The sequence below is a fragment of the Talpa occidentalis genome, unplaced genomic scaffold, assembly GCF_014898055.3.
Source record: "Talpa occidentalis isolate TD23 unplaced genomic scaffold, MPIMG_talOcc4v2.1 talOcc4.9, whole genome shotgun sequence".
In the NCBI taxonomy this organism is placed as follows: Eukaryota; Metazoa; Chordata; class Mammalia; order Eulipotyphla; family Talpidae; genus Talpa; species Talpa occidentalis.
In genome coordinates, this window is record NW_023605305.1 from 6,634,423 (window position 1) to 6,704,099 (window position 69,677).

Below are 69,677 nucleotides of genomic sequence, written 5' to 3' on the forward strand. Positions count from 1 at the left end.
GACTTAGGTGTCCTGAATCCTAATGGCCAGGCCTGGAGTGGCCCCTGCTTGGTCACTCACACCTCTAGCAAAAACAAATCCCTGGGTCCCCCAGAGGCAGCAGGAGCTGGAATGTGTTTCCGTGTGCCCAGGAGGCGTAAGCTGGGCTTGGAGACCACACTGAAGTCAGCCTGGCTCACTGTCACCTACTACTCTTTCTACAGGCCAGGCTCATGCTGGACACTGTGCAGACATTGGCAGCATGATGCGGAGAAGGCTGAGGCTTCGCCAGTCTAAGTAACTTGCTCGGAATCTGAACACTGACATTGGCAGGCCTGGGACTCAAACCCAAGCCTGTTCCAAACCCAAACCTGTGGCCCCATTGATACATGGGACCAGATTACTCCACTTTAGGGGGTCCATCCTGTGCTTTTTGTGTGTTTAGCAATATCCCTGGCAATTCCCCATGAGATGTCAGCCACTCACCCAGCTATGACAAGCAAAAAAGTCTGTAGACACGTCAGATGTCTTTAGGGGCTAACTTCCCCCTTCCTGAGACCACCATTCTCCCACCTGACTGGGGAGGTGGAAGAAGAGTGAGTATCCTCATCACCACAGCGATGGGGTTCCCTTCCTCTGTGGGGTACAGGTCTGACCTGAGCTGGATGGTCCATAAGCCCCATTTTTCTCACTTTTGAATGAAAAGGGCAGAGGCTGCTCGTGAAGTTAGGCTTCTTTCTACAGGCTAAGAACAGTCCTGAACTACCTTCTAGAGATAAAGCAGTAAACAAAGCAAGTCCCTGTCCTCACAGAGGTTATGTTGTGCAGACCATAGAGAGGCAGTGTAGAATGAGTCTCTCAGCTGATAAGGGCCACAAGATAACAAAAGCCTGGGAGACATGACATTTGAACAGAGGAATGCAGTGGGGGAGGGTTGCGCTTACTGACTTCTGTGCAAGAAGATTACATAGAGAACAACAACTGCAAAGGCCTCCTGGGCAGGCAAGTGTGGAAAAGCAGGTGTAATCACAGAACGAGCAATGGCTGAGCGATGAGGTCAGGGTGCAGGTGGAGGAAAGGTGTTTGTGATGTTCATGGGGACTCACCCCAGGATATTTTGAGGACCAAACCCATGGTGTGAGCTGCAGTTTTCATTTCCATCTGGGTCAGGTTGCAGAAACACTTTGCCCTTTACACCAGTCCTGTCCTAGGACCGGGTCTCACCTGAGTCTGTGACTCTCAGCGCTGGGCTGGGCTTGTGCGAGACGGGGAGGTGTGGAGGGCAGGCAGTGATGTATAAGTGGACTGCTCTGCTGGCTCCAACTCATGTCCTGAGTGGACTGCCCAGGACACAGCCTCCTCCCAGCCTCCTCTTGGCCTCTTCCGTACTGGAACAGCATGTTGCTGATCCTTCTGTTCCCGTTCTTCCTGCTGGCGGGCGTGCTCCTGGCCATGGTCTCGGTGTGGGTTTTCTGCACTGAGTTCCTCACCGTGGACATCCCTGCGGGCATCAACGGCAAAACAAGATTACGGCTCCTACATTGCATCTTTAAGCTGCAAATGATGTGGGTGAGTTTTGCGTTCTCTTTGTGCCTCCTTGGGAGGCGTAAGGTGGGAGGTGGGAAAAAACATCCCAGCACCTTCATCGAATGAACACAAATATCATGTGGTCGGTGGAGGAGCAGACAGTATATTCTCAAACCTGAACAATCCCCACAAGGGGATTTAATGCCCATCCTCTTGCTGGTGGTGTCATGTGGGACTGAGCTGTTAGCCTCAAGAGTTGGACCCTGACCCTGCTTGCCATCCGATGTGTGCCATTTCAGAACACACGTATAAACAGTGATGCCTGAGAGTATGTGGCTGGGGCGGGGTAGGACAGAAATTGAATACAGGAAATCTGGTTAATGAAATGGTTGCCAGCACCTGTGCTCTCAGATACCCCGATGGAGGAGAGCCGGGGCTCAGCTTTCACAGGATGCGAGGTTCCACCTAGGGTCTCCCTGGCCTCGATGTTCAGCCTGCACAGTCCAGCTTCCCAAATGCAGTCCCTGAGTTTCTTCTACTGAAAAATAGGGAGTGATAGCAGCCTGGCTTCAGGGCACTGCGCCCCAGGGGTGTTCCCTGGTGCAGAGCCATTGCTCCTGAAATTCCCTCTTGTGGCTGATTGATTTGTATCCCTCACAAAAGTGTCTTTGCAACTACCGTGTGTCCTCGGGCGGACACCACTCTGGGGATGGTGACGGTGAGAAAAGCAGAGTCCAGGCAGACGGTGCTGGGGAGCATGAGGCTCACGTGGTGGGTGGGCACAGCAAGGAGCAAAATGCTGCACAGATTGGCCAGGCTGTTTGGAAAGGGTCTGGGGGTTTGGGGATCCCCCCGCATGCACGCAGGGGGATCCCCATGCCCCCACGAAGACAGGATGCAAGAGAGCTAAGAATTCGCATGGGGTCTAAATGGCCCCATCTCCATAACCTCTACTGGACATTCTTCTCGTGACGAGCGGCAGAGACCACAGGCTGGCGGCGCAGCTTCCAAGGTCACCGAGAGGCACAAAGGCGCGTTAGGAGCGGTTCCGGCCATTTGCACTGTGGTGGAAAAACCGCTCAGGCTCCTGTCCCTTGGAGGGTGACAGTGCAGAGGCGCTGCCTCTTGGAGTCATGGGCCAGTCGGGACCACACGCGTTGTTTCATTACAGCACAATTTACTCTGATATCGAGAGTGAGATACAACTGCCTTCCTTTGTCATCCCACATATTTCATTTTCTGTTCTCCAGCCACGCACGACGAGGTCACCAGGGTCACTAAAGCCCTAAGTGACCTTGGCACAGAAAAGGGGGAGAGGCCGTGGCAAAGAGCCAGCCCTGGGGAGAACCCACACTTTTGCTCACTTTCTTCTGTTATTATGGAAACAAGGGTTCAGGGGGAACTGAGGGAGACAGAACTGAGGCTCCTGCAGCGCCAGCAACACTGAAGGTCCTCGGTGCCCCCGCTGCCCCCTCTGCCCCAATCCTTACCGGGCAAATCCGAGAATCACACTATTTGATCCAAAAATACATCAGTAGGTCTCCCTAAAAGACAAGACCCCTCCCTCTGAAAAGCATGACCACAGCGCAGCAATTCCATCTTGGAGATGGCTTCGTTGTCCCAATCCACTTTGGCCGGGGTGGGGTGGGGGCTCTAGGGGGGTCTCCCTGCAGGAGAGGACCTGTCTGGGCCAAGGAGGAGCAGGGAGATCCTGGGGGTGCTCCAGGTAGGGGCATCTGAAGCTGGGGTTGTAGTCCTGGGGAGAAGGCATCTGGGGGAGGCGTAGGAGAGGGCTGGTGGGGAGAACAGCGTGGCCAGGGTGGGGTGGCCTTGATGCAGTGCCGTGGAGACACCGGGCCCAGCAGGGCTGGGGCCGCCCCTCTCTGGCAGAGACAGGTGAGGCCTCAGACAGCAGCAAGGACCCACTGAAGCCCCCGCCCACCATATTGCCTCTTCTCTCACCCCAGGGCACTGTTTTAGAGAAGCTGAGGATCTGCTCTATGCCCCAGTTTTTCCGTTTCATGCATGATCTGCCCCCGCTCAAGAACGACCCTGAGGTCGTGGTCACGGACCTCCACTTCGGGACCATCCCGGTGAAGTTGTACCAGCCCAAGGCGACCTCCTGCTCCAGCAGGCCGGGCATCGTGTTCTACCACGGAGGCGGGGGCATCATGGGGAGCCTGAGTAAGAGCCAGCCCCAGCCAGCCCCCAGGGCACCTGCCTCAGCGGGTGGAGCCCAGCATGAGGTGCCCCTCTAGCTCCTGGGGCTTTGTCAGCACCTGGGACTTCAAGCAGGTTCCCCATTGAGAGCAAAGACATCAAAGATATGGGATGTGAGCTCTTCTGGAAGTGACGAGCAACACACGTGTGCATGTATATGGAACACGCTGCTCATGCAGGGAATACATCGTGTGCATGGACTATGTGAGTGTCTGTGCGTCTGTCTGGACACACGAAATTCACATAGCACAACACCTACCATTTAAAAGCGTACAGTTGAGGGACACCCCACATTCACCAGGCTGTGACCACCACCTCTACTTAGCTGGAAAGGACTTTTCTATTAAGGAAACATGTATGGCCAAGACAAACTCTGCCACAGAAGACAAAGACAAACTGCCCCAGAAAGACAAAGGAGCCAAAATTTTTAAGAAAATCAATGTGAGCAAAGCTGGAAATGGGGACAACTTTGTTATCGTCACTTCTCCCCTGTGGATTAGGAGGACACCCCTTTAGAAACCACACTGACTTCCACGGGGCCGTGAGCGTGTCCACCGCAGCAGCCTCTCAGACGAAGGGGTTAAGTCAGTGGTGGGGCTGGTTTTGCCAATGAAGGGATGATGTCGTGCCAATGCTGGTTAATATTATTGGGGCCGGTCCCAAGGCCGCCCAGAAAGTGCCTTATGTCAGCAAAAGCCCATCAGGCCTGTTACTCATATCCCCACTGCGCAGATGAGGAAATCACGCCCTGGGCAGCGAAGGGACTGGCCTGGCAGGACGTCAGCTCCAGCTGAGAAGGCAGAGCTGGGATTTGAACTTGATCCTGAGCTTAGAGCTCCCTCCTTGAACCTCTGAGCCCAGCAGCCCAGCGCCCCTCCGCTATTCTGCACGAGTGGTGGGCTCCGGGGTGCATTTTCAAGGAGGTGGACAGCGCCCCAGGGGAACACAGCAGGAGTGGAGGAGGGTGGGGGCGGCTGGGGGACCCGCGCAAAATCTCTGGACTCCTGAGCCCTAGGACCCCACAGTGGAGCTGCTGTGGCTGGGAGGGGCTGCCCTCAGCCTCCCCAGTGAATGTGAAAACTCTTCCACTTTCTAGGGACCCACCACGGCATCTGCCGTCAGCTGTGCAAGGAGAGCGACTCCGTGGTTCTGTCGGTCGGGTGAGTGCGGGGACCCAACTGAGACCTGGATGTGGGTGGGAAGTAGGCGTGGAGGGCAGGTGGGGTGTTGGAGGGTCCCCTTGAGGAGGGGAGGCTGTGAGGAGCAGCTGGGGGACAGCACGGGAGGCAGGGGACAGGGGCAGAGGGGAATGGTCCTCCCTGCCAGGTGAGTGTGAACAAAGGGGTTTTGTGCATGGCGGTGTGGGGGGATTCCTTGGCAAGCTTCTTTGGGAAGCAGAGATGGTGCTGTGCTTCAACCAGAGCTCTTTGGGGGGACAGCCCTGTACATTCTGGACACTAGCACCTCCAACACGGCACGCTGTGGTGTGGTTCACCAGGGCACCCCGAGAACCCAGCCGCGCCCTTTCTCAGTCCTGTACCTGCCGAGGAAGCCAGAAAATTCAAAAGCTGCTTTGTCCTCACTGCCCTGGGGTGTCTCCCAAAAAACTGGAGCCTCAAACACAGGGTGGAGGTGGGGCGGAGAGAGACGGGGCAACGCTGCCCTGGGGCCGGACCCCTCATCACATGGAGGGGGGACAAGGAGGGCCCATCTGCCCATTGGCGTTTCCTGCACTTCTGCTTAAGGGCACCAGCTGAGGGAACTCTTTCCAGCATCTTGCAGGGCCCACTGGCCAGCTTCCTCCTGGCACTGCTGGCTGAGTAGAGGAAGGAACACAGATGCCGACTGAGGGAGAAAGACCTGGAAAAAGGCTTCACTTTATCACTTATGGCTCCAAAACTGCTTCTGCAGGGAACAGTGATCTTGACCCCATGGGTGGCCCCCACACGCCCTACGGCCTGGCTGTGCTGAGCCACTGGCTCCTCAGGAGAACATACCAGCGAGTCTGTGACAGTCATTGTTTGATTCCAAGGCAGACAGGGTGTGGGCTTGAGAGCACTGCTGTCCTGCCTGGACCCAGGGGAGCCCAGAATCTGGACCGTGGGGATGGGTGAGAGCTTGTGTCTGGTGGAAAGATTGTGGGTCCCATGGAGAATTTCCTTGTGCATATTGTGGGTGTGGCCAGCATTGAGAGTGATGAGATGTCTCCCCAAACTGTATTTCTGGATTCTCTTGGATTTGGTAAGGTCTGGCCATGCCAGGCTGGCATATCTGCTGTCGGCAACCTGCTCTCAGGTCATGCTCAGCACAGCTGTGGGTGCCCTGGTCCACCGTGGCTGGCCTGGGGTAGGCAGGCGTGTCATCTGCTGGCCCCAGTGGCACTGACGCCTTTAGGATTCTCCTAAGGAGCTTGTGGGTGTGGCAGGACAGGTTAGAATCACACCAGGCAAGCTCGAGTTTCTCATGGAACATTCAGGAAAATGGGGGAATCAGGAGACAAGGTCAGGGATTTGGGCAGAGAGGCCAGGCTGGGGATGGGCAGGTTGTTGGCCCTCGGTACCGCCAGGCTCCGAGTTCCGTGGCAACAGCAGCTCCCAGGTACTGAGCCCGCGCCCCACGTCTGGGGTGTGCCTGCCGCCTCATTTAGCCTCACACCTTAACCTCAGCTGGTGAGGCTTCAAAAGGGGAAGTTGAGAGTGTGGGGTTGGGGAGGGGGATCTAGGTGAAGGGGTGCTAAACACAGGTGTTGGGGCTCCGCTGCGGCGACGAGTTAAACGGTCTTCCTTGATGTTTCTTAGGTACCGCATGGTGCCACAGTGCAGGTTTCCAGTTCTGGTAAGAGACTCCATCTGCGCCACCATCCACTTCCTGAGGTCCCTGAAGCTGTACGGGGTGGATCCAGCCCGCGTCGTGGTCTATGGTGACAGCATGGGAGGGCAGTTGGCATCTACCGTCTGCCAAAACCTCCTGTGCTATCCAGACCTCCCCAAGATCCGTGCCCAGGTCCTTGTCTACCCCACCCTCCAAGGTCTTGACTTCCAGAGCCCGTCCTATCAGCAGAACAAGAATGGCCCATTGGTCAGTCTGGACTTCTTCTTCTACTGTTGGTGCAGCTGCCTGAGCATCAACCCCGCGTGGAAAAGCGTCGTCCTGCAAAACGCCCACATGCCCCCGGAGGTCTGGGCAAAGTATCAGAAGTGGCTGGGGGCAGAGAACATCCCTGAGAAGTTTAAGACCAGAGGCTACCAGTCCCAGACCCCCGGGCCCCTGAACGAGGACGCCTTCCAGGAGTGCCTCCTGGCCCTGGACGTCACGACCTCGCCCCTGCTCGCGGAGGACGACGTGGTGTCGCGGCTCCCAGAAGCCTGCATCGTCAGCTGCGAGCACGACCTTTTCCGGGACCACGCGCTGCTCTACAAGAAGAGGCTGGAGGACCAGGGTGTCCGGGTGACCTGGCACCACGTGGAGGACGGCTTCCATGGGGTGCTCTCCTGCCTCGACATGACATTCTTCTCCTTCCCCTGCTCCAGGAAGATCCTGGACGCCACTGTCCGCTTCATAAATGACTTGTGACCTGCTCCCCGGCCCGCTCACATGACCAGACCAGAGCCAGAACAGGTTCTCCACGGGTGAGGACGTCCTCTCTGGTGCGGACATTCATGTCGTTGAGCGGGCTCAGGAGGGAGTCAAGGTCACCATCTCCTCTTGCTCCAGAGTTAGAACCACAGCTGCATGTTTCTGACATCTGAAGGAAGAACAACAGGATAGACAGTCATGGGGTGGGGGTGTTAAGGGTGTGGTGGGACTTTCTGCCTTATTCATGTTGGACAAATCTCAGTGATAATCTTCAGTGGCCACAAGAGTGGATGAGCTGGAAGAGCTCCAGGGACCCCGGAATGCATTCTGGCTGCTCAGGCTGCTCCAGGCCGTGGACAGCAATCCTGGGCCTGGACCTGTGAATAGCCAACCTCAGGGGCCTTCTCCAATCTGGCTCAGAGGCTGGGCACTGCTGTCCAGACTGCAGGTGGGTGTGGGGAAACTGGTGTTGCTCTCCTCCTGCTGGCACCTCCCCTGATTTTCCCCAGCCTTGGAGCTGAGTCATGACTGGATGGGCTGGAGCCTTAGGACAGGAGGGACAGGACCTCCATGGTGACACTTGGTGACAGATGATGACAGCATGGAGCCACCCGGGGGCTGATTCCAGAGCTCTGGCCTCAGCTGCCTTCTACAAGCAACATACGGAGAGTCAGCGGACAGGATGAGGAGGGAAACTGACTCAAGACAGTGACCCACAAGGCTGAGTCTGACCTAACCCAACCATATCCAGGTTCATGGTGGGAAATGAAGGGATGGATATGGAGAATGGTTTCTGTGTCGACACCGAACCAACTCAAAATAGCCCCAATCAGAGAGAGAATGTGTGTTTGGGGACCACCAATGAGGCTGCTCCAGTCGCAGGGGTGCCCCCAGCACCCATGAGGCATCATCTTCTGCCACTGAGGGAACCTCTGGTAGGTGCTCCCTTCCCCGGCTTTGTAAAGGAAGAGACTCTTTCGCTGGACAATAGTCAGTTAACAAAAATATCGATCAGATGGCTGAGCCAAAGAATGAACGAGCAGCATCTTCCCCTACAATGCGCTCTCGTCTGTCCACTGAGATAATTTCTTTAGTGTCTTAGTGGAATTAGGCCTAGAATTCCTTATCCAAAGTTCGAGGACCCAGGCAGCTGGGAGATCTGAGAGTTTTACACAACTTGTTGGAGAATGACTTGAGCTCCTTGGGTGTAAACTGGGATAAGGATACTTATTGCCCTTATTTACTGTACGTCTGCCAGATCTGGGAGAATAAATGGGTACTGTTTCCAGCCTGGAGTTTCTAGTGACTGGTTTCAGCAGTAAGCCTGAGAGTGCACCATTGAGAAGCAGAGTAGGAGGCGAGGTGGTGGAGCTGAAAAGGGTCCTGTGACATTGTCTCCTCACCTTTACCTCCCTACTCTGGCCCTGGGGTGCTGACCTATATGGATCCCTTTGCCCTCTGCTTTCCTGAGGGTGTGGGTGGTGGCGGACATCTGGGGTGAAAGTTTAGGGAGGAAACAGAGTGACCATCAGTGGGATGGCCGTGGGCAAGCTTGTGCCTCCGCTGCTGGCTTGGCTCCTCTTGGGAGCCCTGTTCATGCAGCCTGGGGTCCACTGTTCCCCATGGCCCTGGAGTGGGACAGAGGCTCCTGTCACCAGCTACACTAGCCCCCAGCATCTTGACACTGCGCCTGGCTGAGCTCTCTGCAAATTTATCCAAATTTGAGTTGTCTTAGTGCATTTGAGTTGCTGTTACAAAAATACCATGGAAAAGGTGGCTTATAGTGGAAATGAATTTCTTCCCTTCTTGGAGGCTGGGAAGTCCAAGATCAAAGTGCTGGCAGATTCTGTGTCTGGTGAGGGCCAGTGTCCTGGTCCCTGGTGGCCATCTTTTTGCTATGTCCACACATGGTGCCCTGGGGAGTCACTGGGCACTAACCACATGGACTTGGACCCACCCCCATGCCCTAATCACCTGCCAAAGAAACTATCTCCAAGTGCCATCCTGTTGGGGATCAGGTTTTAATAGGAATATTGTGGTTCACAATCACTCAGCCCAGAGCATTATCATGGTATCTACTTCCTGTCGGGAAACTGAGGGACACACTTCGTTCTGATGAAGCTGATGATCAGAGAACATAAGCACCTCATCCCAGACAACACTAACACTCACACGCCTCTCTCTGGGGTACCTGTCCACCCTCCGCAAGAAAGCCCCTTCCCCGCAGGCAGGCAGAGTCCACAGAGGTTCTGAGCATGCCCATTTCCTTCTCCCAAGATCTCCATTTGGAAAAGCTGCTTCTCTTCCCATGGGAGGAATGGGTGTGGAAGTAGAGAGAGAGAGAAGAGTGTTACACACCTACGGGAGAGGGGCACCCCAATTCCAAGGGGTACAAGCACCCTAGTTACTGCCTGGCTTTTAGCATTGTGCAGTAGAATTCAAAGCAAAAAGCATCATGACATAAGGTAATGTGGTAAAGAGAAGTTGCTGCTACAGATTGAATAAGATCCCCTTCCCGGTTCACGAGTTGATCCCATCCCCAATATCTCAGAGTGTGACCTTATTTGGAAATAGTGTTGTGCAGATGTCATTAGTTAAAATGCAGTCATTAGCGTGAACCCTAATCCCACGTGACTAGCGTCCCCGTGAATAGGGAAATCTGGACACGGACACACATGGAGGACCATGTGAGGACACATGTCTGCTTCAGTCATCTGCCCCAATACCAGAGAGGGGGAGGGAATGGATTCTCCCTCACAGCCCTGGAGGAACCAGCCCTGTCCTCACCACAATACTGGACATCCAGCTTCCAGAACCCGGAGACAATACATAGTTGCTTAGGAGGTCACCCAACTGTTGCCATTGTGTTAAGGCTGCCCCAGCAAACTGGTAAAGACAACTTTCACAACAAGTGTGAAACTGTGCCACTGAGCATTGCAACAAAATCTGCAAGAGGAAGATGCTAGAAATTTCTTAATTAACACAAAGGAACCTTGGGCAGCCAAGAGGAACATAGAGCAGGGATACCTGGCATGGAGTGGTGGACCTGGCCTGGGCAGGGATGCCTGGGTGGCCAGGCTCCAGGACCTGAATTCGAGCTCACACTAGCATGATTTCCTGTGTCAGATGCTGGCACTCAGCACCATCCTCGCCCTCCTGAGCTCTTGCCTGTGTCTAGGGCCCAGGCGCTGGAAACTGGCATTTCCCAGACTCTTGCTGGCAATGTTCCTGTTACGACTCTCCTGAGGAAAACCTTCCTGTAAGATCTGGAAGGCAGGTCTTCAAGGTGGGAAGGTTGACAGCAGCTCCTGTTGATGGAAATCAAGCCCCTCCCCTGACCTTTGCTTCCTTGACCCAGCCAAGTAGCTCAAGTCTCCATTTCCCTATAGTCAATCTCCTCCTACTTAGTGGAAATAGATTGTATAGCTGGAAAGTTCTCAGGAATCAGCCAACAGTCACATTTTTACCTTCGGCGACTGAAAGGGCTGCATTTCCGAGGTTCTCTGGCATGTCAGGGAAGCCGCGGGGATGTGTTCTGGCTCTGAAATTCTCTGGCAGGCACGACGTTCTCTTACTCAGCTTCCCTATCCTGGTGAATACAGAGAGTGCAGAGGGGGTCAGTGAAGCCTGGGGGAAGGTGAGGTGAGGTGGAGGAACATGGACCCCACAATCTCTGGTGTTGGGGCCTTCACCATATGCCCCTGTATCCATGAATTGAGGGGGAAATAGCCTCTATGGACACTTGTTACAGCATTGGCACTACTAACCGTAGTTGATGAGTCCAGGAAATTGGAAATGGTCTTGTATTTATCCGTATGAGTCCCTGATTCCCCTTCTGCTTAAGAAAAAAAGATTTCATGGAGAATAAGGCAGAAAATACTGACCTGCACTGCTGTGTTTATTCCACAACCCACATCTGTATGTTTTGGTCATGCAAAAGGTATAATGCTTAGAAACATCAATGGTGATTGATGTTCCAATCCCTCTCATAGTTACTGATGTATTTTTCACTATTTTGGGGTGAATTAGGATATTTACATTTTGACAGAGACATCTTCCTCTTTCAAAATCATTGTGTTAAGTCGCAGGCACTGTGTCATAAAAGGATCTCTCAAGCCTGACAGTAGATTTTACTGCATCATGATAAACATGTGTGCAGAAAACAATATAAACCAAAAGGCCAACAACTAGAAAAAGTATCTTTACAAATATTTTTAAGTCAATGCAAAAAGATAAGCAGAAATAGAAAAGTAGGTAAAAGATATGAACCCACAAAATAAAATCACGAGTCCACAGAAAACTCAAATTACCAAAAAATATAAAATAGCACTCCAGGTCACTGGATTCAAATAAATGCAAAGTGAAATAACACTGAGATGCAATTTTAAATGGACAAAAAATCTGGCTCATGTGAAATATAATGATAAGATTCACTGATGGTGATAACACTGACCCATCATTTTGGGGTCTATTTTGGGGAAGAGTGTACATTGAAGCAATTTTGCTGGAGTAACTTGTTAGGATGTATCAAAAGTCTGAAAATATTTTTATCTTTGATGCATCAGTTCTCCATTTAGACGTTTATTCCTGGGAAGAATTGAAGTTATGAAAGATTTAGGAAAAATCAGAGATGCATTGTCTAACCATAGTTCACAGTCCAGAAAAATAACAGAATTGTGAAAATCCTAAAATCAATGAAAATTCTGTGACTGAAATATATTTATTGACACGGCAGGTTACAAAGGACTTCTTTCATATGTCCCTTTTAAACAGGCATACACACAGAAACACACATGCACCTACACACCCTGGATTGCTGCAAGTAAGTCCTCCCATAAAAACAAGTTAATAGGAAGGAAAAGCGGAAGGTTCCTGTGAAAACCAGGACATAGAAGATAAACAGGCGACTCTGGCAAACTGCTCAAAGAGGAAAGTTGCCATAAAAGAGGACGAAAAGAGAGGAAAGCTCAGAACCCTGCTACCCTCCCCCACTCACAAAGCTGGTACACTCTGACCAACAGAAAGAAAACAACAACAATGAGAAAAAACTACAGATCAAGTGAGACTGTGAGTGGAAAGGAATTATTGCAGGTGCTGCACCCCGTGAACAGCAACTGTGGAGAACCGTGCAGGAATCTCCATGGGGTTAAGCAAGTGGCTCTGGGTGCCATTAGAGGAAGATAAGGACTCCGTGGAGACCAACAAATAGCCCAAGGCCAGTTGGCAAGCTTGTGCGGAATAGCACGTGTGTGCTCAAACAGCATATGCAGATCGTGGCTGCCCAGATTCCCGTGCCCGCGACCTATATTCGTGGGGAGACACGTGGGAACCTTCATTGAGGTGAATGACCCCCACTGAGTAATCAATAACCAGGCAGTTGGGCATGGGAGCAGGGTGCAAAAGGCTCCATTTCTGTGGACACTGAACAGGGATACCACCCGCGTCCCAGATGTGAGGGCTTTGGAATTGAGACCTGGGGCACGAAATTCAGGGCATGGGATCCCCACGACGTGCGGCACTGGGAAGAGACAGCACCCGACACCGTTGAGCCATTTCACACCACCCCCACTCAGTTCCCCAGAGACCCACTGGGAAAAAGCACAGCTCTGGAAGGATACTAGGAAAGATCTCTGGTGCTACCTAGCAATCAGAACAAAATCACCAACTTCCTAATAGTTGGAAGCCAGGGTTTCCAAAACTACCCTCAGGCTCTGAGAGAGGGTGGGCCACACAAACTGGGGTAAGAAGGGAAAGAAGGAGTGGAGCAAGACCCCATTCTGGAACTGAGAGCTAGGCACAGGATTTGGGGTATGGGATGAGCCATAACAGTGGGCTCTGCACAGGGTGACAGCCATCATTTTGGATCTGAGACCCTGAGATTGAGAACTAGAGCACAGAATTCAGGGCATGGGATCCACACAGCCACAGGCATAGCACTGGGTGAACACGGGGCAGACACAGCACCCAGCGTGAGCAATAGGCCCTGTGTCGAGGTGCTACCCCCTCCTCCCCACCCCAATTTCTCAGAGAAACAGGGGAAAAGCACAGGTTGGCAAGTACAGGTCTCCAGCACCACCTCGTGACCAGAGCAAAATCTCCAATGAACTGATTCTCTGCTGGAACTGAGTAAATATGGAGGGAGGGAACTGTAAGAGACAGTGCCCAGCAACACAGCCACAGCATCAACACCCTGGTGGAGTTTTGGCCTACAAATTCTGCTCTCAGTCTGGAAAACAGTTTTTGACACCCCTGAAGGCTCAATCCAAAGAGATGCCTGGCAACACCAGTGGCACAATATCCCAACTCATAGAACAAATTGGAAAGCAAACAGCAGGGAGATGGAAAAATACAAATAACCAAGCAAGCCTGCAGGATGAAGGACATCCCCCAAAAAGAAATTCAGTCACCAGATCTCAACAATGACATGGAAGAACTTCTCTGCCTGTCAGATAGAGAATTAATAATCTTCATGATTAAAAAATATAATGAGATGAGATAAATAATCAATGGACTGAAGGAGGAAAATGAGACCTTAAGAAAGGAAATCAAAGAAAAGGAGGAGACTAAAAGATTACTGGACGAGACAAAGAGCTCTTGGAAAAGCATTGAAAACAGAACTGAGGAAATGGAAGAATGGATCAGTACTCTTGAAGATACACAAATGGAAAGAACCAAAAGAGAAAAATGGACTCCATAAAGAGAGGAAATATAAGAGTTATAGGCATTTCAGAAGGTGAGGAGAGAGACAAAGGATCTGAGAAAATATTCAAGGAGATAATTGAAGAAAACTTCCCAAGTATGAAGAAGGAGATGAATATAGACATACAGGAAGCTAGGAGAACACCAATTACCACAATGAAAAGAAAACTACAGCAAAACACATAATAGTAAAGCTTGCAAGAGTCCAAGACAAAGAAAAAATAATGAAACCAGCAAGGGGGAAGAAACAGATAACATATAAGGGAAAATCATTCAGGTTAACCTCAGACTTCTCCAAAGAAACACTACTGGCAAGAAGAGAATGGAGTAACATATTCAATGCCAGCCAATGCCAGCCAAGAATACTTTAACCTGCAAAGCTCTCCTTCCTCTTTGAAGAAAAAATATGGAGCTTCTCAGACAAACAGAAACTCCAGAAATTCATTACAACTAAACCCCTGCACCAAAAAATTCTACAAGAAATCCTAAAGCCAAAACCAACAGAAGAATGATCAAGAAGAACAGAATAACGTGAGGAATAAAATGACAAAAAAGACAAAATGGCAAATACAGATGCCAACATATCAATATGAACTCTAAATGTAAATTGATTATGCTCATCAATAAAAAGACACAGTGTAGCAGGCTGGATTAAAAAACAAAATCCATCCTTCTGCTGTCTCCAGGAAACACATTTAAACACAAAAGATAAACACAGACTGAAAGTAAAAGGTTGGAAAACAATCCTACAAGGAAATGGACCAAAAAAGAAGGCAGGAACACCTATACTTATATCAGATGAAATAGACTTCAAATTAAAAAAAAAAAGAGACATAGACACTACATTATGATCAAGGGGACAATACATCAGGAAGATATAACACTCATCAACATATACTCACCAAATGAAGGAGCACCGAAATATAATAGACAGTTATTATCAGCTCTGAAAACTGACATTAAAGAAAATACATATATAGTGGGAGACTTCAACAGTCCACTCACCAATGGACAGATCAATGAGACAAAAAATAATAAAGACACTAGAGCCCTAAATAAACACATAGAACCCATAGACTTAACAGACATCTCTAGGACAACGCACCCAGAAAAATCAGAGTACACATTTTTCTCAAGTGCACATGGATCATTCTCCAGAATCAATCACATACTGGGCCACAAGACAAACATCAACAGATACATAAAGATCAAAATCATTCCAACTATCTTCTCTGATCATAAAGGCATCAAACTAGAAATAAATCATGTAAAAAAAAAACCAAGGAACCCTCCTACTTCATGGAGATTGAAATCCACACTACTGGAAGACCACTGGACTAATGAGGAGATCAGAGAAGAAAGTAAAAAATACTTTGAGTGAATGACAAGGAGGACACCACTTTCCAGAATGTATGGGATGTAGCAAAACAGTTATAAGAGGAAAATATATAGCAATCCAGGCTCACATCAAGAAACATGAAAGAACTCAAAGAAACAACCTAATCTAACATCTCAAAGAGCTAGAAAAAGAACTACAAAAAAACCCCCTAAAGCTAGTAGAAGAAAGGAATAAAAATGAAAGCAGAAATAAACGAAACAGAAATTTTAAAAAAATCCAAAATATCAACGAAACCAAAAGTTGGTTCTTTGAAAAAATAAATGAAATAGACAAACCTCTAGCCAGGCTCACAAAGAAAAAACAGGAGAAGACACATATAAATAGGATTATAAATGAAAGAAGAGAAATCACAACAAATTCAGTAGAAATCAAAAGAATAATCAGAGATTACTATGAACACTTACATGCAAACAAATTCAACATAGAAGAGACAGACACATTCCTAGAACAATATAATCATTCAAAGTTGGACAAAGAAGAAATAGAAAACCTAAACAGACCAATTACAAGCAGCAAAATTGAGGCAATAATCAAATTCCCCCAAAATAAAAGCCCAGGTCCAGATGGCTTCACAAATGAATTTTACCAAACGTTCAGCAGTGCCTATCCTACACAAACTCTTTCAAAAAATTGAAAAAGAAGGAATACTACCAAATATGTTCTATGAAGCCAACATTAAACTAATACCAAAACCAAACAAAGACGGCACAAAAAAAGAAAATTTTAGGCCAATCTCCCTAATGAATGCTGATGTAAAAATCCTCAACAAAATCCTTGCCAGCAGAATCCAACAATGCAGCAAAGGGATAATACACCACAATCAAGTGGGATTCATCCCAGGGGCACAAGGATGGTTCAACACATGAAGATATCAGTGTAATCCATCACATCAACAAAAAGAAAAATAAAAACCATGATCACATAAATAGATGCTGAGAAAGCATTCGATAAAGTCCAACATCCATTTATGATGAAGGCCCTTGAAATTCTTGGGATAGAAGGAACATAACTTAACATGATAAAAACCGTATATGGCAAACCCACTGCCAATATTATTCTCAATGGCGAAAAACTGAAGACCTTTCCTTTAAGATCAGGAACAAGACAAGGATGTCCTCTCTCACCACTGCTCTTCAATATAATACTGGATGACCTAGCCAAGGCAATAAGACAAGAGAAAGACATACAAGGAATCTAGATAGGGAAAGAAGAAGTAAAACTATCACTATTTGTAGATGATATGACAGTATACATAGAGAACCCTAAAAACTCCACAGAAAAACTACATAAAATAATCAACCAGTTCAGTAAGTAGCAGGATACAAAATCAACACACAAAAATCAGAAGCCTTCCTATACACAATCAATCTGAAGAAGAAGAAATCAAGAAAAACATCACTTTTATAACTGAAAAAAATCAAACACTTGGGAATAAACCTAGCAAAAGAGGTGAAAGACCTATACAAAGAAAATTATAAAACACTGTTAAAAGAAATGGAAAAAGACACAAAGAAATGGAAAGACATCCCCTGCTCATGGATTGGAAGAATTAACACTATTAAAATGTCCATCCTACTGAAAGCAATACACAGATTCAACACTATTCCAATAAAAATCTCAATGACATTCTTTAAAGAAATAGAACAAATACCGGTGAAATTCATATGAAACCACAAAAAACCATGAATAGTCAAAGCCCTACTTATGAAAACAAAGGAGAAAGGAGGTATCACACTTCCAAACTTCAAGCTATATCACAAACCCATAATAATTAAAACAACTTGGTACTGGAACAAAACCAGACACACAGACCAATGCAACCAAATAGAGAGCCCAGAAATAAAACCACACTTACATGGACAACTGATCTTTGACAAAGAAGCAAAGAATATGCAATGGTACAAGGACAGTTTGTTCAATAAATGGTGCTGGGAAAATTGGACTATCACTTGCAAAAAATGAAACTAGACCACTACCTTTCACCATGCACAAAAATCAACTCAAAATGGATAAAATAACTGGACATAAGACCTGAAACCATAAAATGTGTAGAAGAAAATATAGGTAAAACATTACAAGGCATACATTGCAACAACATCTTTAAAGACTCATCACCCAAAGCAAAGAAAGTCAAGGAGAAGATAAAGCACAGCAAAAGAGACATTAACCAAAACAGAGAGACACCCCACTACTTGGGAAACAATCTTTCCACTGCAGTCAACTGATAAGGGACTGATCACAAAGATATACAAAGAACTCACAAGGCTCAACAAAAACAAAATAAATAAACAAGTCAAGAAATGGGCAGAACTTAAAAGACATTTCTCCAAAGAGGAAATGTCTGGAGGTTCCTCAGTCTACTAAAAATGGAGCTACTATCTGACCCAGCAATTCCACTTCTAGGGATCTACCCAAAGGACACAAAAGCACTGATTCAAAAGAATACCTGGGGCCTCCCCGGTGGTGCAGCAGTTGAGCGCTGGGCTGTGAAGCTGCCCGCAGCCACTGCAGCGCCGGTTCGATCCCCGGCTGCTCCCCAGCCCCAGAGGAGGGTCCCACATGGCGCACAGACCTATTCTGCCGCCCACTGCTCCCCTCAGCAGTGTATTTCATCAGTCTGCCTGTGCTGTTCCCCGCTCTGGCTCTGGTGAATTCTCTCACCCTCCCACCCTTCTGACTGTACCCAGTGCTTGTATAAATAAATAAATAAATAAATCTAAAAAAAAAAAAAAAAGGTAACAGGGCCTCGGCGGTGATGCTGGTTGAGTGCTAGGCTGCGAAGCTGTCTGCAGCTTCTGCAGTGCTGATTTGACCCCGGCTGGCTGGTGAGGCTCCCACATGACCTCTCCAGCTGCTCCCACTGCTCCCCTCAGCAGTGTATTTTGTCAGTCTGCCTGCTCTGCCCCCTGCTCTGGCTCTGGTGGATTCTTTCACCCTCCCACGCTTCTGACTATACCGAGTGCTTGTATAAAATAAATAAATAAATCTTTAAAAAAATAATAACAGCACAAAACACAACAAAGCAAAAACAGGCAATTATAAATCAGAGACATCCTGCAGGGGAGGAGGAGGGAGAGGGATCAGAGGGAGGGAGGGAGGAGCACAGGGGACTGAGGTGATGGTGCACAAGGGCATTGGTGAATGAAACTCTATGGGGACGACACCTGAGGGGGTGGGGAAAGCAAATATTGTTTAAAAATGAACAATGATGTAAAAAATAAAAAAAATGTAAAAAACAAACAAAAAACCCAAAAGTGAATATAGAATGAGAAAAGAAATTCTAGCAAACTATTTTGAGAACAGAATTTTGAAAGCAGAATCCACCATAAACATCACAAAAATCCAGAAAGTAGTACTTAAATGCTCCATCATATAGCAGAGAGATCTGGAAGTTGAGATTTCATTAGCATGCCAAAAAAATCAGGGTACTGATATGCCAAAATGAGCACTTTTTACTTGGGTTATTAAAAATGTTTAATAAATGGACCAGCTACACAGCCAGTAGATTCCTCTTTTCCTTCATCATAAAATGAATCTTAGCCACAACACAGATTTGTCACCCTGCTGCCCGCTACGCCTTCAGCTGGGTTTTTTTGGGAGGATTTGTACCTGCTTAATCCACTTCCATGGCGGGGCTGCATGGTTAAGAGACATGCAAGGGGCTACACTTTGTGGAGTGTTTTCTTGGTTCATAGAAATTTTCTCATTGCTCAAAGTAAAGGGGTCTGGAAGAGCCTTGCACACCCCACCTCTGTCACTTCTGCTTGTGAGTTTCACTACCTTGAGGAAGTGACTTCACCTGGTGGAGAGTGACTTTGCTTATACATACAATGGGGACAAGAACAGGACCCACCTGAAGGGCTGATGGGAGAACTAAAGTGAACAAACGCAGAGGGATGTCAGCTTCATTATAGGAGTGAAGAAGCAGAGAGCAGGGGAGGGTGCAGGGGCCATGATAGGAGGCTAGTGTGGGGGCAGGGCTGGAGAGGCGCCCAGAAGGCTGCCTGCTCCTTCTTTCTCTGCTCCTCCAGGCTGCAGGGGATGCCGGCCCAGGGACTGGCATCAGCTGCTTCCGGGAGGGAGTCCTATGTGGCAGAGTCAGAGTTAAAAAGACAAAGAAATAAACAGAGTTTCGTGAACTAAATTCAGTTTCGACTTTGGTGTTGCTCAAGCCCTTCAAGCCCTGCTTCTGTAGTTGCAGCCCTGACTCAGGAGCCACCAGCTGCGGGACACCTGGCACCAGCTTAGCACAGAGGATGTGCAACACCTGATGGGACCTCCCTCCTGGGCATGGCTCCGGGATCTTGGGCGTGCCCTCAAGAGACTTAGGTGTCCTGAATCCTTCCCTTCTGGAAGGGAGCACAGGGGGCTTGCATGGACACTCAATGGCCAGGCCTGGAGTGGCCACTGCTCGGTCACTCACACCCCCAAGCAAAAACAAATCCCTGGGTCCCCCAGAGGCAGCAGGAGCTGGAATATGTTTCCGTGTGCCCAGGAGGCGTAAGCTGGGCTTGGAGACCACACTGAAGTCAGCCTGGCTCACTGTCACCTACTACTCTTTCCACAGGCCAGGCTCATGCTGGACACTGTGCAGACATTGGCGCCATGATGCGGAGAAGGCTGAGGCTTCGCCAGTCTAAGTAACTTGCTCGGAATCTGAACACTGACATTGGCAGGCCTGGGACTCAAACCCAAGCCTGTTCCAAACCCAAACCTGTGGCCCCATTGACACATGGGACCAGATTACTCCACTTTAGGGGGTCCACCCTGTGCTTTTTGTGTGTTTAGCAATATCCCTGGCAATTCCCCATGAGATGTCAGCCTCTCACCCAGCTATGACAAGCAAAAAAGTCTGTAGACACGTCAGATGTCTTTAGGGGCTAACTTCCCCCTTCCTGAGACCACCACTCTCCCACTTGACTGGGGAGGTGGGAGAAGAGTGAGTATCCTCATCACCACAGGGCAGGATTCCCTTCCTCTGTGGGGTACAGGTCTGACCTGAGCTGGATGGTCTATAAGCCCCATTTTTTTCACTTTTGAATGTAAAGGGCAGAGTCTGCTCATGAAGTCATGCTTCTTTCTACAGGCTAAGAACAGTCCTGAACTACCTTCTAGAGATAAAGCAGAAACAAAGCAAAATCCCTGTCCTCACAGAGGTTATGTTCTGCAGACCATAGAGAGCCAGTGTAGAATGAGTCTCTCAGCTGATAAGGGCCACAAGATAACAAAAGCCTGGGAGACATGACATTTGAACAGAGGTGTGCAGTGGGGGTGGGTTGAGCTTACTGCCTTCTGTGCAAGAAGATTGCATAGAGAAGAACAATTGCAAAGTTCCTGGGGCCTCCTGGGCAGGCAAGTGTGGGACAGCAGGTGTAACCACAGAATGAGCAACGGCTGAGCGATGAGGTCAGGGTGCAGGAGGAGGGAAAGGTGCTTGTGATGTTCATGGGGACTCACCCCAGGATATTTTGAGGACCAGACCCATGGTGTGAGCTGCAGTTTTCATTTCCATCTGGGTCAGGTTGCAGAAACACTTTGCCCTTTACACCAGTCCTGTCCTAGGACCGGGTCTCACCTGAGTCTGTGACTCTCAGCGCTGGGCTGGGCTTGTGTGAGATGGGGAGGTGTGGAGGGCAGGCAGTGATGTATAAGTGGACCTCTCTGCTGGCCTCAACTCATGTCCTGAGTTGACTGCCCAGGACACAACCTCCTCCCAGCCTCCTCTTGGCCTCTTCCGTACTGGAACAGCATGTTGCTGATCCTTCTGTTCCCGTTCTTCCTGCTGGCGGGCGTGCTCCTGGCCATGGTCTCGGTGTGGGTTTTCTGCACCGAATTCCTCACCATGGACGTCCCTGCGGGCATCAACGGCAAAATAAAATTACGGCTTCTACATTGCATCTTTAAGCTAATGATAATGTGGGTGAGTTTTGCGTTCTCTTTGTACCTCCTTGGGAGGCGTAAGGAGGGAGGTGGGAAAAAACATCCCAGCACCTTCATTGAATGAACACAAATATCATGTGGTCGGTGGAGGAGCAGACAGTATATTCTCAAACCTGAACCACCCCCACAAGGGGATATAATGCCCATCCTCTTGCTGGTGGTGTCATGTGGGACTGAGCTGTTAGCCTCAAGAGTTGGACCCTGACCCTGCTTGCCATCCGGTGTGTGCCATTTCAGAACATACATGTAAACAGTGATGCCTGAGAGCAAGTGGCTGGGGCAGGGTAGGACAGATATTGAACACAGGAAATCTGGTTCTTAATGAACTGGTTGCTGGCACCTGTGCTCTCAGATACCCCGATGGAGGAGAGCCGGGGCCAAAGGTATCTCACCTCCAGGCTCAGCTTTCACAGGATGCGAGGTTCCACCCAGGGTCCTCCTGGACTCGATGCTCAGTCCACCTTCCCAAATGCAGGGCTGAGTTTTTTCTACTGAAAAATAGGGAGTGATAACAGCCTGGCTTCAGGGCACTGCACCCCCGGGGCATTCCCTGGTGCAGAGCCATTGCTCCTGAAATTCCTTCTTGTGGCTGATTGATTTGTATCCCTCACAAAAGTGTCTTTGCAACTACCACCTCTCCTCGGGCGGACACCGCTCTGGGGATGGGGACAGTGAGAGAAGCAGAGTCCAGGCAGACGGTGCTGGGGAGCATGAGGCTCATGTGGTGGGTGGGCACGGCAAGGAGCAAAATGCTGCACAGATTGGCCAGGCTGTGCGGAAAGGGACGTGGGGGTTTGGGGATCCCCTGTGTGCACACAGGGGGATCCACGAGCCCCCACAAAGACAGGATGCAAGAGAGCTAAGAATTCACATGGGGTCTAAATGGCTCCATCTCCATAACCCTCTACTGGACATTCTTCTTGTGACGAGCGGCAGAGACCACAGGCTGGCGGCGCAGCTTCCAAGGTCACCGAGAGGCACAAAGGCGCGTTAGGAGCGGTTCCGGCCATTTGCACTGTGGTGGAAAAACCGCTCAGGCTCCTGTCCCTTGGAGGGTGACAGTGCAGAGGCGCTGCCTCTTGGAGTCATGGGCCAGTCGGGACCACACGCGTTGTTTCATTACAGCACAATTTACTCTGATATCGAGAGTCAGATACAACTGCCTTCCTTTGTCATCCCACATATTTCATTTTCTGTTCTCCAGCCACGCACGACGAGGTCACCAGGGTCACTGAAGCCCTAAGTGACCTTGGCACAGAAAAGGGGGAGAGGCCATGGCAAAGAGCCAGCCCTGGGGAGAACCCACACTTTTGCTCACTTTCTTCTGTTATTATGGAAACAAGGTTTCAGTGGGAACTGGGGGAGACAGAACTGAGGCTCCTGCAGCGCCAGCAACACTGAAGGTCCTTGGTGCCCCCGCTGCCCCCTCTGCCCCATTCCTTACCAGGCAAATCTGAGAATCACATTATTTGATCCAAAAATATATCAGTAGGTCTCCCTAAAAGATAAGACCCCTCCCTCTGAAAAGCATGACCACAGCGCAGCAATTCCATCTTGGAGATGGCTTCGTTGTCCCAATCCACTTTGGCCGGGGTGGGGTGGGGGCTCTAGGGGGGTCTCCCTGCAGGAGAGGACCTGTCCGGGCCAAGGTGGAGAGGGAGATCCTGGGGGTGCCTCAGGTAGGGGCACCTGAAACTGGGTTTGTAGGCCTGGGGAGAAGGCATCTGGGGGAGGCGTAGGAGAGGGCTGGTGGGGTGGACAGCGTGGCCAGGGTGGGGTGGCCTTGATGCAGTGCCGTGGAGACACCGGGCCCAGCAGGGCTGGGGCCGCCCCTCTCTGGCAGAGACAGGTGAGGCCTCAGACAGCAGCAAGGACCCACTGAAGCCCCCGCCCACCATATTGCCTCTTCTCTTACCTCAGGGCACTATTTTAGAGAAGCTGAGGATCTGCTCTATGCCCCAGTTTTTCCGTTTCATGCACGATCTGCCTCCGCTCAAGAACGACCCTGAGGTCGTGGTCACGGACCTCCGCTTCGGGACCATCCCGGTGAAGCTGTACCAGCCCAAGGCGACCTCCTGCTCCAGCAGGCCGGGCATCGTGTTCTACCACGGAGGCGGGGGCATCATGGGGAGCCTGAGTAAGCGCCTGCCCCAGCCAGCCCCCAGGGCACCTGCCTCAGTGGGTGGAGCCCAGCATGAGGTGCCCCTCTAGCTCCTGGGGCTTTGTCAGCACCTGGGACTTCAAGCAGGTTCCCCATTGAATGAGCAAAGACATCAAAGATATGGGATGTGAGCTCTTTCTGGAAGTGACGAGCAACACACGTGTGCATGTATATGGAACACGCTGCTCATGCAGGGAATACATCGTGTGCATGGACTATGTGAGTGTCTGTGCGTCTGTCTGGACACACGAAATTCACATAGCACAACACCTACCATTTAAAAGCGTACAGTTGAGGGACACCCCACATTCACCAGGGTGTGACCACCACCTCTACTTAGCTGGAAAGGACTTTTCTATTAAGGAAACATGTATGGCCAAGACAAACTCTGCCACAGAAGACAAAGACAAACTGCCCCAGAAAGACAAAGGAGCCAAAATTTTTAAGAAAATCAATGTGAGCAAAGCTGGAAATGGGGACAACTTTGTTATCGTCACTTCTCCCCTGTGGATTAGGAGGACACCCCTTTAGAAACCACACTGACTTCCACGGGGCCGTGAGCGTGTCCACCGCAGCAGCCTCTCAGACGAAGGGGTTAAGTCAGTGGTGGGGCTGGTTTTGCCAATGAAGGGATGATGTCGTGCCAATGCTGGTTAATATTATTGGGGCCGGTCCCAAGGCCGCCCAGAAAGTGCCTTATGTCAGCAAAAGCCCATCAGGCCTGTTACTCATATCCCCACTGCGCAGATGAGGAAATCACGCCCTGGGCAGCGAAGGGACTGGCCTGGCAGGACGTCAGCTCCAGCTGAGAAGGCAGAGCTGGGATTTGAACTTGATCCTGAGCTTAGAGCTCCCTCCTTGAACCTCTGAGCCCAGCAGCCCAGCGCCCCTCCGCTATTCTGCACGAGTGGTGGGCCCCGGGGTGCATTTTCAAGGAGGTGGACAGCGCCCCAGGGGAACACAGCAGGAGTGGAGGAGGGTGGGGGCGGCTGGGGGACCCGCGCAAAATCTCTGGACTCCTGAGCCCTAGGACCCCACAGTGGAGCTGCTGTGGCTGGGAGGGGCTGCCCTCAGCCTCCCCAGTGAATGTGAAAAACCTTCCACTTTCTAGGGACCCACCACGGCATCTGCCGTCAGCTGTGCAAGGAGAGCGACTCCGTGGTTCTGTTGGTTGGGTGAGTGCGGGGACCCAACTGAGACCTGGATGTGGGTGGGAAGTAGGTGTGGAGGGCAGGTGGGGTGTTGGAGGGTCCCCTTGAGGAGGGGAGGCTGTGAGGAGCAGCTGGGGGACAGCACGGGAGGCAGGGGACAGGGGCAGAGGGGAATGGTCCTCCCTGCCAGGTGAGTGTGAACAAAGGGGTTTTGTGCATGCGGTGGGGGGTGGGTGGGGGATTCCTTGGCAAGCTTCTTTAGGAAGCAGAGATGGTGCTGTGCTTCAACCAGAGCTCTTTGGGGGAACAGCCCTGTACATTCTGGACACTAGCACCTCCAATACAGCACGCTGTGGTGTGGTTCACCAGGGCACCCCGAGAACCCAGCCGCGCCCTTTCTCAGTCCTGTACCTGCCGAGGAAGCCAGAAAATTCAAAAGCTGCTTTGTCCTCACTGCTCTGGGGTGTCTCCCAACAACCTGGAGCCTCAAACACAGGGTGGAGTTGGGGCAGAGAGAGACGGGGCCATCCACTTCCTGAGGTCCCTGGGGCCGGACCCCTCATCACATGGAGGGGGGACAAGGAGGGCCCGTCCGCCCATTGGCGTTTCCTGCACTTCTGCTTAAGGGCACCAGCTGAGGGAACTCTTTCCAGCATCTTGCAGGGCCCACTGGCCAGCTTCCTCCTGGCACTGTTGGCTGAGTAGAGGAAGGAACACAGATGCCGACTGAGGGAGAAAGACCTGGAAAAAGGCTTCACTTTATCATTTGTGGCTCCAAAACTGCTTCTGCAGGGAACAGTGATCTTGACCCCATGGGTGGCCCCCACACGCCCTATGGCCTGGCTGTGCCGAGCCACTGGCTCCTCAGTAGAACATACCAGTGAGTCTGTGACAGTCATTGTTTGATTCCAAGGCAGACAGGGTGTGGGCTTGAGAGCACTGCAGTCCTGCCTGGACCCAGGGGAGCCCAGAATCTGGACCGTGGGGATGGGTGAGAGCTTGTGTCTGGTGGAAAGATTGTGGGTCCCATGGAGAATTTCCTTGTGCATATTGTGTGCGTGGCCAGCATTGAGAGTGGTGAGATGTCTCCCCAAACTGTATTTCTGGATTCTCTTGGATTTGGTAAGGTCTGGCCATGCCAGGCTGGCATATCTGCTGTCGGCAACCTGCTCTCAGGTCATGCTCAGCACAGCTGTGGGTGCCCTGGTCCACCGTGGCTGGCCTGGGGTAGGCAGGCGTGTCATCTGCTGGCCCCAGTGGCACTGACGTCTTCAGGAGTCTCCTAAGGAGCTTGTGAGTGTGGCAGGACGGGTTAGAATCACACCAGGCAAAGCTCGAATTGCTCATGGAAGATTCAGGAAAACAGGGAATCAGGAGACAAGGTCAGGGATGGGGCAGAGAGGCCAGGCTGGGGATGGGCAGGTTGTTGGCCCTCGGTACCGCCAGGCTCCGAGTTCCGTGGCAACAGCAGCTCCCAGGTACTGAGCCCGCGCCCCACGTCTGGGGTGTGCCTGCTGCCTCATTCAGCCTCACACCTTACCTTCAGCTGGTGAGGCTTCAAAAGGGGAAGTTGAGGGTGTGGGGTTGGAGAGGGGGATCTGGGTGAAGGGTGCTAAACACAGGTGTTGGGCTCTGCTGGGGCGACGAGTTCAACTGTCTTCCTTGATGTTTCTTAGGTACCGCATGATCCCCCAGTGCAGGTTTCCAGTTTTGGGAAGAGACTCCATCTGCGCCACCATCCACTTCCTGAGGTCCCTGAAGCTGTACGGGGTGGATCCAGCCCGCGTCGTGGTCTATGGTGACAGCATGGGAGGGCAGTTGGCATCTATAGTCTGTCAAAACCTCCTGTGCTATCCGGACCTCCCCAAGATCCGTGCCCAGGTCCTTGTCTACCCCACCCTCCAAGGTCTTGACTTCCAGAGCCCGTCCTATCAGCAGAACAAGAATGGCCCATTGCTCAGTCTGGACTTCTTCTTCTACTGTTGGTGCAGCTGCCTGAGCATCAACCCCGCGTGGAAAAGCGTCGTCCTGCAAAACGCCCACATGCCCCCGGAGGTCTGGGCAAAGTATCAGAAGTGGCTGGGGGCAGAGAACATCCCCGAGAGGTTTAAGACCAGAGGCTACCAGCCCCAGACCCCAGGGCCCCTGAACGAGGACGCCTACCAGGAGTGCCTCCTGGCCCTGGACCTCATGACCTCGCCCCTGCTCGCGGAGGACGACGTGGTGTCGCGGCTCCCGGAAGCCTGCATCGTCAGCTGCGAGCACGACCTTTCCCGGGACCACGCGCTGCTCTACAAGAAGAGGCTGGAGGACCAGGGTGTCCGGGTGACCTGGCACCACGTGGAGGACGGCTTCCATGGGGTGCTGTCCTACCTGGACAATCCCTTCTTCACCTTCCCCTGCTCCAGGAAGATCCTGGACGCCACGGTCCGCTTCATAAATGGCTTATGACCTGCTCCCCGGCCCGCTCACATGAGCAGACCAGAACCAGACCAGGTTCTCCACCAGTGAGGACGTCCTCTCTGGTGTGGATGTAGGTTTTGTTGAGTGAGCTCAGGAGGGGGTATGGTCATCATCTCCTTTTTGCTCCAGTCTAGAACCATAGCTGCATGTTTCTGATGTCTGAAGGGAGCACACAGGTCAGACAGACTGTGGGGGTTGGTAAGGGGGAGGGGAACTCTATGCCTTGTTCATGTTGGAAAAATCTGACTGATAATCTTTAATGGCCACAAGAATGGACGAGCTGAAATTGCTCCAGGGATCCTGGAGGGAGAGTTCTGGCTCCAGAGAGACTGATAACAATGCCCACTTCCTATCTCTCTCCAGTCAGGCTCACACCAGCTGGCTGAGTGGCTTTTTCCCAGGGATGGTCATGAGGCACGTCTCAGCCCTCACCTCCAGCCACCGCTGCATGGCCCATGGCACACTAGCCCTGAATTGCAGCTCCTTTCTTTCCCATCACTCAGGATTAAAAGGAAAGACAGTGGTGCCACAGGGACCTTACTGGGGTCTTTTCCATCCCATAGGGTGTCAGCAGCTATTGAGCTGAATCGGGTTGGGAGAGTCAAGTCTTTTACCCTCTAATTTCCTTTGCTTTTACAATGTCTGAACGATTCCAGCATTGGTCACTGCGGGCCCCTCTGGGAATGCACAGCCAGGGGGTTCAGGGGAGATGACACACCCACGCACCTTTAACCCAGATACACCAGGAGTGTTTTCTCAGTGAATTCCCAGAGCTTCCCTGCAAATACCTGCCACATGTGTATACAAGGTGAGCACCATTTGATAAAGACAGTGAGTTGCATCCCTAATCACTTTCTCTGGCCAATAAGCAAGTGAGGACAAAGTCATAGCAAGGGCAAAATGGTAAAAAGGGCAAAAATCAGTCTCTGCCACTTTTCACCCCACTTTCCTTTCAGTGTGCTTCTCCGGATACTCCTCACTGGCCCCCCAATATCTCTTTGCCTTTATGACCCCAAATCAGGCCCACGCTGTTCTCTCCCCAAATCAGACCCCTTCTCCTGCCCACGCTGTTCTTTCCTCTCATCCTTGGGTGGGTGGTAGCTAATCCTAGTCAGGCTCTGCTGCAATGACAAACATCCCTAGGATCTCTGCGGCTTGTGACAGCAACGGCCTCTCACACATCACATCACACGGCCTCACGGGTCACTGCTCCATGTTTGCTCCTCCGGGTTCTAAGTCACGAAGGAACTGCTCTTTGAGACACCTCCTGTCTTGTGGTAGAGGGAATGGCACGTAGTGAATTGCATCCTGCCTTACTCCCCACGCTATCTGCTCATCACATCTGCTCAGTTTTCATCCACCAGAGCAAGTGAAATGGCCGGGCCTGACAGTCCGCCCCTGCAGGGGAAGGAGGTATTTCTGGACACAGTGCAGCTTACCACCCTCTCAATCACATTCCCACTGCCATCCGACCTTCAAAAATTAATGTTATGGGCCTCCCCTGGTGGTGCAGGCAGTTGAGTGCCACACTGTGAAGCTGTCCACAGCCTCTGCTGTGCAGGTTCCATCCCGGCCGGCTGGCGAGATGCCCACATGGTGCGACAGACCTCTCCTTTCTCGTCCGCTGCTCCCCTCAGCAGTGTATTTCAGTCAGTCTGCCTGTTCTGCTCCCCACTCTGTCTCTGGTGAATCCTCTCACCCTCCCGCACCTCTGGCCTGTACCCCGATTCTTGTATAAATACATAAATCCTTAAAAAATTAATGTTAAATTATATAAATAATTTGTAAAACATAGTCTTCTTTTTTTATTATTTTTTAAAGATTATTTTTTTTATTTATACAACAGCTGGGGTACAGGCCAGAGGTGCAGGAGGGTGAGAAGATTCACCAGAGACAGAGCGGGGAGTAGAACAGGCAGACGGACTGAAGACACTGCTGAGGGGAGCAACAGGCGAGACAGGAGAGGTCTGCTGCACCATGTGGGAATCTCCCTGGCTGGCCGGGATCGAACCCGTGCTGCTGCAGAAGCTGCAGACAGCTTCACAGCGCTGTGCTCAACCCACTGCGTCTAGGCCCCATGGTCTTCTTTTAAATAAAACTTCAAAATCCCAGAGATAAGGCTAACAACCCCTTCTCTCGATATTATTCCCTTTAATCTAGGTGGATCTTCTGTTACCTTTTTTTTTTTTTTGCACACACAAGCACACGTGTGTGTGAACTTTTGCAAGCACGTGTGTGTGTGAAATTCCCATCCTTTGACACCTGTTTCTGTGCCTTTACACACACAGATATGTACCCTCAGAGTATTGTTTTGTGGATGACTTTGCCATTTATTGTTACACAAAAGATATTCTCCTGTGCATGTTGCACCAAATGACTTTTCCCACTCAACACTATATCTCAGAGATCTAGCCTCAGAAACAATATAGATTTAGCTCACTCTTTTTAGTGACTGCATAGTATTCCACATAATGGTTATCTTACAGTTCTTACCTGTTTCCCGCTAGTGGACACGTTTGCTCTTTCCAGTTTTTCTTGGTGGCAAACAAATCTGAGGAACTCTCTGCATAGCCCCCTCCCTTCTGCAAATGTGATTCTCTGCAATGGATTCAAGAACTGTTGACTGGGCACACTGTAAATGTGGGTGGATACACCATTACCCTTTTAAAAGCAGATCTCAGCAGGGAGGGTTATAACCACCAATCCCCAAAGCAAAAAGAAAATCAATTAATTTGGCAGTTAGCAGATAGCTGTGCATTTCAAAAGGGAAGTCCCTTAATTCAAGTGAATTTTCACCAGCATCAGCCAAGGAGCTGGGGCGGTTTATGGTATTGCAGCCTCCTTATCTCCCTCTAACAGAGCAAAGGATGCCAGACTCAGCAAGCTGATGCCTTATTGGGTTAGGTTCAGGCCAGGACACCCCATCCCAGCATTCAGCTCATTGTTTCGCAAATTGTTGCACAAGGTGAAATCAGGTAAAATGGTGCCTGGGCTCAGTTTCAAAGCAACTCTCAAGCCTCTTCTCCTCTATGATATAGCAACTCCCTGCCTGTGTCATCATCATGACAGGATGATGGGACAGTTTTAATTTTAAGGTGAAGAGACACTTTTGCATTTTTTCCTGCCACCTTGCAGGAAAGGCCCTCGAGGAGGAGGGGCGGGGAGGGACACGGAGTCTGGAGCCGATCCGAAGCCCCATGTTCACTTAGCCTCCCTGTCCCTCAGCTTTCCTGCTGGAAATGGGGGTGACTGTACCGAGTGTAGGCAGTGCTCATCGCGTCTTATGCAGTACGAGAGAGCTGACCCTTGTCACAGCGTGCTGAATCAACATGAGTTGCCTCTGCACCTTCTCTTTATCAGCACAGCTACGGGGGTTCTCTAAAGACATCCGAGTGGCCAGTGAGCCCATGGAGCACTGGCTACATCATCAGGGAGACACACAGCAGAGCGAGCATGGTGCCCCCCACCCTGTTATGGTGACTGCTACCAGAACCAAAAAATACAAGTGTCGGCAAAGATGTGGAGAAGTAGGACCACTGGCATTGCTGGTGGCAATACAAAATAGCACAGCCTCTCTGGAAAACAGCTTGGTGATGCCAAACCCTCCTGGCTGCACATTCAAGAGATGAAAAGGGGTAGGTCAGACATAATGCCCAGCAGCAGGCAGAGCAGCTTTATTTGCAATAATCAAAAGGGAGAAGCCACAGGCAAATGGATGAACCAAGTGTGGTCTGCGTGCCCCGCAGAGGAGCACTACTCAGCCATGAAGAGGAGTGAGCGTCTGCCTCAGGCTACGGTGGGGATGAATCTTGAAAACACTGTGCTGAGGAAATAATCTAGACACAAAAAGACAAAGACTGTGTGATCCCACTTACTTGGGTGTCACTTCGCAGAGCGGCAGCACTGGGAGTGGCGCGGGGCAAGGGAAAGATTACAAAGTCCAAGCGGGTTGGAGCAATGAGCAGCCGAGGGGGTTTACACCAGAAGTAATAATTGCAGGCCCATCCAAAGGTATCTCGTGTTTATCTGACTCACTATCCACAGGTGGGGCAGGCATGGAGGGAGTGCGCATGCCTCTGGGTGGTTGTGGGGGACATAAGTCAGGGTGGAGTGACCAAAGGCTATTGCCTGGGGGCTTCATTCTTCCTGCTGGTCAAAGCATGTTATCTCTAATCTCCATTCTTACCTAACTTTCTGCTAATCCTTACAAATAAGGAGTTTCAGCTGATCCTGCCATAGTATCTGCCAGCTGTTTTCAGCAGATGCTGGTATGTACCTCACACCAGGGCTTTTGTCCTTGGTGAGAGGCCTCCTGGATGATTGCAGGTTTAGCTGACCAGCAAGAACTCTGGTCACCAAGATAATAGCCCCAAGAAAAAGGAGATTCAGGGATCCCACATTTGGGATAGCTAGAAAAGGCAAACTTATAAAGACAGAAAGTAGAATAGAGGTTACGAGGGCATGGGAGAGGATCGTGCGTTATTTTTTAATGGGTACAGAGGTCCTGTTTGGGATGATGAAAAGGTTCTGGAAGGTTGGACAGTATGGGGTAATAGCAGCAAACAGTACGATGGGAGGAATGTCAATTGGAACCTAGTTTGCTTTATCTTGCGTGCATCCCACGACCCAGCCATTGCACTCCTAGGTTTTCAGTATTTCAACTGGAATCCCTGGAGAGCGCCAAGAAACTACCACTCACCAAGTTTATCATCAGCCACAATGACTGCAAAGGCAATTAAAACACTTGTCTCTCTCCTAACTACATATTGTTGGGTTTCCTACTTTAGACAAAATAACATCACAACAGACCGACTGCAGAAGCCACTGTAAGCCCCCAGAAGTCATTTATGGGGTCTTATGTTAAAGAGATTCACAAAAACATGAACTCTGTACACTAAACATCTTGCTTGGAGAACAGTTAATTTTCGTAAACATTTAATTATGTTAATATGCAATGAGTTTGTTCTTATTTGAAATGAAAAACTATTACTATGTTAACATTTATACTATGTTAACATAGTAACATATTTCAAATTTCATATTAATTTTCATATTAATTAGTATTTTCATATACTAATTTAAATGTATATTTATGGTTAAACTGGGTTTCAGAACATAGTGAGCTTTCATACAATTCAATTATGTTAACATGCCATCTGTTTATTTTCAATAAATCAATAAACATTGCTATAGTCATAAACGTTAAATAATTTTAATTTCTCAATTTTGATTTTAATATGCTAAATATTGATATTAACCAATGGCATGCTGGTAACTACCACTCTTTAAAGGAAAATAACCGCCCTGACATGTAGTATCTGCCAGTTCTGTGATATAAATACTCCCACCTCGGGCCTCCCCTGGTGGTGCAGCGGTTGAGTGCTAGGCTGAGAGCTGCCCGCAGCCTCTGCAGCGCTGGTTCAATACCCAGCCGCCGGCGAGGGTCCCACATGGCACAACCAACCTTTCCTGCCGCGCCCACTGCTCTCCTCAGCAGTGTATTTCGTCAGTCTGCCTGCTCTGTTCCCCACTCTGGCTCTGGTGAATTTTCTCACTCTCCCGGGCTTCTGAATGTACCCAGTGCTTATATAAATAAATCTTTAAAAAAAAAATAAATACTCCCACTGTAACAGGGTGGTCCCCAGGAAAGGGGGAGGTTCCCTGCCCCACCCAAGGGAGGGTGGAGCTGAGCAAGAAGAGGAGAAGCAGAAGAGACTGAGGAAGGAAGCAGGATGGAGCCAGGAGACCTGGAGGAGGTGCATGGAGCCTAGAGACACGTAAAGAAACTGCGCTTGTCTTTTGGTCGTGGACTGGGTGACACAGATGTGGGTGAGACCCGTGGGGAGGTGACCATGGCAGCTTTTATCTTGATGTTGATTTTGCTCTTTTCCTTCCGGGCTTGTCCAGTTGTTTGTGACCCTTTTCTGTGGGTCCCCACTGAAAGATGCTTTAGACTTGTGGCAGGCTTTGGGGCCTTGCTCTGGGCCAATCCCATATGGATGGACTTTTACCCACGAGGGGACGGGTAACTTTGGGTGCTTCATTTAGAAACTAGACTCTTTACCTTACCTGTATTGTTTCCTAGTTTTATTAAAGTTCCTTCCCATTAAAGTCTTATATGTTTTGTGCTGATGCGGCGGATGGCAGAACCCATTTAGAATAGGCAGGTTTGCGGGGTTTGGGCTGACCCTCTCCCTGTCCTATAACACCACCTCGACTGATTTCAAGGTACAGATGGACTTTACAGAACTTGTGATGTTGGGGACAGGACCACAGTCAGTTCTCATTGGCTGAGGCAACTGACGTTCAGCACCACTTTCAAAAGCCCTTTGGGTCCTTAATAATTTGAGGACCACTGTCCTAGAGAGCTGGCTCTTTCTGGGCACAGGAGACATGGCCATGGACAAGAAATCCTAGCAACCCTGGCCCCAGGCGGCATGGGCAACCTCAGAAACATTTACTGTATTGAGGAGAAGAGATGTGACTCAAGTGAATGCTTCTGATAGGATGCGCTGATCCAAAGTTCACAGACAGCACAGCTAAGCAGTGTTTTGAATGCTCCCTTTGCTGTGGACATACACAGCAAACAAGGAACAACTGCTGCAGGAGTGGGGCTGGGGTGAGAGGGCCACGTTGGGCACCTCTGAGGTTTCTGATCTTGATCCTGCTGATTTTGTGGGTCTTTGCCCTCCATCATTCGATTATCTGCACATTTATTTTAAATGGACAATAAGCTTTCTCACATTTGCAAAATTTATTGAACCAGTCCTCTGTTCATGGATTTATCATTAGGGATTTATTATCCTGATCTTCCCCCTCCCCCCAAGGAGATAAGCAAGATAATAGCCTTTATCCCATGGGGCTGAGCCCCATGGATGGGGCCCCTGAGACATGGCAGCACCTGCTCAGTACCCAAGATGTAGCACATGCTCAATAAAATGACCATGGCGTGAAGAATGAAGAGGAGCCCAGTAGACCATACTGAATCAGCTCAGGCACAAAGTTAGGAAGCCCCTTGTGGAAGCCCCTTAGGTGCAGACAGGCTTGGAGTGGAGGCCAGGGTTCAGGCCCAGGTTGGAATGCATTTAAATCCCTGTTCTCTTATGTCTGACTTCAGGCAGCTGCTCTCCTTTGCCTCAGTGTCCTCATCTGTGCAATGGGGACACCACCAGGGCTCCCTAGTGCCGCTGTCAGGATAAGACAAGTGAATGCGTGTGAATGTCTCAGCGTGGGGCTGGCACATCACCTCTCATTAAGTGACAGTAGCAAGCAATGACCTCACTTGTAAACATGCAGCAAGGAAGACGGTTCTCAGGGTGATAACAGGGGAACCAGGCCCCTCCAACCCCTGGTTTTGTGGTGGTGGTAGTCGATTGGATTTGTTTTTGTGGAGTGAATTTTTCTCCTGAAGAATCAGCTGCTCCCTTAAGGACAGTGTTTATTGCCACGGAGAGCTCATCACCTTGGAGACAGTCAACAGCAGGGAACCCAAGATCCTATCTCCTCTCCCCACAGGCTGAAAGTGGACTCTTTGGCCTGTGTATCCTGTGAAGTTGGCAGGGTGTCATTTACTGTTCATTTAGTAGGGGATCCAGGAAGAAAAAGAAGGTACCCCAAACGCAGCAACTGCGTAACATCTATTCCCTACCCTTGATCCCTTAAACTGGGCTGAGTCAAAGAAACTTGGGGTACACCCTTACCATGCAGTTTTTGACTGCAGTAAGTCCACAGCCATTCTCTACTCCAAGCTGGAAGATTGAGGCCAAGTATTCCAGCAGAGTGCTCACGGGAAACTGGGAGGAAGAGAGGAGGAAGGTAAGGAAGGCAGGCAGAGGGCTTCGGGGGAGGATTGGCAGGAAGAGGTGGGAGGTCTCCGAATCAAAGGTCACCGATAACAACGCCTTAGGAAAGTGATGTTAGGCCTCTGGGCTCCACATCAGGGAATTACATTCCAGCGATCATCAAGGTCCCCTTAGTATCTTAAAAAAGCCACTGCAGGTGTGCCAGCCCCGTGTGCCTCCCAGTGTTATTTCGTCTGAGGAGGGTTTCTAGGTATCTGATGATCCCTGTCTCCAGTTTCTCTGCACCTTGATTTGAAGAACCTCTGCTCTCTCTGGCCTGATCCTTCTAGAATATGGTAACTGCTGAGCCAGGTTTGATAAACCCTGACTGGTGCCCAGGGTGGTGCTGCCACCCTTGGGTTCCTGCTCCATCCTCATGCCCCTGCCTGGGCATTTCAATTTTCACTTTCAAAACAGAGCAAATAGGCTCTTGGGATCCCCTGTGATTGAAATGCCACTGAGAAGCACTTTGCTTGAATCGACCTATTTAAAGGTGAATGTCTTGAGTCACTTCAATGCCTGCAGACACATCTAGATATCTTCATGCCTTCTTGGGAAATGTGCAAGAGGGTGAGATAGAATGGACATCTCTGTGTAATGTGGGGAAGTTCGAGTGACTTCTGAGAGCCATAAGGGCTGTGGCTCTTGGAAAGCATTTGCAGTCACCACCTCCCTGGCCAGCTGTGGCCTGGACTGTTGTTAGCGCTGATTGCTCTTGCCCTGGTTTGAGGAGCAGGTGTGTGTGTATGTGGGAGAAATTCCAAGGGCAGGAAGGACTGGCCAGGCAATCCCTGGGCCCCGTGGACAAGTCAGCTCACACCCAGAAGGGGTTGCATATGAGTGTGGGGTCATGGTGGTGTCAGAAAGATGGGAGACTGAAAATATACAAGACCCCATTTTCCCATGGAAATGCTGGAAAGCAACTATAGTCTCACTAAAAGAACTTCTTAGGTGGAAAATAGCCAACGATCTACAGCAACCAATCAAATGCCCAAGTTAGAAAAAGCCAATTTGGGGCCTCCCTGGTGGTGCAAGGGGTTAAGCACCGCACTATGAAGCAATCCGTAGCCTCTGCAGCACGAGTTCGATCCCACATGGTGAGGCAGACCTCTCCTGACTCACCTGCTGCTCCCCTCAGCAGTGTATTTCAGTGGCTCTACCTGCTCTGCTCCCCACTCTGTCTCTGTGAATCTTCTCAGCCCCCACACCTCTGGCCTGTACCCCAGCTCTTGTATGCATAAATAAATAAATCTTAAAAAAATATGCAAAAGAACTGTTGGAGGACCCACAGTCTCTGATTTCAAAATGAATTACAAAGCAACTGTAATTAAAATGGGATATTGGCATATAAAGTCAGACACATAAATCAATGGAATAGGAAAAAAAAATCTCAGAAGAGAAGCCTCACCTATCTGGTCAAATGATTTCCAACAAGGATGCCAAGATTCTTCAATGGAGAAACTACACCAGAATAAATGACAATGGGAAAACCGTAAATCCACATGCACAAGAGTGAAATTGTATCGTTACTTTATGTCACACACAAAATGCAATTCAAAATGGATCAAGACCTAGTTGGAAGACCTAATACCATAAAAATCTTAGCGGATAACATTGGAGAAAATATTCATGGCTTTGAATTTGGCAATTATTTGTGACCTCAAAAATAGAGGCAACAACAGAAAAAGTAGATAAATTAAATTCATCAAAATAAAAAACTTGTTTTCATCAAAGAACACCAAAAACAATAAAATGACAACCCACAGGATGGGAAAGGAAGTAAATCAATGATAGATGAATAGATAAGCAAAATGGGACATTACATGGTATGGAATATTACGCAACCCTGAAAAAGAAAGAAAATTCTGACAAATGCTACAATGCAGCTGGACCTTGTGGATACTACACTAAGTGAAACAGGCTAGTCACAAAGAGACCCCGTATGCTTCCACTGACATAGGAGACACCTAGAGGAGTCAAATTCATAGAGACAATGGGGCTGGGGGAGAGGGTTGGGAGTTTAATGGGCAGAGTTTCAGTTGAGATAATGAAAAAGCTCTGGAGATGGATGGTGTTGATAGTTAATGTGCTCGATGACATTTTGTTAAACATCATCCATAAAGCCTAATATGGGGGTTGGAAGGGTGAAGAACAGAGAAGAAAAAGAAAGGGAGGGGTGGGGAGCACCAGGGAGAGGACTGGAGCAGGCACAGGGGTGAAAACGGCTGGGTGACCCCAACAATGGCCTTTCTTTGGCCAGCCCAGCAGTGCCGGGGTCCTGACCCCACTCCTGTCCAAATGCTGAAGGGAGAGGGCACAATTAAGCCTGCATCATGTGGGGTGCCCTGGGGTTCATATGTGCTCTTTCTCTGCCATCCTCTGATGGCGGTGAGGGGCTGCAACACAAGTTTGAGATGGTGGGGGTTGGGGGTGTCACAGGGGTTCTCCTGAACATTTGTTTGTTTTTCCAGTTCACCAAAGCCACTGACAAGACACCCCAGTCCGTTTACAGAGCAGAGTATGTCCCCTTCCCAGGCCACAGGCCGGACCAGATTTCCAGGTGGTATGGGAAGAAGAAAGTTGAGGTAAGAGACAGCAGGTCCCCACTTGGATCCAGATTCCCAGCCCCCAGTGCACAGGTCTCATACCCAAAGCTGGGGAGACACCACCCGCCAGCTTCTTCTAGGTCTAGATCCTTCTTGGGAGCACAGGGAGACTCTCCCTCATACCCTCCCCAGCCCGGGAGCCCCCAATAGCATCGCCCTTATTAGCAGCTGAAGGGTAAGGGAAACAGAGAAAAAGATAGATATTGAATCAAGGTGACTAGTTAGGACCCCACAGGAAACCCCACAAGCAAGTAGTGTGAGTTAGAACCACGCTGTGGATGGCTTGTGCCCCAGCCTCCTGTTGGTCCCTACGAAGAGACAGGGCCATTCATCACTGCCCCCGCCCCATGGGTGCCTGGTTGTGTTCCAGCCTACAGGGTGGGGAGCAGGACACTGTGACCTCTCAGCACACTCCACACCCAAGCGGGGTGCAGGTCTCTGTTAACTTAGGTGAGAGTGTCCAGAGGCTCCCTGGACGCAGATCGTGTTCTTCCAGGAGCAGGAGGGGGGCCTCCTACCAGGCTGTGCTGCCCACCAGGTGCACCCGGGGAGAGCAGGCACCTGCCCCCCCCCCACCAGGGGCACCACCGTGCTCCATCCTGCTCTGGAACACACCCCAAGTTGCTTATTTTGCCAGCCCGCTGCTCATGGAGGTGATTTCTATCCCCTTACCTCACCCCACCTCCCAACCCCTGCCCAAACTCTGGGTGAGCAGGGAGGCATGAAAGGAGGGGCAACATCTCTGGAATGGGAACATTCCAGAAGCGACGGCTCAGCCAGAGTCCTAATTTTCAGATATAAGGTGCCTGGGGGTGGCAAGCATCATATTTGAAGCTGTTGATAAGGGTCTGAGCAGGTGGCCGCTCTGTCATCAAATAAGAATGTCCCTTGTCATCATCCGCCATGGACTGTCTTGTGCATTTAGAAATCCTAGTCAGGATAAAAAGCGCCTAATTTTAGTTCTATGTTGACATCTTCAGACCACACTGGCCCCCCTGGGCCACACTGGCCTCCCTGGGCCATGCTGGGCTCCTGGGCCACACTGGCATCCTTGCACCTGGCTGAAACCCTCAGGCCATGCTGATGGTCTGAGACTGGCCACCTTCAGCATTAGTGTGCACTAAGGACACAAATGCACTTAAGAAGGTGAAAATTAGAACCAACCTCTGAAGTTCCAGATCCCCAGCCCCCAGCGCACAGGAGACACACAGCCTAGTAGTCAAGACACGCCAGGTGTCCTTTCTTCAAGACCTTTGGGCCCATCACAAACCCTAACTAAGGAGTAACACACATACATACAGTCGGATAGAAATTAACAGCCCTTCCCCGAGACACACACACACACAATTGGATATTCACCCCTGGGGATGTTCAAAATGCCAGGCTGGGGCCCTGGAACCACTTGAGTGCCACTCCCCCTTCTGGGGCAGCTCTCTACCAGCTCCCACCCCTGCTAAATCCTCTCCTTCGGCAACCAGGCCTCTGCTCCCCTAACGGACCTGGATAGATGGGCCATCACCCCCAGGACCCTTCCCAGGCGCCCTTCCCCAAGGCTGGTGTGTTCTGAGTTTTGAGTGTTCTGTGATGCTCTGCCATGTCAGGGCCTTGCTGTTCCTGCAGAGACATCCCTCCCGAGGCTGCCGTGTTCCTAGAGAGGACACACCTCACCTGACACCAGGCCTTTCAGAGGCAAACCAGGGGCCCAGGCCCCCAGCTGCCCCCTTCATCTAGCTCACACGCTAGTCCAGCTTCCCCCTCTGCTAAGTCATCCCGGCCCCGAGACCCACACCAGAGACACCGAGAGCCCAGAGCCCGTGGAAACTGTTCAAACTCCATGATCCCAGACTTCTAACCCGGTCCCTCCTGGGAAGTCACCTTGAAGGCTCTGGGCCAGGCTCTCTGCCCTCCTCCTGGCCCCTGACCAGCCCCAGGGGCGGCCCTGCAGGAGGTCACACGCCCCCACCTTCTCGGGAACTAAGTAACAGACTCTTCCTGCAGAGGCTGTTGTCTCTGCCTGTCACCTGCCATATTTGATTAGATCAAACCCTGGGCACTGATCCAGGCAGCGGGGCTGTGCCCTAACCCGAGGAACAGCAGGGTGCCCCTCCTTCCCGCTGCAGGGCCTCCGCCCGCTCCCTCTGTGGCCAGGAACCCCTCCAGCTTGCTTTCCCGGGCATTGAAGTATACTCTGGACACCTGGCGAGGGAGATCTTGGGAACCCCTGCTTAATGTCTGTGTCCACTCCTTTGTCTCCCTCGGGCATTGTGGTCTGACTTATTTATGGCACCAGCACTTGAAATATTGGGTGCAGCCTGCGTTTCCAGACCAGGGCAGACACAGACCTCCCTGTCTGCTCCAGACAAGAGGATGGGCATGGAAATCGACATCGTCCCCCTGTAAATCAGCCCAGCCCCCGGGATTCTCATGCAGGGCCAAGAGGATTTCTTAGGAAAAGCACTGATTCAGGCAAAGCTCCAGAGTAAGGAGACACGACTTTCTTCTCCCTGTAAATAACTCCCCACCAAAGAAATCCCTCCCCGCGTCTCCAGCTGAGGGAGCTGTAAATCCTTTGCAGAATACAATTTATGGGGTTTCTCTGGCTCTTCCCACAGTCACTGAAATACAAGATGCCGCGCCAGGCTCGGTAGGCGACGGCTGTACTTGCCATGGAAATGGGCACTTGGGTGGACGAGACACAGGACGAGTCAGGGGGTGTGATTTCAGACCAGGGGGTGTGATTTTCCTATTCAGCTGGGTGGGCTGTCACATCAGCCCCCATACCTCATCCTGGGGGTGAACTGACTTGGCACGGGTGAGGGGGGCCTTCGTACCAGCAACTGGGTGCAGCTGAGCCAGACATGAGACTGAAGCTGAGCTGCACTGGGTGAGACAGACATGCATGTCTCCATTGGGGGGTCCTGGGGGGGTCCCTCTCCGTCTACCCCCCCATAGCAGTCTGGCTCCACCCAGGCCAGCTGTAATGCCCGCTGTGTCTGTCCATCCAGGGGCTCCCGTACAAACACCTGATCACACACCACCAGGAGCCTTCGCACCGCTACCTGGTCAGCAGCTATGACGACCACTTCAACCGGCACAACTATAACCCGGGGGTGCCCTCGCGCCGCACCTGGAGCGGACAGAAGCTGCTGTGGCTCCCGGAGAAAACTGACTTCCCCCTTCTCGGTGCTTGAGTGGGGCTGGGAGGGGCCCCCACCACGGGGGTATGGGTAGGCGGGGATGTGCCCGGCCCTTGCAGAAGGACCCACAGGTGACCCTGGTCCAGGCAGCACCCACCCCTCCCTTTGCCCCAGAACCATGTGGCCAGTGCAAGGAAGCCCTCCCCTGCACCCCTGCGGCACGCTCACCTGGGGCACAGCTGGGAGAGCAATACCACAGCACCTGCCTTGGCGCCCCGCCCTGCTGTAGCTCTGGGGACACAGCAGGGACGAACATGAACTTTTGGCCGCGGCGCGAACATTCCAGTGGGGAGGCAGATAAGACACCACTGATGAGCAAGATTACTTAGAATCGAGTAAAGAAGGCAGGTCTGTGCTGGGATAGGTACTTGGAATTAGAACATCTCACTTTGGGGTGAAAGGATGAGGGATGGTCTTTCTTGAGGCAGTTGAGCTAGAAGGAGGGGGCCAGGCAGGGTCTGCAGGGGACAGCACCCCCAGATGGGAGAGCGGGTGAAAGAGGAAGACCACGCAGGGCCCACAGGCCACAGCAAGCGTGCGTTCCTGCTGCAACAAGACGCGAAGGGATTTGTGGGCCAGTGTGTCCTCCAGCTGACCTGCCCTGGGGGCCCCCATCCTTTGCTTGTCTCTGCAGCCCTGGACGCAAAGGGTCAGAAGTGACAGGGTGAGTCCCCTGGCCCTCTGCATAACCTTAGCAGGGCAACCAAGGCCCCGAGCCAGCCTCCTGGGGAAAGCTTAGGCCCCTCGAATGAGGGTCCTTCTTACCCCGACCCTGGCTTCTCTTGCAGGCCCCCCTACAAACTACGGCTTCTATGAGCAACTGAAGCAGCGATGGCTGGCCCCCCCGCATGGCCTGAGGGAGAGCATTTACACCTCCTCCTACCCCAGACCCCCCCTGAGTGCCATGTCTCAGCGGGAGCACGCCATCCCGGTCCCTCCCCGTCGGCTGAGCCCCATCCCACACTTCTGAGGATGCCCCCCAACCCCCCGGCATGCAGGCAGAGCCAACCGGACCCCCCAGCACTGTCTGGCCAGCCGGAGAGCCCTAGAGTGTTTCATCCGGTCCTTCCGAGGGGCCCCTGAGTCAGGGTCTGTGTTTTGGGGTCCCTGCCCCTTCTCTAACCCCTCAGGCTCCTTTCTGGTCCATCCCACCATTAAAGCTTTCGGCACCACGAGTGTCATGTGTGCAGAAGACAGAATGTCACAGAGAATGGAAGGCACTTGGGTGCCACTTCCTCCTTCCACACAGGGGCGACTGAGGCCCAGCGAGAGGATGCGGCTTCCTCAGCCTCACATCTGGGTACACAACCTCCGCGAGGGTCGGATTCAGCCAAGAAGCGGATCTGACTCTGAGATCCACACGGAAAACTCCGGGGACCTCCCCATGGGGTTGCTTCTGCGGGACCCCAGGTGGGGGGCAGCCGAGCCCTGTGCCCTAGGCACCCAGGCAAAGGAGGGAGGACACCCGCGTCTCCCCTCCATCCCTGCAATCCCAAATCGTTTTAGTGATTGGGAACAGGGGACTTGGGGTGAGCAGTTTTGGAGCGAGGGGGAACCCCCGACAGAAGAACTCGGGTGCTGTCCTGGCCCAGGACCAGATTCCCCGGGCTTGTGCTGTCCCCTGACGTGGAGCCAGTGGGGTGAGGACACCCCTGCGGTGCCTGCTCTGCCGGGATTTGAGAGCGAGAGCCCCGGCCTCCACCTCGCCGGTCTCCCTCGCTTGGCAGACACGGAGGGTGGCAGCTGCACGGGCCGTGGGCTTGTCGGCCTCCGGAGTCTCCCTCTCGCGCTCCCCTCGGAGTCTCTGCCCACCGTGTCCACCAAGGTGGACCCAGCCATGCTGAGAATGGAACCCTGCGTCCCCCTTCTCCCCTCCGGACTCCGAGGAGAGCAGCCCCCTGAGTCCTGCTCAGGTCAGAGGAGCCCTGTGCTTGCGCCGCCTCTAGAAACAGAGCACTCACCGGGCCAGGTGTTTGCAGTTCCGCTGTCCACCCATGCACCTGCCACAGAAACAGATGAGCACAAATAAACAACAGGTGTTTTCTACTTTGCAAAATAATAACAGTAACAATAATGGATACAACAATTCCTCCAAGGATCTTCTCCCGACATTTTGGGCACCTGCGCTCACATTCTAGCAACTAAAGAAGAAAGCAAAGGGCAGGAACCCCTTGAGTCAGTGTTTCCTGGGGGCCTGGCTGCTTGGAAGGGGGTGGTCCTGACCCTCACCAGCCCAGCTGGGCGCCTCCAGGGTGGGGTTTTAATGTCTCTGCTCTCACACCTGAGCAGCATCCCCAGGAGGGAATGTTAAGGTAGGACCCTCCTGAGGGTCTGGTCTCAGGTGCTGCTGAGGCTGTTGGTGTGGGGAGCCCGCCCTGGGGACCCCCGGGGTGGGCAGAGCTACTCCACTCTTATTTTATTTGTGCAACTTCTTTGGAAAAAGATTCTGTAGTGAAAAATAGCCGTGTACCCATCTAGGCCTGATGCAGTCCGAGGCTTCCTCCGGCATCTGTTACAAAGCATTCAAATGAGCATTTCCAGTTACCCCTTACAGGCTGTGTGACCTTGAAGGAGCTGCTGTCCTTCTCTGAATCATCTCTTCTTGTCTCAAATGAGTATAATGGTAACCCCGAATTCAGATAAAAATACTGAGCCCAGAGTTTGGGACAGAGGAAATCTCTAGTACATGGCAGGGCCTACTGTTTGACAGGTGTGATCGAGGACAACAGGTATGATGGAGCCACAATCTCAAGGACGACCCAGACCTCGGGCGGAGTCCACTCACATGCAGGCACTCCCTCCTCCAAGACAGGGTGCTTTGGCTGTGGAAGCTGCTGCAGAAAAACTCTAGGCGCCAAGTTGGGTGCAGGCCCGGGCTTGGCCCACGGCCGGTTAAGCCTGCCCCCTGGTGGCCAACTTGATGCTAATTTACAGGTGGGTAGAGTCTCAGGTTCAGTCCGGCTCTGTGATGGGCACTAATTCTAAGGGGCACATGTAGAAATAATTCAAAACCAGATCCCCCTCCCTGACCTCACTCAGCTATTTTCTGATAATTCTTGGAAAACATCTGGGGGCTGGTGACGAACTTGGGTGCACGGTTGCTGAGAGTTTGTACATGAATCGAAGGCAAATCCCTGGAGGCTGGGAAAGGCCTGTGGGTCTCCTGTCCAGGTCCCAATTCTGGCCAGACATGGGCTTGCTGGACATTATCACTTCACACCCCTGGGCCTTGATTTCTTCATCTGAGAGAAGAGACACCCCTGATGATCTCTGCAGAGACTGGGGTGGTGCACAGCTTCCCTGGTGGCTGGGGGCTCTACTTGTCTGGAAGGCTCCATGAGCAGAGAGGCCGGGAGGCTGGAGAGGGTCCCAGGGATGTGATGGCCCTGGAGAGCAGGGTTGGGAGAAGACCAGGGAGTGTTCCTGAGACAGAGCACAGTGTAACCGAGAGCCAGCGGGGTTGTGTCTGCACATCTGGAAGGGCAGGAAGCTGGTCTCGAGGCCCTCCCCTCCGACCAGCCTCCGGTCTGCAGGCGAGGCATCTGGGCCTGAGCTGGGCCACTCCCAAGGTCTAGCCTGGGCCTTGGACTCGAGTCTCCTCCTTGCCCAGGAATGTCTGGTCCACTTGCAGAGACCTGGTGTGAGGGTCAAAATCCCACCAGGCTGTTCAGTGACCCTAACAGGACTGGGGTGGAGTAAGGGCGGTCACAGGCCTGAGGATTCTGCAGAATCCCAGCCACCCCCTTGCCCACCTCCTCCAGGTCTGAAGAACTGCGTCTGGGCAACAAGGGCTGGGCCAGCTCTGAGTTCGTGATTCATGTTAACTCTTATGGCAAAGATGACCAGCTGGTAGAAGCCACTGAGGGGCACTGCTCACCAGGTCCTGGAATTGTATTTCTTCAGAGGGTACAGATTCATTGATCTACACCTGCGTAGGGGCAGGAGGACACAGGGCAGGTTTTCTATGATCTGAGCAGACGGGGTAAAGGAGGAGAGAGTCCTGGAGCCCTCAGTGGCTTTTCAGGCTTTTATTGGGATTTACCAGGCACACGGCAGGCAGGGGTGCTGGGGGGCCGGGAGGCTAGCAGGCCTCCCAGCCCCCAGCAAGTCTTCACTCTACCTGGGCTCTCTGGCATTCTCTAGTGGCCTTGTTTTCTGCTGCTGTTGCGCTGCTCTGCTGCTCTGCTTCTGCTGGCGTCTCCTTGATGCCGCCCTTATAAGCACAGTTTTAGCCCAGGTGAATCCCATCTACCTATGCCCACACCCTACTCCAGGTGCCCGCCATCAGGCATGCATTCAGGACCGCAGGGATCCATCATCCATCCTAATGGCTGGAGGGCAGAAAAGCCTGATGCTTTTTCACTTACCCTACAACATGCATTGTGGAAGGATTACCCGGATTAAGTTAAGTAACATCCCCAGCACCTCCCATAGTTAAGTTTGCATGTGCATGGTGAGAGTTCCCAAGATCTACTTTAAGCAACAGGAAAGATACAGAACCACCTTATCAGCCGGAGTCAAGCTGTGCGTGAGCATCTTTCAGAGAATTCTGCACATCCCCGTCCACGGCCGTATGAATCATCAGTCAAACTATCAAGCACAAGAAATGTCCTTAACGGGTGGATGGATTGACAAATAAAGCTCATTGCAGTGAATTTGGGGATCTAATTGCCATGCCTCTGGCTCATGGGCCCCACAGCATCCCACCCAGCCAGGGGAAGGATGCTCCAAGGAGTGGGAATTTTTTTTAATGGTATTACTTTTTATCAATGTAACATTGGTTTACAACACGGTATATGATTTGAGGGTACAGGTTCACACGGCTTCAGATGTGTGTGACTGTATCCACCACCTAAGCACCAAAGTTCCTCCACTCCAGTCCAGTGGACCCCTCGCCCCCTGCTTCCACCCTTCCCCTGATATCCTCAATTCTGCCATCAGATTTCTAGATAAGGACCTAGTTTCATTCTTCTGCCTGTGACTGCCCAGTTTTCCTAATGCCCGTCAGAGACGCTCCTCCCTCCACTGTGTACTCCTGGCTCCTTTGTCCTGAATAAACTCTGTATAGACGTGGTTCTATTTCTGGGCTCTTGATTCCATTCCATTGATCTGTGTGCTTATTTTTATTCCAAAAGTCGAAGGTTTTATAATCAGAAAGAAGTTGGGATGAGTTCATTAGCAAAGGAAATGTAATAATTTTGGGCAAAGCCACCTTCCCTCGGGGAAGGGAGGGTATCTTATCAGGGAATTATCTTAATAGCTTCCTTAGTGCTGTGCGGATCAGGGAACCAGATGAATGGGTTTAAAATTCCACTTTGAGGAGCGGCTTAAAGTGTAGGTGAATTAAGTTGAGGGGACATGGCAAAAATGACTTCATCTTTATGCCCATTGTTTCTTTTTTAAGCCATGGATTTTTTTTTAAATTGGGTCTAAGTGCCCAGGGGCAATAGGACTCAACCATCAAAAGCCGGACCCATGGGAAGTCACAGTCCCCAGATCCTGCCCTTCTGGCCACAGGGCTCACCAGGGGACACAATCTCCTCCCCCTCATCTGGCCATAGCAGCTCCTCCAGCTCCCGCTCTCCTCCCTCTTCCTTACCTCACCTGCTCTGGACTAGTCAGTTCACATGCTCTCCCCCACCTACCCCCACCCGGGTGCTCTCCAAGTGGGGCTTATCAGTATTGCAGGGGAAGAGAGAGGCACACCCCCTAATTGAGGGCAAGAGGTTATTAGGTCTAAAGTGGAGCCAGACCCTTTGGAATACCAGCAACCACAGTAGGGTGGAGAGGATGTCTGTTGAGAGAAAGACTTACTGGATCCCAGGGGAACTCTGTCTGCTCAGCACTGGACCGCCAGGGCTGCACTGGGAGGACAGCTGCGTCTAGACTGGTCCCAGGGCCTCTGTAAGGCCTAGCGCCTCCAGGAGGCTGGGGAGTCAGGTGCTCCTCTGCACCAGGAGGTGGCGCTCTCCGACATTCCTGGCGCCTCTGCATCCAGAGAAGCAGCTGGGGAGCCGGTATTTCCCCTCCCTACACTGTCACTGGGAGTTTGTAAAAATTTCTCTCGGGCACAGGCAAGGTGACCTCTAGGACCTGGAGATCCTGGGACACAGACCCTGCTCTCGATACTGGCTTCACATCATTGGAAGCGAATGTCAGGGGTCAGGCGCTGAAATAAAAAGCCTCGAGGAGTCTGTGCTCAGGCGGAGCTACCAGGATGAGGCTGGTCCCGGGATGCATAGCATTTTTCCATTTCCGCCATGTCTCTCCTGTCTCTGGGCGTCTCTCACGTCGTCCTAACTTCAGGGCAGCTCAGTGGAAAGTCCACACAACTGAGCCCGTTCCTGGCCCAGGAGCAGGGGAGCTTAGACTCCAGTAGGGCTCTCTCGGATGTCGAGGCCTGGGCACTCGATTCCTCTGGGTCCCTGAATCTGGCTCCTGACCTTGGTGCCAGGACAAGCCTGCTCTGTGCCTGGCAGGGCCTCTGGTCTAGAAGAGCCGCCTCTGCAGAGAAGCTGGAGCCTCTGGAAAGCTATCGTTGAATTAAGCGGTCTGGGCTGTGTCCCTAAGCACTTGTCTTTATCTTGCAGTGTTTCTAAAGCTCAGCGCACATTGTTTCTCTTTGGGAGCTCAGTGATATTGATGAGATTGACTTGGTTGCCATCGCTCCCCCACGCCCTTGAACAAGAAAACTAATGTAGAGGCTTTGAATCAACATCTCAGGATCGTACAACCTCCCTGCAGTGAACGTGGTGTGGCAGGTGACTGAAGTCAGGGCCCCTCCCTAAGCAGTTGGATAAATAGAGACTCAGATCAGGGACTCACGTGTCCAGTGACAGAGGACAGAGGGCCGTGGTGCCCCTCCCAGGCTGGGGCAGGGCCTCTGCGGAAAGGCTGCAGGTCTCAGGGCTGACAGCCAGGAGCTCCTGTCCATAGGCCCGAGAAAATGGACGTCACAGCTCCAAGCCAAGAGATTTTGCCTCCTTGGCCTTTTTGCATGGGGGTCCTGGAGGTATGAGCTGCAAGCTGTCTCGGTGAGGACAGGACTCCATCCCTCACCCTCTCATTCACATACTAGTTTCTCCAGAAGCCCTCACAGATACCCGGGCATCCTAGTTCACCTGCTCTGGGGAATCCCTTCTCCCAGGGGAGATGGTCCTTCCATGAAGTGCCACAGAGGCCCTGTGCTGAGGGCACACAAAAACTCCTGACTTGAGCGCCAGGGGCTGGGGCAGCAGGGCTGGGCCTTAGTCAAGAACCTCACCGTCCCTGTGCAGTGAGGAGCCTGGGGGCAAGTGGTGAGTGGGATCTGGTGGGCCCCATGAGCTGAGGGCCCCAGAGGCATTGTCACCGTCCACCTGAACCTTGGGTCCTGGCAGTGGGAGGGGAGAGCTCAGGCCAGTCCTGATTCACCCATGGGGCTTAGCTGCCAACTGGCAGGGGACAGCCGAGGTTGGATCCACTCCCTGAGAGATTAAAATTCTCAGCCTTGGGCCTCCACTGCCCCCTGCAGGCGGTTCAGGAGAATGACACAACAGGCTGGAAGTCAGCACCTATAGGAACCAACTGTGAGTCAGCACCTACGGGGCTCAGCAAGGGGTCAGTGCCCATGAGGCTCAGCAAAGGGTCAGCACCTATAGGAACCAGCAGAGAGGAGGTGCCTATAGGGCTCAGCAGGGGGTCAGTGTCGCCAGGGCTCAGCAGGGGGTCAGTGCCTATAGGAATCGATGAGGGCTGGCACCAGCAGAACCCAGCAGGAAGTCACGATCCAGTAGGTATAGGGCACCTGCTAACCTAGCAGGGGGTGCACTATAGACCTAACAGGGAGCCAGAACCTACCGGACCTAGCAGGGAGTCAGCCTTTAGAACCCCCTAGGGTGCAGGCACCTACAGTGAGGCCCGAGGCTTAGAATTTTAATCTGACTCTCAGGGGTGGATCCAAACTTTCCCTCCCTCCTCTCCAGGAGTGGGATCCTGTGGGTCCAGGAGCTGAGGCTCCCCGAAAGCATCGTCACCGTCCAACTGACCTCGGGTCCTGGCGATGTGAGGAAAGTTCGGGAAAGTCCTGAGTCCTGACTCACCCACAGGGCTCAGCTGCCAAAAGGCTGCAAGCTAGGGTGAGGTTGGATCCACCCCCTGAGATTAAAATTCTCAGCCTTGGCCACCACTGCCCCCTGCCAATGGCTCAGGAGGATGACGCAGTGTTGCCTGCAGGACTCTGGAAACAAGCTTTAGGGGTGCAGGAATCAGGATCAGCATCACTTCCCACTGGAGAGACGCAAATCAAAAGCTAAAGCTAGTCAGTACCCCTATACTGCCCACATTAGAAGGGCCAGAGTGGCATGCGTGGGCAAGGAAGGATGTGCAGAAAAAGAGGCTCATTCTTTGTGGGGGATGTTATCAGTCAGTCATTTTAGAAAATGATATGGGGGGTCCCCCCAAAATGGAAAATTACAGCCACCTGTGGCCCACGACCTGGGGTCCGTCTGAAGAGTATGAAACCACCAGCTCCAGAGGCACGTGCCCTCCCGCCGCGTTGCCACCATCTTCCTCTCCCAAAGACAGGGGACGATCTAACCCAAGTGCCCGCAGCGGTGTGGGGGGACCGAGGGTGCGCATGTGAGATCCGTCCCAGGGGCGTCCCACAGCTGTCAGAGCAAAGAGGACACTGTGCCACTGTCCCCTGCTGTGTGGTGACGGGGCCAGGAGAGGGACACCCTGGTCCTTCCCCTTCTGTGTGAGCAGCAGGAAGCTGAGCAGGACAGCGACAGCCCCCTCCCCGCAAGCTGGGGTGTGACCTGTCCTGACAGCAGGTGCGGGGGCGGGGATGTGGGAGGGAAGGGTTTAGGGCCTCCTGGGCCTGGGTCGGGGGTGGCGGGACAGCATCACTGGAGAGCTGGGCCCCTGCTTTCCCGAAACATCCAGGGATATGAACCAGCGAGATCCTGCAACATGGGAAGATTAATGGCCACACAAATGTGGGAGAGAAAATGAACTAGAAACACAGAAATATTCCCAAGCAAGGAGCCTGGACAGACGCCGTGGAACCTCGGGAGGGAACTGGCTGGAGGACGCTGTCAGGAAGGCTGGGCCTGGGCAACCAGGAGGCCTCCCAGCACCTACATTTGGCGAACAAGAGCCCTAAGCCGGCCCCTCACTCACCTTGGGTCCTGCTGGGCTGCCTGAGTGGGACAGAGGGGAGCTCCACCCAGAGAGGGGCTCCCCCTCAGGCCCTGGACCCCCAGTATGCCCCGGAGCCAGAGACCCTGAGCAGAGGAGAGAAGGGACGTCTTCTGAGGGAGAAACTTTCCACAGATTTCCACAACCTGACCCTTCCTGCTCTTTGGCCATCACAGAAGCTGGGCCCCACAGAGAGGTCCAGGCTGGAGCCTGCCCCTGTGTGCGGTGAGCCCTGGGCTGAGGCAGCCCCGGAGTAGACGCCTCCCCTGGCCAGGTGGAGGCAGGATGCTGGGTGTTGGCAGCTGGGCCAGGGAGGGCACTGCGGGCAGCAACCTCCAGGACACATCATCTTTGGGGTCCCCTGGGGTCCCCACCCGCTCTCAGGGAAGTCCCTCCTCAGTCCTTTCTAACACTCAGTGAGATGCCAACTTGGGGTGCAGAGCCCCCTGCCGGTGGGGATCTCCCCATTATCCCTTGCAGGGACTCAGCTGCTCCTTCCCGGGGCAGGACCTGACCCCCCAGGGGCAAGCGCCCCTGAGTTAGAGCCGGCGGAGGTGGGGGACGCAGGGCGCGTGGGCAGCTGTGGACTCTCAGACAGTCTTCATCTGTGGCCCACAGAGTCCGGACAGGGCGTCTGTGCAGAACCAGGCAGGCTCCGGCTGCAGCAGCTGCCCCTCTGACCCCCGAGCTTGAGGAAGAGCTCAGCATTTTGGGAAAGACGTGCAAGGATTCAGGTGAAGCCTGGAGTCTCCTGGGGAATGGAGAGGTGTCCCGGGGGGTGGGGGGTACTCAGGGCAAAGATGATGTGTCCTGGAGGGAGCTGCCCGCAGTGCCCTCCCTGGCCCAGCTGCCAACACCCAGCATCCTCCCTCTACCTGGCAGGGGAGGCGTCTGCTCCGGGGCTGCCTCGGCCCAGGGCTCACCGCACACAGGGAGCCTTCCCCGGTCTGCTAGGAGCTGATCCCATCTCCCTGAGGAAACACCCGCTTCTCCTGGCAGCGACTCAGTGAGCTCCCTCCCTGCCCTCACTGGGGTCTCCTCCTCACCCCTCCCTGTTCAGGTCTCAAGCTCACCCAGAGACAACCCGCCTGCCCCCTGCTGCCCAGGTGAGGACCCGTGTGGGGCATGTCTGGGCCATTTCCAGGGCCCCAGGAGCAAGGCCCAGCTCCACCCTGCCCAGCACCCACGCTTCATCTTCTTCATCCATTTGGGGTTCCACCTGAACCCCCACCTGAGTTGGGAGGACCGGCCCCATCTCCATAGCTCCCCCAGTGCCTCGTGCTCCCTGAAGGGCTCCTCCCCTGCTGTGACCTGACCTCCAACCTAAGTCACAGCTGGACACACAGAGCCCTCTGCCTGCCTTTCTTGGGGTGGCACCCCCGGCCCCAGGACTTTAGAGCTGGGGGCATCAGGATCACACGGATGGGGCTCCATGCCCACTGGGCACTTCAGGGCTGGTTATCTCTGGCAAATGTCCGGAGCCCATTGAACCCTCCCATGCTTCAGGCCAGGGCCGGGCCTGCCTCTGGTAAAACTCCAACCCCGGCTGCTGGGGAAGCAAGTGCCCATCCCACGACCTCCCCTCCCTAATGCTCCTCCAGCCTGAGCCCAGACCTGCTCCAATCAGGTAGCCTGGGCAGAGGTGGAGGCCCAGAGCACATCAAGCCCATGGGATTCTGGCATGTCCTGGGGGCTCCTGGGTCCTGCGGGAAGCGTGTGGCTGTGCAGGGGGAGGTGGGAGAGAAAGGCTATAAAGGCCTCAGGAGCAGGGCAGAGCCTCAGATCCCCCAGCCCTGAGGCCTGGCCCTGGTCTCAGCAGGGGTGAGGACAAGGCCCAGAGACACCGACACCTTCAAAGCTGGTAAGTGCCCACCTCAGCCGAGGACACCCACACTCCCTGAGGTCCCCAGGAGGGAGACCGCACCCCGACATGGCCCACAGAGCTTTCCCGGCCTTTGATTTCAGATGACAGAGTGCAGGCTTGGCTTTTCAAAAAGTATTTTTGTCCCCAGCCCCAGCATCTTCAATTCTTGTTATGCCATTTTTAATGTTTATGTGAAGAGGATCCTTCTCGTGAAGACAGTGTAACTGGAACGGTATTTCTTGACGTTTTCCATAATTAGCTTGAGCCCTCGGGTCATAAGCCATGAGGTGGGTCCCGTGCTATTGTGATTCAAGCTTTGTTTTTAAGTCACAGCTAAAAAAAATCAAGCCCCATGAGCTCCTGGAGCACTGCCAGGATTCAAGAGTCCACTATCTTTTACCCTGATCATCTTATCATTGTTTAATGTTTTATTTTCCTACATCTTTGTTAAATGTTGCATAGCATTTGATTTTCCCTCCGTTGCAGTCTCTGGTTACCCTGAGTCTTCAGACACTCCAGAGAAATGCCTGTCCCGGCTCCCGCCTGACGCCGGGTCTGCCTCGCGCTGCCGGGCCTGCCTTGCAGGATCTCACACTGAAATGGGGGAGGGGGCAGGAACAGCACCATTTGGGGGTGGCTGCCCTCTCTTCCCCAGTCGGGTGACCAGTGAGCTCAGAACTTGGGCCGTGTTGGCTCAGCTGACACTCTGATCCCCGCTGTCAGAGGCTGAAAGTGAGGCTGGTCTGCTCCCCCCACAGTGGGAGTGGGCAGTTTGGGGAAAAGGACCCAGCCCCAGGGGGACTGAAGCGAGCGAGACTGTGGGTGCACCTATAAGGGGGGTCTGCCCCTCTTGGGCCTGCAGGGGCACAGCCCTGTCTTTGTGACTGGCGGCCAGAGCGGAAGGGGGTAAGGTGGGCTGAGGTAACGTATGGAGACAGCTGGGCTGCCTTGCTGGGCGTGATGGTGACTTTCTCCCTGACACGGCCACGTTTTCCTTGCTGAGCAGGTTCGCCATGGGCCTGCTGGATGCCCGCAGCCCCAGGGAACAGGCCATGAGGAGCCTGCTGTGGGACGAGAAGGTGGCCATTGCCACTCTGAAGGGCCTTCCCAGAGAGCTCTTCCCACCCATGTTCACAACTGCTTCTTCCCTCGGATCCCGCAAGCTCCTGAAGGCCCTTGTCCAGACGTGGCCCTTCTTCTGGCTCCCCCTGGGGTCTCTGTGCAGAGACCCAGATCGTGAGAGTTGGACGAGACAGGCAGTGCTGGCAGGACTTGATGACCTGCTCTCCCGGGAGGTTCACCCCAGGTGAGTCAGATCCAGTAGGCCTGCGAGGGTCCTGGGAATACACAGGGCAGCTGGGGGCATGGAGATGGGCCAGAGGTGGGCCACGAGAGGGCTCTGAGAACTGGGCCATGGCCGGGCTTCCCTGGGGAAATACCTTCCCCAATGGTGGGAAGGCTCAGAAGCAGGGCCCCCTGCAGAACATGCCTCTGCCTGCTCCAGGGCTCCCCGGGACCTGGAAGAGAGGCCAGGAAGGGTGGAAGGGAAAGGGGTGGAGCAATGAGGCAGGGAGGGGAGAGAGGGCCGGGGAACAGCTGGCGTCTGGGATGTAGTGAGATCCCGATGGGGGGGGGGGTCCAGCCTCTCCAATGCTGAGTCCCGGGCTCCCTCACTGCAGTGACCTGAAGGCCTCACGACTGGCCCGTGTCCCCACAGGACCTGCAAGCTGCGGGTGCTGGACTTGCGAGACGTCAATCATAAGTTCTGGACAGTGTGGTGCGGAGGTCAGTTTTCCGTGGCCTTATGCAGGCGGCAACCAGTGAGTGAGAGAAGTTCACGGGAGAAGCACTCAGCTCCCCTGACGGTGTGCATAGAGGTTCAGATCTTCAGGGGTTTCCTGGATGGACACAGCAGGTACATGATTGACTGGGCCAAGAAGACAAGAGGGGTGCACCTGTGCTGCGGGCGCCTGCAGTACTTTCACTACCCCACAAAGCACCTGCCCCTCATTAAGATTCAGCTGAGCTGTGTCCAGGAGGTCTCAGCCCCCTGTTGGATAATGACCCACCCGGGCCAGTTCGCCTGTTCTCTGAGCTGCATGACAAATCTGAAGCGGCTGGACCTTGACCTCAGCCTCTGAGAATCCTTCTATCCTATGGGGATGGAGACCCCCGAGAAAGAGCGGCTACTAGGCCACTTCATCTGTAGTCTGCAGAGTCGCCTGCACGAGCTCTACCTGAGGTCTCTCCCCTTCGCTGAAGGCAGTCTGGGCCAGCTGCTCAGGTGAGGGGCGCGCTTCTCCCAGGGGCTAAGGAAAGACACTGGCAGCGGATCTTGGGGGCTGACCCAGGGCGGGTGGCTGTGAACTTCACAGGAGCTGACCTCTAGGATGGCTCTGGAGGACAGCAGGTGAGGGCAGAAGGCGCAGGAGACCTGAGCTTGGCCTGGCCGGGTCTGCCTCACTGCCCTGGGAGCAGGAAGGTGTCGTCTCCAGCCCCAGGCTATGGAAGTGGATTGCCCCCGGGAGGGCGTTCCCTTGTTGGGAACCAAAAGCCTGTTGGTGGATGATGTGAGGGACCAGAGGGAGAAGAACGATTTGAGGGATGAGGGTCTGTTGGGCATTCGGGGTGTCATGAGCCCCTGCAGAAGGGCACCCCGCAGGTGCTGGGGGACCTGGCTTGGGTTTGTTGTGTGATCTCACCTCACCTCCAGCCCCCAACGTAGGGCGGCCGGGGCTCCGGGGGCTGGAGGCCTGAGTTGGGAGCATGCCTGGTCTGGTCTCCCAGCGTCCTGAGATGCCCGGCCTGATGGGGACACCGAGTCAGGCTCCCCCTGAGCAGGTTCTAGCACTTCCCATCACCTTCACGCTCCCCCTTACGTCAATGTACCATGTTGTCCCGCTGGCAGATGAGGAAGGAGAACTTCAGAGATTTTCTGACCTTGACCCAGTCACACGGGAGGGCAAAACGCTCAGTGTCCCAGGAACCTGGGCTCGAAGGTGCCGCCCTTCGTGAGATGCCGAGAGGACCTTCATCTTGGGCGGCTGGGGGTCATGCCCCACCTTGAGCGCTCTTGTGCAAGCTCGCACAGGGCAGGTTCGCTGCGGACTCAGGCAGACGGAGGGAGTCCGGGGTCCTCAGGGGAATTTGCAGGCCTTTCAATGCTGAAACGGCCACTCGAGGCAGCGAGGCTCTGCAGGGGGGCTACTGCGCCCCCCCCTCCCAGCACCACTGGAATCTCCAAGCTCCTCCTCTCTCTCATGACCTCTTCTCGTTCTCGGGTCAGGCTGCCTTTATCCACCCACTCCGCGCCCAGGTGTGCACATTTGCTCATGCGCAGTGCCCTGCCCCACAGCGGCTCCTGCATTAACACGGTCAAGGCCACAGGTGGTGGCCATGGAGGCCAGGGGCCGGAGGCAGAGGAAGCCTGACTTCGTTAACCCTACAGGCACCTCTCCCCCCAGCCTGTCTCCCCAGAACTAACACCGAGTCTCTCTCCAGGTGCCTGATCTCGCCCTTGGATGCCCTGGCGCTAGCCAAATGCACCGTTCTGGAGCCCGACTTGACACGCCTGTTCCGGTGGCCCAACATCTTTCAGCTGCAGAAGCTGTGCCTGCGAGGCATCCCCCTGGCCTCCATTGGGGAGCCCCTGGGATCCCTGCTGCAGGTGTGCGCGGCCATGCTCTGGCACCTGGACCTCAGGTCCGGTGGGCTCCTGGACACCCACCTGGAGGCCTTGGTGCCCTCCCTGAGCCTGTGCTCGCAGCTCGGGATCCTCAACCTCCTCGGGAACCACCTGTCGGTGGCCGTGCTGGAACAGCTGCTGCTCCTCACGGCTGGCCGGGCCCCCCTAGGCTGGGAGCTGTATCCTGCCCCCCCTGGAGTGTTTCCACCCTGAGGGGTTTCTCAACCCTGAGGCTTTTGCAGTGACTTGTGAGCAGCTGCTGGAGGTTCTGAGGCACTTAGAGCAGCCCAGGTCCATCTGGCTCAGCTCCTGCCTCTGTGTAGAATGTGGGGATGACATATTTTATAATGGGGAGCCCCAATTCCTCTCCTGCAAATATTGTTGGGAGTTTGTAGAGATTTCTTTCGGTCGAGGTGACCTCTAGGGCCTGGTGATCCTGGGACACAGACCCTGGTCTCGATATCGGCTTCACATCATTGGAAGCGAATGTCAGAGTTCAGGCGCTGAAATAAAGGGAAATAAAGTCTTGAGGAGTCTGTGATCAGATGGAACTACCGGGATGAGGAGGGGCTAAGGAGTCACAGCATCTTCTAATTTCTGACCAGCCTCTCCTGTCCTTGGGTGTCTCGCTCAGTGGAAACTCTGCACAATGAGCCCGTTCCTGGCCCAGGAGCCATGGGAGCTTCAGGCTCCAGCAGGGGACTCTCTGACTCTGGTGTCTGGCCTGGGCACCCGATTGCTCTGGCTCTCCAGGAGGGTCCCTGAGTCTGGCTCCTGACCTTGGTGCCAGGACAGGCCTGCACTGCGTGGTCAGAGCCCCTGGTCTAGAAGGGCTGCGCCACACAGAAGCTGGAGCCCCCTGACCTTAGGTACCCTCATGCCATGAGCCAGGACCTGTCCTTGCCTTAAGCACTTGGGCCAGTGATGAGCCAACCCCTCCTTGGGGTTTGCAAGTGGTGACCTTGTTGTGGCAGGTGACTGAGGTCAGGGGCCCCTCCCTAAGCAATGGCATAGAGACCCACATCAGAGAATCTTGGTGGGAACGGGTTCAGAAACATGTCTGTGAGGGTCTGCTGAGGAAAGAGGGCTGTGTTATCCCTCCCAGGCTGGGGCAGGGCTTCTACAGAAAGGCTGCAGGTCTCAGGGCTGACAGACAGGAGCTCCTGTCCATAGGCCCGAGAAAATGGACGTCACAGCTCCAAGACAAGAAATTTTGCCTCCATGGCCTTTTGCTTGGGGGTCCTGGAGGCATGAGCTGCAAGCTGCCTTGGTGAGGACAGGACTCCATCCCTCACCCTCTCATTCACATATTAGCTTCTCCAGAAACCCCCACAGATACCCAGGAGTCCTGGTTCACAAGCTCTGGGAAATCCCTTCTCCCAGGGGAGATGGCCCTTCCATGAAGCGCCACAGGGACCCTGAGTTGAGGGCACAAAAAAGCTCCCAACTGAGCACCAGGGGCTGGGGCAGCAGGCCATCCAAATCAGCCTGGAGGCTAAGGGGGTCGACCTGCAGGCCAGGCCAAGGTAGGCCTGGAGGCTGAGGGGGTCGACCTGCAGGTCAGTCCCAACATCGAATGGAGGTTTAAGGGGTATCCGCAGGGGATCCTGCTAGCTTGGAGGCTAAGAAAATAAATTTGGAGGCCATACACATCCTAGCATGGAGGCTGAGGGGGTCGACCTGCAGGCCGGACTCTGCTCCTCATGGAGGCTGAGGGGTCGACCGGCAGACTGGTCCCAGCTTGGCCTGGAGGATGAGAAGATTGACCTACAAGACCAACACAGTTCGGACGCAAGGCTAAACGCATAAACCTGAGGGCCATTCCCAGCTGAGTAAGAAGACTGAGGGGGTCGACCTGCAGGCCGGCCTGAACACAGCCTGTGGGCTGAAGAGGTCAACCTGCTGCCTGGCCCCAGCCCAGCCTGGGGGCTGGGGAGGTCGACCTGGTGGCCGGGCTCAGCCCACCTGGGGCTGAGGAGGTCAACCTGATGGCTGGCCCAGCCCAGCCTGGGGGGGTTGAGGAGGTCCACCTGATGGCTGGCCCCAGCCCAGCCTGGGGGATGTGGAGGTTGACCTGCTGGCCGGCCCAGGCCCAGCCTGAGGGCTTAGGAGGTCGACCTGGTGACCAGCCCAGGCCCAGCGTGGGGGCTGAGAATGTCGACCTGCTGGCCGGCCTTAGCCCAGCCTGGGGGCTGAGGAGGTTGACCTGCTGGCCGGACTTGGGCCCACCTGGGGCTGAGGAGGTCGACCTGCAGGCTGCCTCCAGTGCAGCCTGGGGGCTGAGAGGTCATCTTGCACCAGCCCTGGGTCAGCCTTGGGGCTGAGGAGGTTGACATGCTGGCCGGCCCCAGCCCAGCCTGGGGTTTGAGGCGGTCAACCTGCAGGTCGGTGCCAGTCCAGCCTGGGGCTTATGAAGTCGACTTGTAGACCGGCCCTGGGTCAGCCTTGGGGCTGAGGAGGTCGACCTGCTGGCGGGGCTCAGCCCACCTGGGGCTGAGGATGTCGACCTGAAGGGTGCCCCAGCTCAGCCTGGGAGCTGACGAGGTCCACTAGCTGGCTGGCCCCAGCCCAGCCTGGGGGCTGATGAGGTCAACCTGCTGGCCGGCCCCAGCTGAGCCTGAGGGTTGAGGAGGTCAACCTGTTGGCCAGCCCCAGCCCAGCGTGGGGGCAGGGGAAGGGAGAGGTCGACCTGCTGGCCGGCCCCAGCCCAGCCTGGGGGCTGAGGAGGATGACCTGCTGGCTAGCCCAGGCCCAGCGTGGGGGCTGAGAATGTCCACCTGCTGGCCGGCCCTAGCCCAGCCTGGGGACTGAGAGGTCGTCTTGCAGACCGGCCCTGGGCCAGCCTGGGGGCTGAGGAGGTGGACCTGCTGGCCTGCCCCAGCCCAGCCTGGGGGCTGAGGAGGATGACCTACTGGCCAGCCCCGCCCAGCGTGGGGGCTGAAGAGGTCGACCTGCAAGCTGGCTCCAGCGCAGCCTGGGGGCTGAGAGGTCGACTTGCAGATCGGCCCTGGGCCAGCCTTGGGGCTGAGGAGGTTGACCTGGTGGCCGGCCCCAGCACAGCCTGGGGTTTGAGGAGGTCAACCTGTAGGCCGGCCCCAGTCCAGCCTGGGGCTTATGAAGTCGACTTGCAGACCAGCCCTGGCCCAGCCTTGGGGCTGAGGAGGTTGACCTGCTGGCCAGCCCCAGCCCAGCCTGGGGTTTGAGGTGTCAACCTGCAGTCTGGCCCCAGTCCAGCCTGGGGCTTATGAGGTCAACCTGCAGACCGGCTCTGGGCCAGCCTTGGGGCTGAGAAGGTCGACTTGCTGGCAGGTCCCAGCCCAGCCTGGGGCTGAGGAGTTTGTCCTGCTGGCTGGCCTCAGTCCAGCCTGGGGGCTGCGGAGCTCGACCTGCTGGCCGGCCCCAGCGCAGCTTGGGGCCTGAGGAGGTCGACGTGCTGGCTGGCTCAGTCCAGCCTGGGGGCTAAGGAGGTCGACCTGCTGACCAACCCCAGCGCAGCCTGGGGGCTAAGATGGTCAAACCGCTGGCCGGCCCCAGCCCAGCCTGGGGGCTGTAGAGGTTGACCTGCTGCCTGGCCCAAGCCCAGCCTGGGGGCTGTGGAGGTCGACCTGCTGGCCATCCCCAGTGCAGCATGGGGGCTGAGGCGGTCGAACTGCTGGCCTGTCCCCACCCAGCCTGGGGGATGAGGAGGTTGACCTGCTGGCCGGCCCCAGCCCAGCCTGGGAGCTGAGGAGGTCCAGCTAAAAGCCATCCCCTGCCAGCCTGGAGGCTGAGAAGATGGACCTGCAGCCCGGCCCCAGCCCAGGCTGGAGGCTGAGGAGGTCAACCTGCAGACAGGCCCCAGTCCAGCCTGGGGCTTAGGAGTTCGAACTGCAGGCTGCCACAGCCCACCCTGGGGCTGAGGAGTTCGTCTTGCTGGCCGGCCCTTGCCCAGCCTGGTGGCTGTGGAGGTCGACCTTCAGGCTGGCCTTAGCCCAGCCTGGGGGCTGTGGAGGTTGACCTGCTGGCCAGCCCAGGCCCAGCGTGGGGGCTGAAGAGGTCGACCTGCAAGCTGGCTCCAGCACAGCCTGGGGGCTGAGAGGTCGACTTGCAGACCGGCCCTGGGCCAGCCTTGGGGCTGAGGAGGTTGACCTGGTGGCCGGCCCCAGCCCAGCCTGGGGCTTAGGAGGTCGACCTGCAGACCGGCCCTGGCCCAGCCTTGGGGTTGAGGAAATCGACCTGCAGGCCCGCCCCAACCCAGCCTGGGGCTGAGGAGGTCGACCTGCTGGCCAGCCCCAGCCCAGCCTGGGGGCTGAGGTTGCCTGCTGGCCGGGCTCAGCCCACCTGGGGCTGAGGACGTCGACCTGCAGGGTGGCCCCAGCTCAGCCTGGGGGCTGAGGAGGTCAACATGCTGGCCGGCCCAGCCCAACCTGGGGGCTGTGGAGGTCGACCTGCTGACCGGCCCCAGCCCAGCCTGGGAGCTGAGGAGGTCGACTTGCAGACCGGCCCTGGCCCAGCCTTGGTGCTGAGGAAGTCCACCTGCAGGCCAGCCCCAGCCCAGCCTTGGGGCTGATGAGGTCGACCTTCAGGCCGGTCCCTGCCCAGGCTATGGGATGAGGAGGTCGACCTGATGGCCGGCCCCAGCCCAGCCTGGGGGATGGGGAGGTTGACCTGCTGGCCGGTCTCAGGCCAGCCTGAGGGCTGAGGAGGTCAACCTGGTGGCTGGCCCCAGCCCAGCCTGGGGGCTGAGGAGGACGACCTGCTGGCCAGCCTAGCCCAGCGTGGGGGGTGAGGAGGTCAACCTGCAGGCCCGTCCCAGGCAACCTGGGGTTGAGGAGGTCAACCTGCAGGCTGGCCCCAGTCCAGCCTGGGGGCTGAGGAGGTCGACCTTTTGGCTGGCCCCAGTCCAGCCTGGGGGCAGAGGAGTTTGACCTGCTGCCAGACTAAGCACAGCCTGGGGGCTGAGGAGGTCTATCTGCAGGTCAGCCCCTGCCAGCCTGGAGCCTGAGGAGATGGACCTGCAGGCCGGCCCCAGCCCAGCCAATGGCTGAGGTGGTCGACCTGGAGGCCTGCCTTAGCCCAGCCTGGGGATAAGGATGTCGACCTGAAGGCAGGCCCAGGTATAATCTGAGGGCTAAGAAGGTCAACCTGCAGGCCGGTCCAGGCCAGACTGGTGCCTGAGGAGGTCTGCATGGTGATCTCCTCAGCCCCTAGGGTGGGTGGTAGCCGGTCTGCTGATCGCCCTCCTCAGCCCCCAGGCTGGCTGCAGCCGGCCTGCAGGTCGACCTCTCAACTGACAGGATCGGCTGGGGCCGGCCTGTAGGTCGACCTCCTCAGCCTCCTCGCTGGGTTGCGGCTGTCCTGCATGTCAACCTCCTCAACCTCCAGGCTGGGATGGGCCCGGACTGCAGGTCGACCACCTCATCGTCCAGTCTGGCTTGGGCCAGTCTGCAGATTTATCTCATCATCCAGGTTGGGCTGGGTGAGGTCTGCTGGTCCACCTCCTCAGCCTCCAGGCTGGACTGGGGCCAGCCTGCAGGTGGATCTCCTCAGCCTCCAGGCTTGGCTGGGGCTGGCCTACAATTCCACCTCCTCATCCTCCAGGCTGATTGGGGCTAGCTTGCAGGTCGACCTCCTCAGCCTCTAGGCTGGGCTCAGCCTTAGTCGAGGACCTCACCTTCCCTGTGAAGTAAGTAGCCTGGGGACACGTGGTGAGTGGGATCTGGTGGGTCTCATGAGCTGAAGGTCCCTGGAGCCATCTTCACGTCCACCTGGACCTTGGGTCCTGGCAGCGGGAGAGATGCTCACAGCAGCTGGGGCCTCAGCTGGCACATGTGGCTTCGAGGAGTCCTGATTCACCCACAGGGCTCAGCTGCCAATAGGGAGGGATGGGCTGGTGGCTGGTCAGAGCCACCTCCATGGAGATGACCAAATTCCCAGCCTTGGCCCTTTACTGCCAGGCGAGACAACGTATTAGCTGTTGCAAGCAAGGGCCTATTGTCAGTATTTCTAATCATCTATTATTGAAAAGCTATTTGAATATGAATGTGTTGTGGTTTGTAGAAATATGAAGGATATAGAAACCTTTTCAACAAGAATAGAAATTTAATAGTTTTAACGTTTGCATGCTGCTATTGAAGAAACATTTGGTATTGAGTCACAAGTCAAATGAGACTTGAAAACAGATTTTAAAGATCAAGGAACCAGAATGTTTCTTTAAAAAATAGTCATAAAATTTTAGAGCCGGGAGGATAACAACTATATGTTTTAAAGTAATCTATATTTCAGCGCAATTTTAGGTTCACTGGAAAGCTGAGGAGAAATTCCAGAGTTCCTATTCAACTCCTGCTTGTCCCTCCTGGATCCAGCACAGCAGCCCTAGCAACCAACACCGCCCACCAGAGGGCACAGTTGTTACAATTAAGGAACCTATTTGGTCACATTACTGTCACCCAAGTGCGTGGTTGACATGACGGTCCCTCTTGGTGGCTGATATGCTGTGGGTTTTGCCAAATGTTCAATGACACGTACCAATATTCTGGGGTGTCATCCGAATATTTCCTCTGTCCTACAAATGCACTCTACCTCTTCATCCTTCCTGCCCCCAACCACTGGTACCACTGGCCTTTTTGGTGTCTGGGTGTTGCCTCTCCATGATGTCCTAGGGTTAGGTCACACAGGGGGTCGCCTTTCACTTGGAGATACCCATGTATGGCCCCCCATGCTTTTTCATGACTTGCTAATATTCCATTGCAACTGGCCTCTGGGAATAGCACATCCTGACACACTCCATCTCATATGGCTGGGTGGCCATCACCTGTGGAGAAGCTGACGAATGAAAAAGTTCACTTATCCCCCATGTGAAGGGCACAGCAGCCAGGTCCCTGCAGTCCCTCGAATGCTGAGATTTCCTATGTGTTCTCAGTGGGCCACATGTTCTCAGATGCAAAAGCCTTCCTGAAAGATCACGTGGCTGAGCTTTGGGTCGATCATGGAGACTCACGCATAGCAGATGTCTCAGGGCACGTGTACTGGATGCAGAACCTGCTATGGGGATGCAGGTGCCTGGGATGACTGGGGGAGTCTCCTCAGGGCAGGGGTGGGATGTCCCTAGCTGAGCCCCAACTTTAGCCTGAATAGCAGCCTTGGTCCCACCTGGAGGCCAGAGTGCTGTCTGCTCTCCCTGGTCACTGTGTTGTGGCTGTGGGCTGCTGGGGTGGGCTGACAAGGCGCCTCCCCTGATGCTGCGGCTGATTCTTTAGAAGCAGGTCACCGTGAGCCATAAGCACCCAACATCCCAGCAGCTGGGGCTGGGTGTGCCCAGGACAAGTGTGGAGACGGGCCCCTCACCATCCACTGCACCTTATTGGATCTGTTTCTCACTCAGGGGGCCAGTCTGGGGCCCTGCTCAGTGGCCAGCAGTGGACACCAGGTTTGCAGGCCACGGACTATCCTGCTGCTGCCGACAGTCGGCCGATGCTGTGGGATTCAGGACCTGGGCACTCTGCCCGCTGGAGGGAACTGAAGCCAGAGGACACAGGGCCTCATGCAGACGCTTTAAGAAAAATGAGCTGCTCATTTTTCAAGAAAAATGGTTTCTCACTCAAGTGCACTTTAGACAGATACATATTTATGAGTGGCCCCGGCAGCCAGTGTCTGAACGTTAACTCCCCGTCAGAACGTGGCATTTCTTCTCGGACTTGACACGGTGGCCTGCCTTCTCCGCCGACGGGGGGTGAGCGGCGGCTGCGAACGTCCCCTCCTGGGCAGGCAGATCTGTCAGCGCAGCCGTGACCCACTTCGGCGTGTCCCAGACGGACAGCTCAGCAACAGCCTCTGGGAAAATTCGCTCTCTCTTGTCCCCAGAGCGAGAAATTCAGGCAGGGACCCAGGTTTAGCTCCACGGTGGCTTCTCCTGCCTTATTTCTCCATCTTCCACCCCCAGGACACTTTATCCTTCAGGACAAAGAAATGCAGCCAAGGGAGGGGGTGTTTGGAAAAGTGCCGCCTCTTCTTCTCTTTCAACACCAACCACCTGACACACTGGCCTCATCTAGGGCACATTCTCAATGATTTTGTGTGGGGTTGTCTCTGTTGAGGACAGAGGTACAGGGGGAAGCAGTACAGGGCGGAAGGTGTGCAGGGGTTTTGCTCTTTCAGGATCGTGCAGGGAAATGACCAGGGAAAGACAGCCCGAGGGAGCAAATGTCATTTCCGAGGACCAGGTTAAGCGCAAAGCGGAGCAGACTTTCGAATAGTAGCCCAGCCTGCCGTGCAGTGAGGCTTTTTTAAACTTTTCCCTAATCCAGACACCACTGAGGGTCAAGTCTATATTTTGGCACAATCAAGAAATGCTCTCAAAGACTCATGAACGGTGGCTCTTTTCTCAGAGACACTCAGAATTGATTCTCCACATGGGTATTCGCCGAGGCGGTCCTGAGGGCATCTGGACAGTGTGCTAAGTCAGGTGCTTAAGCTGGCAGCTTGCCCGGGTCCCCGAGCCTCTGTACACAGATTTGACTCAACCCGTTCAGTTTCTCAACAGTTCTCTTTGCTATCAAATGGTTTCTTCCTCGTCGGGAGCAGCTTCTCTTCCCGAGTGAATATGTATGCAGGTGGGCACCTCCCAGTGCACTCGGGTCTATTTCGGTGCGGCACAGTCACCGGTGCAGAGGATGTCAGCGAGCGATAAATCAAAGGGCTGTCACCTTCCGCAACAGCACATTGCAGGGGACATTAACTGGCCTCCAAACAAGACTAAGGTGGCCCTTCTCTCTCCGGGGGAAAATCTCCCGCTGCGGGAGGCTAGGACGGGAGTTGGAGCAAGGAAGCTGAGTTTGTGTCAACCTGCTCTGAGTAGGAGACATGCAGGGGACCTCTGCTTTCTGGAGAGGATGCTCTATCTAGCTCCCCAGTCCCTCCATCACACCAGTACCTGCCCCAAGGGGCACATGCTGAACTACTATAAGGGCATTCATTGCCACGTTCATCCAGCAGGGCCTTGCGAGTCAATGTTGGGGCCCCATCTGAAGGGCCTCCCTGGTGGAATCCCTGCCCCCTAGGACAGGGAGAGACCAAAGGAAAAGGCAAACGCTCTGGAAAACTGCAGGTGGCTGTTTTAATGAGCCAGGAAACGTCTAGGCAAGGGCTTGTCTTGGGTAAGATGAGCAGCTCTCTGCACACCTGGCCAAATCTCAGCGTTTGAGTGGAGATTTTAACTGTGTTCAGCTGTGTCTGTAGTCTGGGTGGTCTCAGTACCACACACCACACATCACACACATGGCATTTTCTCAAGGCCAGATTCTTGGAGCAGCCTCTGGAATGCACATCCCAAGGGTCAAGGCTCTAAGGGGAGCAGGGGCATAGAGCGGAGCCTCATTTCCAGGGTCCGGCTCTCAGGTCAACAGATACATTCTCCATCACCTTCCCCAACAGTCGGGTGCTCGGCTAAGTGCTGTGGGGACTCAGAGAAGTGCCAGGCCTGAGCCAGGCCTTGGGAAATGTCATTCATTCCTCAGTCTGTGCCTGCCCCTTGGCCAGCGCCTGGCCACAGCCACTGTCCCTGTGCCCAGTCTCCCTTCTGGTGTGGGAGGTGGATTATCCAGTAGGTAAGAATGGAAGTGTGGGGTCAGCCCCCCAAAAGAGTCAGACAGACTGTTCTCAGGAGGCACCAAGTAGGCTTCTCGTCACCTTGGCATAAGATCTAGAGGTCAGCTGAGACTGTGAACCTTGGAGGACTAATACCACTGCTTAAAGGACAAGGATAGTTTCACCGGAGAGCTGGAAGAAGCTGCTGTTCTTGCTCTATCCTTTCCCCTCCCTGGTCAGACATCAATCTGTCCTAAGCTTCTGCCCTTTTCTTAAAGAAGCCGTCATTGTCCTCCTTTTCATGACCTAAAGAATGGAGTTGGGGAGGGGGGGCTCACCCCATTCTTGGTGTATTAGTAACAAGTTCTCTATATCTTTCCTCTCAGAGTGAGGATGAGGTCACTGGCTTCTTATCTGCCGTATGAAGTCTCCACCTCTGTGTCCAAGATGCCCCAGGTTCCCAAGTGCACGAGGAACATCGCTGGGCCTTCTTTGGAATTTACAGCCCTGGGGATCCCTCCATGTTTAGGTTATTAAATTCATTGTTTTTCCTTTGCTTACCCATCTGATGCTGTCTTGATTATTCATCCAGCCCAAGAAGAGCCCAGAGGGGTATGGGATGATTATTTTGCACCCTGACAAAAGCAATTCAAGTTGTGAGAAAGAGCCAGTACAGAAGCCTGGGGCATGTGTGGGAGGAGGGACGCCCCCTCTGGGTGGGGTGTTTGCATATGTCCCTTGGCATGATTTCATTCTGTCACTACATAAACTTTGCTTTTGCTTCTCACACAAGGGCCCAGAAACCCCAAATCTAGGAACCCCAAAACTTGCCAACAGTCACTTGCTGCCTCTGAGCATCCCCAGAGACTCCAATCTTACTTCTGGCTCAGTATCTCCACTGAGTCTTTTTCTGTATGTGAACAGCTTAAGATCCTTCTGCTGGTTTTACATTTTCCCAAAGACAAATGTCTTTCTGTTCTTTCTGTTGGGGCTGCGGGTGAAGGGACAGGTCAGCCAGATCCTGGGGTGGGGCGAAGAGGAGGGAGGCTGCCAGCTGCCGGCTTTGTGTAAGGATGAAGGATGACAGTCTTTGCCAGGCAGACGGGAGGGAGAGGAGACAGCAGCGATCAATCCTGTTAATCTGTAACCGTCCACCCGAGGCCAAGCCAGCCCTGTACCAACCGCCTGCTAGTAGTGTCACAGGGCAGGGAGAGGGGCAGCCCAGACCCCGCAAACCTGCCTGCTCTAAATAGGCTCTGCCATCTGCCGCATCGACACAAAACATATGAGACTTTAATGGGAAGGAACTTTAACACAACTAGGAAACAATACAGGAAAGGCAAAGAATATAGTTTCTAAATCAAGCACCCAAAGTGACCCGTCCCCTCGTGGGTAAAACTCCATCCAGATGGGATTGGCCCAGAGCAAGACCCCAAAGCCTGCCCCAAGTCTAAAGCATCTTCCAGCGGGGACCCACAGAAAAGGGTCAGAAACAACCAGGCAAGCCTGGAAGGAAAAGAGCAAAATCAAAAGACCTCCTCCAGGTCTCCTTCTGGATCCATCCTGCTCCTTCCTTCTCAGTCTCCTCTGCAGCTTCTTCTCTCCCTGCTCAGCTCCACCCTCCATTTGGGTGGGGCTGGGAACCTGGAACCTCCCCCTTTCCTGGGGACCACCCTGTTACAGTAGATCAGTCCCGAGGCCCCTGCGCACATCCCTAAGGGCCCTCAGCTGTGGATGGTGCCAGGGAGGTAGGAGAGGGAGTGCTAGGTTTCTTTCCTGCACCTCCATCCTGGCTTAATTTACCCCAACTCCTTCTATTCAGCCTAAATGGGGGCATGAGGGAAAACCTGGGTTAAATGAACTGAACTCAAGTTAAATGAAATGACCACTTATGGGTGGGCCAGTGTTGGGAAGGCCAGCTGCTGTCCCTGCCTGTCAGAGGTGAGGGTTCCAGGTGCGTGTGGATAGAGTCGATCCTTGCTATTCCAGGTAACAGCTCACAGTCTCAGCAGCACTGAATTAGCAAATACCAAGCCACTTCACCTAGAGAAACCACAAGGTTCGGTTCTAGGAGGGTCTTTGTCAACTGATCCATAATCTTGTTTCGTGTCTATTTCTATTTAAAGAAACCTCGCTTGCTGTGTATTGTTGATTCATCCATGCTGAGCTCACGGCTTCTCTGTCTATAACCCGGGTCTGAACAGAGCTGATCTGACCCAAGTATGTTCTCCGTAAGGCACAGCCCACCTGTGTCGTGTGGTGATGCATGGGCAGGCCCAGCCTTCCGTGGAGGTTTGAACCCTGCTTCACCTCTCATCATCTTTACAACCTGACTGTCACTTCATCATGGTCACTTCATGTCTTTGTGCCTCAATATCCACATCAGAGGGACCAAGTGGCCAGGGAACATATTAGTAGAAATTAAGTAACTTGCTCTTTCTAAATTTCTCTGATTCTACTCAATGTGAGACATGGATGTCTTCATAGGGCCTTTTTCCTAAGGTAGCAGGAAGGTGAGCTGTGGATGTCATGGCAACACCCCAGTGGTCCTGCCCAGTGCTGATCGGCCGTGGAGAAAGATGCTCCAGCTGAGGGTGTGGAACAAGTGACCCCAGGAAGCTATGCGAGGAAGGTCCAGCACATGCCCAGGGACTCTCTAGTTGCTTCCCAAGAGATGACAGACTTGTCCTGCCTGAAGGAAGCCTGTATTTGCCCAAGTCGGGACCAGGGGATGGACCTAGTCCATGGGGGAGGTAGGGTTTTCTTAAGCAAGGATCCAAAATGGTTCCTACTGGACCATAGAGAAGTGCAGAAGAGGGTCCCCGGGCCCCTGGAAAAATATACCCTGAAAGTAAAGTCCAGCCAAAGTCAAGTTCCAGCAGCAGGGGAGGCTTCCCCAGCAAGGGGAGGCACAGGGTGTCACCTGGGGGTTGGCAGCGTTGGAAGCAGCGTGGGATGAGAGAGATCAAAGTCCACGTGCAGCAGTGAGAAACCCAGAGGCTTCCACAGGGATGTGATGGGCAGCCCCATCCAAAGGCATCTTGAATTTATCAGCATTGAGTACAAAGGTGGGGCAAGTGCGTATGGAGTGTGGGGGATGCGTTATCCGGGACGTGAGCTGGGAAGCAGTGAGCAAGGACTGTTGCCTGGGGGCTCCGCTGTTCCCGCAAGTCCAGCATATTGTCTCCAGTCTGGTATCTGCCTGCTGTTTCCAGCAGATACTGGTTTCCCGGTATATTCCTCATACCAGGACTTTTGCCCTTGGGGAGAGACCCCTTGCCTGACCCGACACCTGGCTGACTAGCAAGAACTCTGGGCACCAAGACAATATCCCTCAGAACAAGGAGGGCTGGGGAGTCCACACATGGCCCCCCAAAAGATGGAATCTCAGATCGGGGTGAGGGCTTCTTAGCCTAGATGAGTCTAGACCCTGGAACTGTCATCAATAGTTGTCCTCTCTGTTTTGGAATTTCCAACTACTCCTTTTTAAAGCAATGCTTGCTCAAGACTTGAAGAATGCCATTCTGAGCGTAAGCCCCCTACTGTCCCCATCTCCGTAGAGGACATTGGAAATTCAGAAACAGCATTTGAGGTTAGGTCTGCCAAGGATATTCAAAAGTATTTCTATTTTCTGTTTGTTTCTCTGTCTTTTCTTGATTTTTTTCCCCAGACATATTTCATTTCTTTTCTAGGGCAGGGGCGCTGCCCAGCTGCCTCCCTGCCCCCAGCCCTAAACACCCCCTGCACTATTTATACTCCTCATGCAGGATCCAGCAGAAAGGAGGGCAGGGCTGGCGCAAATGGACCCTGGGATTTGATCGATCTGCTGTGTGTCTGCAACACGGAGCAGAATTCTCTTTTGAGTGTCCACGGCTGCTCAGAGCGACGGGCACACAGGCCCATCCACTCACAGGCTGGTCATTCCGCATCCCAGAAGGTCTCCAGGGTCCCTGGGTGTCCTGTTTCTCAAACATTCTCTCCCTCCATAAAGTAAGAACCACTCACCTGCTCAAATCAGAGGCAGCAATCACACGTGGAGAAACCCAGGCATCTGGCATACAGGTAAGCAGGTAAGGCGTGCCCCCAGTCTCAGGAGGAGTTAGCCAGGTGGGAGTTTCCCGCAAATCTGGGGCCTGTTTACCTACTGGGGAAATTGAGGCCCACAGCGGCTGAAAGAGTTTTCAGGACTTCTCGGTGATCAAAAGGAACAGCCTGTGGAAACAAAATACGTGGATGAAACCTCAGGACAGTCAAACTACATGAAAGAAGAGAGCCCAACAGGAATTCCTGCTTTGCGTCTGTAGGGTAAAGAAAATGTCAGGCTTTTCTGCCCTTCCGCCATCAGGATAGATGATGGATCCTTGTCCTGAATGCATGCCTGATGGCGGGCACCTGGAATAGGGTGTGGGCATAGGTAGATGGGATTCAGCTGAGCTGAGACTGTGCTTTTTAAGGGCGGCGTCACGGGGGGGACGCCAGCAGCAGAAGCAGCAGCAGTAGTAGAAGCCGAAGCAGCAGCAGTAGAAGCCGAAGCCGAAGCCGAAAGAGAAGCCGAGAAGCAGCAGAACGAACGCCAGAGAGCCCAGATAGAGTGAAGACTTGCTGGGGGCTGGGAGGCCTGCCAG

At 53.5% G+C, this 69,677-nt stretch overlaps 3 protein-coding genes across 3 annotated transcripts; all 3 read left to right on the forward strand.

Moving 5' to 3' along the window:
• The first annotated feature begins 1,377 nt into the window (after positions 1-1,377).
• LOC119236034 (arylacetamide deacetylase-like 3) lies at positions 1,378-7,299 on the forward strand. The gene is made up of 4 exons (XM_037499660.1): positions 1,378-1,548; positions 3,474-3,690; positions 4,823-4,886; positions 6,525-7,299. The coding sequence occupies exons 1-4, from the start codon at positions 1,378-1,380 to the stop codon at positions 7,297-7,299; spliced, it is 1,227 nt and encodes a 408-aa protein (XP_037355557.1).
• Positions 7,300-21,149: 13,850 nt separating this feature from the next.
• LOC119236037 (arylacetamide deacetylase-like 3) lies at positions 21,150-27,103 on the forward strand. The gene is made up of 4 exons (XM_037499662.1): positions 21,150-21,320; positions 23,261-23,477; positions 24,613-24,676; positions 26,329-27,103. Exons 1-4 carry the CDS (start codon positions 21,150-21,152, stop codon positions 27,101-27,103), a joined length of 1,227 nt encoding a protein of 408 aa, XP_037355559.1.
• A 7,480-nt stretch (positions 27,104-34,583) lies between these two features.
• Positions 34,584-41,942, forward strand: CFAP107 (cilia and flagella associated protein 107). The gene is made up of 4 exons (XM_037500080.2): positions 34,584-34,930; positions 37,428-37,541; positions 40,568-40,745; positions 41,548-41,942. Exons 1-4 carry the CDS (start codon positions 34,817-34,819, stop codon positions 41,727-41,729), a joined length of 588 nt encoding a protein of 195 aa, XP_037355977.1. The 5' UTR covers positions 34,584-34,816; the 3' UTR covers positions 41,730-41,942.
• Positions 41,943-69,677: the final 27,735 nt, after the last annotated feature.

Excerpts from the sequence above, each read along its gene's own strand:
- LOC119236034 (XM_037499660.1), top strand. The coding sequence starts at position 1,378 with ATGTTGCTGATCCTTCTGTTCCCGTTCTTCCTGCTGGCGGGCGTGCTC. Across the intron at positions 3,691-4,822 it reads GGGCATCATGGGGAGCCTGA|GGACCCACCACGGCATCTGC; the intron begins GTAAGAGCCAGC and ends TCCACTTTCTAG. Across the intron at positions 4,887-6,524 it reads TCCGTGGTTCTGTCGGTCGG|GTACCGCATGGTGCCACAGT; the intron begins GTGAGTGCGGGG and ends GATGTTTCTTAG.
- LOC119236037 (XM_037499662.1), top strand. The coding sequence starts at position 21,150 with ATGTTGCTGATCCTTCTGTTCCCGTTCTTCCTGCTGGCGGGCGTGCTC. Across the intron at positions 23,478-24,612 it reads GGGCATCATGGGGAGCCTGA|GGACCCACCACGGCATCTGC; the intron begins GTAAGCGCCTGC and ends TCCACTTTCTAG. Across the intron at positions 24,677-26,328 it reads TCCGTGGTTCTGTTGGTTGG|GTACCGCATGATCCCCCAGT; the intron begins GTGAGTGCGGGG and ends GATGTTTCTTAG.
- CFAP107 (XM_037500080.2), top strand. The coding sequence starts at position 34,817 with ATGCAGTTTTTGACTGCAGTAAGTCCACAGCCATTCTCTACTCCAAGC. Across the intron at positions 34,931-37,427 it reads GGGAGGAAGAGAGGAGGAAG|TTCACCAAAGCCACTGACAA; the intron begins GTAAGGAAGGCA and ends TTGTTTTTCCAG. Across the intron at positions 37,542-40,567 it reads ATGGGAAGAAGAAAGTTGAG|GGGCTCCCGTACAAACACCT; the intron begins GTAAGAGACAGC and ends CTGTCCATCCAG.